This window comes from Cyprinodon tularosa, unplaced genomic scaffold (assembly GCF_016077235.1).
Source record: "Cyprinodon tularosa strain WSP-4 unplaced genomic scaffold, ASM1607723v1 ctg163, whole genome shotgun sequence".
Lineage (NCBI taxonomy): Eukaryota > Metazoa > Chordata > Actinopteri > Cyprinodontiformes > Cyprinodontidae > Cyprinodon > Cyprinodon tularosa.
Window position 1 is genome coordinate 301,106 of NW_024038467.1, and position 72,089 is coordinate 373,194.

General features: G+C 41.1%; 1 protein-coding gene and 1 long non-coding RNA gene across 5 annotated transcripts; both read left to right on the forward strand.

The window, feature by feature from the left end:
- The first annotated feature begins 7,372 nt into the window (after nucleotides 1-7,372).
- Nucleotides 7,373-7,583, forward strand: LOC119780611. The gene is made up of 2 exons (XR_005280425.1): nucleotides 7,373-7,425; nucleotides 7,496-7,583. It is a non-coding gene; the product is annotated as an uncharacterized LOC119780611 (long non-coding RNA).
- A 19,601-nt stretch (nucleotides 7,584-27,184) lies between these two features.
- On the forward strand, nucleotides 27,185-48,233 carry kita (KIT proto-oncogene, receptor tyrosine kinase a). 4 transcript variants are annotated; one of them, XM_038280702.1, is made up of 21 exons: nucleotides 27,185-27,526; nucleotides 31,397-31,651; nucleotides 32,528-32,812; nucleotides 32,928-33,067; nucleotides 33,369-33,561; nucleotides 34,471-34,657; nucleotides 35,174-35,289; nucleotides 35,530-35,641; nucleotides 36,999-37,183; nucleotides 39,073-39,179; nucleotides 39,290-39,416; nucleotides 39,968-40,072; nucleotides 40,306-40,416; nucleotides 41,246-41,387; nucleotides 41,467-41,630; nucleotides 41,734-41,864; nucleotides 42,227-42,349; nucleotides 43,562-43,673; nucleotides 43,772-43,871; nucleotides 44,106-44,211; nucleotides 46,229-48,233. In XM_038280702.1, the coding sequence occupies exons 1-21, from the start codon at nucleotides 27,472-27,474 to the stop codon at nucleotides 46,409-46,411; spliced, it is 3,039 nt and encodes a 1,012-aa protein (XP_038136630.1). In that variant the 5' UTR covers nucleotides 27,185-27,471; the 3' UTR covers nucleotides 46,412-48,233. The 4 variants fall into 4 exon arrangements, with proteins under 4 accessions (XP_038136630.1, XP_038136632.1, XP_038136631.1 ...); XM_038280704.1 differs by having other exon boundaries at nucleotides 41,536-41,630; XM_038280703.1 differs by having other exon boundaries at nucleotides 33,390-33,561.
- Nucleotides 48,234-72,089: the final 23,856 nt, after the last annotated feature.

A 72,089-nucleotide genomic window follows, 5' to 3' on the forward strand; every position in this document is an offset into this window, starting at 1 on the left:
AGGCTACTGGCAGATTCCTCTTGAGATGAGTTCCAGGCCTTATACAGCTTTCAGAGTGCCAGCTGGGTTGTTCCAGTTTACTGTGATGCCATTTGGGCTACATGGGGCACCAGCCACCTTTCAGAGGCTGATGGACAAAGTTCTTCAGGGCTGTGATCATTGCAGTGCTGCCTACCTTGACGATGTGGTGGTCTTTAGCAATTCGTGGGAAGACCATGTCCAACATTTGTCCCTGATCTTAGGAAAGATCCAGGAAGCGGGATTAACCCTCAACCCTTCAAAGTGCGAGTGGGCACAAAAAGAGGCCCGATACTTGGGCTATTGTCTGGGAGGAGGAGAGATTCGACCACAAGTGGATAAAGTGGAAGCCATCAAGAACTGTCCTAGACCTCGAACCAAAAAAGAAGTCCGGTCCTTTCTGGGGCTGGCTGGTTGGTACAGACGTTTTGTACCTCACTTTGCAACTATTGCAGCTCCACTAACATCACTGACAGGAAAGGACAAAAGGAACCCTGTAACTTGGTCAGATGAATGTGAAAAGGCATTCAGCATCCTGAAGACACTGCTTTGTTCTTTTCCTGTGTTAAAGAGCCCAGACTTTGATAAAAGGTTCCTAGTACGGGTTGATGCCTCTGCAGTTGGCTTGGGAGCAGTTCTGGTCCAAGGAAACCCAGGAGATGAACATCCACTGCTGTATCTTAGCCGCAAGTTACACCCACGGGAGACCAGATATTCTACTGTAGAAAAAGAGGGCCTGGCCATCAAGTGGGCACTAGAAAGCTTGAGATACTATTTGCTGGGACGTGAATTTGACTTGGAAACTGACCACAGAGCCCTAACCTGGATAAACTCCATGAAGGACCATAATAGTAGGCTCACCCGATGGTATCTTTCACTACAACCATTTAGATTTAATGTTCAGCATCGATCTGGCAAAACCAATGTAGTGGCTGATTACCTGTCCAGGTTGCCGCACATCGTCAACCTTGGGGAGGAGGAAGATAATGTGACGGGGCAACGCGGTCCCTCCCGCTGATACGCATGCACGCACACATACATACACAGAGAAATGCACGTGCGCACACACCCATTCAACTGCGAGTCCCTTCCCGTGTATGATAGTTACAGATCAATCGCTTTACTCACTTACATTTGCCTCTTGTGTGATGTGGCACGACCAAGGGTGCACACTTGGTGATGCTCATTAATCGGAACTCATACATTTACACTTAAACACATACACACGTTTGCACTTACCCATGGAGCGTTGTTTGAGAGAAAGTGGGCGGGGCATTTTCAGGGTTTTTCTTTCCTGTTTGTTTTTCCTCATAAAGGAAGTCAGTGATTTCCGCTGGCAAATTTAATTGTATTTTTTTTTAAGATAGTAACTTCAGAATGGAAACAGAAAATTATTATTATTTTTTTTTCCCTAGGAATAAATGTTTTTTTATTTTTATTTTTTATTTTTTTCCCTTATTATTAAAACCAATACTCAATTGTTTGCTGATCTAATTGTAGGGCGGGGCTTAGGATTTATAAGGAGAGCTGCTGACCTTACTGAGTCAGTCTGGCCTGGTTACAGAGAAGGTAACATTGCTGTGCAGCACAAAAGGTATTTTTGTCTCAAATGATGGAAATACTACATTTGTTTCCATATAATTTTTTTTTGCATTTTCCCCTGCTACTCTGCTCTTATTTTTGGGAGGTGTGAAATAAATATGATAAACTGAAGACGTCGACATGCCCTCCATGATGTTTTTTCTCATGATTTTGGAGTCAAGTTGACCGTATCGAGGTCTAACACAGAGGCTGTTAGGAAGAACCCACGACAGGTCTCTAGCAGACAACTGGTTAATGATGTCCTGAAACAAAGCAGAATTGATTTATGTTTGATGAGTAGAAACCTGGAGTCTTTTTTTTTGGGAAGGCTTTTTATGATTTTATTGGGCACAGTGATCACGCTGTGCTCCGGGTTTCCTTTGTTTTAGGGAAAGGGACTAGGGGGGGTGGGTCTTGGTGCTTTAACGCCTCTTTAAATAAAGATATGGTCTACATGAAAATGATTAGAAAATGTATTGATAACCCATATGATCCTGTTGTTGAGTCTAATATGTGTATCTGGTGGGAGCGTTTGAAGAATAAAATAAAGCTAAAATCAATTACCGTATTTTCCCGACTATAAGGCGCATATAAACGTCTTTTTTTTCCCTCAAAATGTGCGGCGCACCCTATAGTGCGGTGCGCTCTATGTGTGTTGTTACTGCGGACTAGAGACTGACATTTTTTCGGGAATCCCACGGGTCACGGGATTCCCATGGGATGGGAGTCAGTATTAGTAACGATCACGTGATTGGGACGGTACAGGATTAAACATTAACGGGAGCAGATGGGAGTGGGAGCAAACCAATAGTAACTAAAAAAAACTAGGATCAATGCCAAAAAATTTAATAAAATAGAACAAAAATCCAGTACTGGCGCCGCCATTTTGTAGTTTTTTTCCTTGAAACCTACACTATAATGCGAGTCAAAAAAACTACACGACCCAAAAACCAACAGTGCTTCCGCTCTGAGTTTTTCACCCGAAATTCAAAAAGAAATTTCAAAAGAAATTCAGATTTAATGTATTGGCAGAAATCTTATTGAAGACAACAAGAATGGGAGTGGTGCAGGAGCAGGAGTCATTCTGAATGGGAGCGGGAGTAATTTCACCAGGAGTGGGACGAGACAGGATTTAGATTTCTACTCTGGCCCATGATCGGGACGGGACACATTTTTTTTCTGTGGGAGTGGGACGGGACAGGAGTGAAAATCCACTCCCGTGTCAGTCTCTACTGCGGACGTTGTTGAGACCACCATGAGAATGTTAAAAGGGGAAGTGTGGGCGTGGATTGTGTATAAAAGAACAGCTTTATGCAGAACTCCTCATCTCCTCATTGAGGAGATAATGAAAGAGTGGCTGAGGGAGGTGTATGTAAGGAGACCAGGTGGTTTTTTTCCACGCATCACCGTCTCTGTTAATCTGTGGCTCCATGCGTGCCCATCTCACAGCCGATGTGGAAAAACAAGCTGAAACAAATGAACACTGTGCTTGCTGTTATTCCGGGAGGTCTGACAAAGGAACTTCAACCGCTTGACATCGGTGTGAACCGGCCGTTCAAAGTAATGCTGCTTTCACACCGGACGCAGCAAGACCAGCAAAATCGCGTCTGCTGCTCCAGTTAGTTCTGACGCGCGGCTGAAGCAGCTTTGCTGCTCTAGTTGCGCAGTGCAAAAGTGTGTCTGACGTGCGTTGGGTGGAGTTAATCTATACTTTCTTTGCCTTGCAGCTATATTTGCTGTGATCAGTGGGAATAAAGAAGTTTTAATATGTTTTTAAGTGAGAAAGTCCACCTGAAAACTTAATCAGTGCAGTCAGTTCATCCAGATTACAATCCTGCTTTCCAATATTAGTTCTGTTGGAGCCGCTCAGACCCCCACATACCAGCGGTGCACTGTCAGTAGGAATCCCATTCAACAGCAGCCTCTGGCCGGGTCGCCTCCTCGCGGTTCACCGCGGCAGCTGGTAGGTGTTTTTCATCTAAATAATCTAAACTGCAGGCAGCAGGATAATAAAAGCAAACATTTTCTGCCGGCAGATTTCTGCATTTTAAGTTAATTTATGCGTCAATAAACTGTTTCAGAGGAGTGATCACAGCGCTCTGTGTCATCAGCGATGTGTCTGTCTCACGGCCAGCTCCCAGGTTTAATTAATACTTTGTAATAAATACATGAATAAAAACAATGGGCGATAGGGCCTTCGAAGCCGCAGCTCCCCGTCTGTGGAATGCCCTCCCAGACCACCTTAGGGCCCCACAGACGGTGGATTGTTTTAAGAATCGACTAAAAACTTTCCTCTTTAGAAATGCCTACAATTGTTGATTTTAGATTTTTTTTAATAGGCTACATATGCCTGTGAATGTATTGATTTTAATTATTTTCTTTTTACTCTGTTTTTAATGTTATGGTCTTTTAGACTTGTTTTAATTTTCACTTTTTTAAATGTAGCATTCTGTAGCACTTTGAGATTTGAAGTCAAATGTAAAGTGCGTTACAAATAAAATTCCTTATTACGGTATTATTATAAATAAAGCACAAACATACTCAGTTTTGCTCCCGCTCTATTTTTAAATATGCAGTAGAGGTATTTAAACGTAGTAGAGGATATGTACCAGTATATAAAACCTGCGTCCTATAATCTGGTGCGCCTTATGTGTGTGTTAAATACAGTAATGGTACACATAACTGAGACTGCACCTTTTAGTACGGTGCGCCTTATGGTCGTGAAAATACGGTAGATTCTCAAAACTATGGTGACCAAACGTCCGTATTTCCCGGGACATATCCGTATTTCACGTCCTGTCCCGGGCATCCCGGGTTTTTTTTAGAAAGTGAGGAAATGTCCTGATTTCACTGCGCACAACGCTCCGTGTGATGTAATCCCTCAGCCGCGTCAGTGCGGGCAGCCCTGTTCTTAATCAGAGGCTCTGTTCGAAAAACCTAGGACGCATCCTCCAAGGACGCGGTCTACCTAGACTGGATCCTTTGAAGTCCTTGAAAATAAGGAGGCCGGAAGAGTTTTGGCTGTAAATTCGAACAGGTCCTCCCTTCGGCGGGTTTTACCGCCGTATGCTCTGTTGCTTAGCAACCGTGAAAGGTGACACACAAAGCAGGAAAAGAATGAATACCGAGGTTTTCAAAACTGTTTGTTTATTTATTTATTTTTTAAAAAGTTAAAGTGAACAAAGACTACACTCACAAGAATCCAGAGTGGAATAAAGGTTCCAACCACCGGGAGCAGGAACCAATCAAATCAAATGTAATGATAGAAACCTTAGTCAGTTAAATAACCTGCTGCTGTCATTCTGCACATCTCTGATGTTGCTGCTATTTTCAAATATCCATTACTGTAAAAATGTCCATAGCTGCATATTGGTTATTAATTCTCCAGTTTTATATTGTTAAAACACTTTACAGAATTTTATTTTTTATATTTTAACTCTTCCCTATTATGTTATTCTTATACATTTTTCTAAGGTCCTTATTTGTGTGACCATTTTCAATAATCTTTCTGCTGCTGTAAATTTGCCCATTGTGGGACAATAAAGGGAGTTTCTATTCTATTCTATAAAAGGGTTAGAAATATATAAGTAAATCTAAACAATGTATCTACAAAATGTATCTGCAAAATCTCTAATATTTAACAACAAAAAATACTTAGTTAAGCATATTGTGCAAAACAACAATAAAAAAATTAAACTCCTATCAGATTTATAGTCCCCACTCTGCAGATTTATTAGAATCTGTCCTTAAATAACAGCCAAACCCATTTACACAGTAACAGATAAAAACCTTTAGATAAATCAATTACCGCCACATATCTGACTCTATAACCATTAAAACAACTAGTAACAAGTAACATTTCCTCTCATCACGGAGCAAATCCCGATGATGAGACATTTCTTCTATCAAACAAAGTGGAAAGGGATGTGAATAGGGATCGTTCAGAGTATGTTTTGTTGAAATTTCAAAAGGAGAGATTTATTAAAGAGAGACATGATGCTGCTATTATTAGAAGCAAGGCTTCCTACGAGGTGTACGGTGAGAGGCCTTCCAGGTTTTTCTTTGACCTGGAAAGGCAAAAATAGGCAAGCAATATAATTCCAGAGCTAGTCTCTAAGCAAGGAGTATTCATCTCTGACCAGGTTGATCTGCTGGAATATGTCCATGGTTTCTTCTGATTTGTTCAGGAAGGAAGCGACTGATGAGGAAGCTACAAATCTGGTTCTTGGCTCCATTGTTAAGAACCTTTTGTTGGAAGAGAGGGATTCCTGTGAGGGTATTGTCAATGTGGATGAGATTAAACTGGTGATTGATACCTTAAATTGTATAAAAGCTCTGGTTCTGATAGGTTAACCAACGATTTCTATAGGGCATTTAAGGAAGAACTCACTCCCATCCCCAGTGAATTGTTCCTTTTCATGGAACGTCACCAGGTAGTACCTGAATCCACAGATACTGGTCTGATTACTCTAGTCTTCAAGAAAAATGGTGATAGAAGAGACGTTGCAAATTATAGACCCATTAGTTTGCTAAATACCAAATATAAGATACTTGCTAAGGTTCTTGTGCTTAGACTCAAAGGAGTCATTGCATCAGTGGTAGATCAGACCCAGGTCTACAGCATCCCGGGTAGAGATGTGGCTGACTTGCTTGCCTCTATCAGAGACAGTCAGCTATCTTAATAGTGGGGAGAGAAGTGGGCTACTGCTGTCATTGGATTTTAACAAGGCCTTTGACAGGGTGGATCATGATTTTCCTTATAGTGTTTTACATAAATTTGGTTTTGGTCCTAGTTTTCTCAGTTGGATTAGGTTGTTGTATGGCAGCTCTATAAGTAGAGTGAAACTTAATGCCTCATTAACTGATGCATTTAAAGTTGAGAGGTTGGTAAGGCAGAACCTCTTAGCTGTCTTATCAAGTCTGACATAACTATCAAGCAGGTTTCTTAATATTCAAATATGTGGATGATACCACTGTTTCTGTTGCTAATTAAGAAAGTGTAAATAAGGTGTTAGATCATGTGAGAAGGTATGTTGGTGCCTCAGGGGCTAAAATTAATGTTAACAAATCAAAGATAACGGCTTTGGGCAGTGAATGCCTTAATCCAGATGACACTGAGCTTATGGTACAAAATGTTTGATTAAAATCTTGGGCATTCACCTAGGAAAGGATGAAGGGATGGCAAACACAACCACATAACCTGTTGAACAAAACATGGTGCATAGTAAACCTCTGGAGCTTACGTAATTTGGTGCTCAGGGGTAAAGTTTCAGTCCTGAATAGTCTCATATACTCAAAATGTAATTATCTGTTTATGTTGGGATCTGGAGATTTACCACCTTTCTCCAGCAGAGTGCGCTGTGGGTCTCCTGGGCTGGAGCCTCCAGCACACCTGATGCTCATCAGCCCATCAGGAGACCTTCCTTCATAAGCAGCAGCCAGACCTTCCTTCAACGCCGCAGTGTTGACCAAGTTTGGTTAGCGAACCTGAGCCTCTGTTATTCTGAAAGAATCTTAGTTGTCTCTAGAGAGAAACCTGATTCTAACCTGCCTCTGTCTTCTTGCTCACAGGAACCCGTCTAAAGTCTAAAGCTCTGGATGAGCTTTGCCTGTAAAACTGCCTGCCTGCCCAAGGAAGCCAAACCTGAAGACTTCAATCTGGACTCCTCTTGCTGCTCTCAAGGAAGAGCTGGAAACTCAAACCAAGGTCTGCCACTCACAAGTCAGAAGCTAGACGCTGCTGCTGCTGAGCACTCTGCTGAACCAACAGTCTCTGGACCCAACCGGTTCCCTCCCTCACAAAGAATCTGTCTGGACCTCTTCAAGGTATATTCTGAATTAATCAACTCGACAAACCATCTGACTGCCTGGCTAATCAAACTATCCGTCTCTGCAGACATCAGTGATTCCAGCCCCGGACCTGTGCCTAAACCAGTTCATGTTCTCTCTGTGAAAACCATTCAATAAACTCTGTTAAACTTTTACTCTGCTTCCAGTGGTGTTCTGCATGTGGGTTAAGTCTCTGAAGCCAATCATGACAGTTTAGGGTCATAAGGTGTCCAGAATGGGTTATGAAGGATTTGAAGGCTATTACCAGGAGGTTTCTATGGAAGGGAGGGAATCCAGAGCTGGCATTACCTACACTTTGCAGTGATTATAGGCATGGAGGATTGAAACTGGTGGACCTTGAGGTCTGGAGGAAAGTTTGCCTTATTGTCATTTTTCATGTTTCTTACACGGCTTAAGCTTGACTCCGTTCCAGGTTTTTATTGGGATGTCCTGTTCGCCTGGCTGATTTTCTGAAAGAGGTTAACGTTAAGGTGCTTTATAGGGAGCAGGTTCTGAACATGCCGCTTCTTTTAAGCAAATATATTGCTAGGATAAATAAGCCTTTTCTGCAATTCCCTGTTCTCAGGGAGGCAGGTTTGAATCAAGTCAGGGACATGCTATATGAGGTTGTTCCAGGTCTCCCCCCTCTACAGGCAGTTGTTGATGCTGTCCTAGTGGTGGATTATTCCTTTTCCAGAAGAAAAATCAAAAACATGTATTCCGAGTTGGTTGAGTCCATTCTGTCAGAATGGCTCTCCTTAGCAGAAAAGGAGAGTATGATGTAAGAAATCTTTCCTGTAATCTGTGTAATCCTCACAGGGTTAAAATTAAGTGAATATAAGACCAGAATGCTGTATGCGTTATTGAATAGTGCACAAACTCCCAAACTTTATGGGGATGTGGACCGAGCGTTGGCCAGTCCTCAAGAGTTAATATCTGGCAAAATTTAAAGATCAAATATAACTGCCATAGATCAGATTATCTAGACTTCAGGATTAGACACAACAGGATTTTCACTGTTATTATTGGTCAAATCAATAAATCTGCAAACAGAAACTGATCTTTGTAATACTCATCCAGTAACACACATTCATATGTTTTTAGAAGGCCCCTGTTTGGTTAATTTATTTTATTTTCTGAGAAAGCTTAGCACTCATTGGTCTGTTAAAAGCGAACTCATAAACTGGGATATTTTATTTGTTTTTGGGAATATTTTCGACATTCATTGAACGGGTATTTGGAAAAGACGGAATTTCATGCACTTTGAGAATAAATGGATTAATGTGGTGAGCAATTTTAAAAGTATTTTGTAAAAGTAATGTCCATAGTTTGTTTCTGCCCGTTTCTGAGTTTGAGGATTTTTTGTATCTGATTGTTCTTTCTTTTCTGTTTACAATGATTACTTGGTTGTTGATTTTCTGTGATATATAATTCCTTTAAACCATATGTTTCATGTTTGTTTTATTTAATGTGATTGTGTTTTAAATTCTTTGTACTTTTGATAATAAAAACTTTTTTTTTTTTTAAACACGCCCGATCTCGTCTCACATCGGAAGCTAGGAAGGGTTGGGCCTAGTTAGTACTTGGATGGGAGACTGCCTGGAAATACCATTCACTGTAAGTCTCTGAGATGGACTGTTGACCTGTCTAGGGTGTACCGCGCTCTCGGCCGTAGACAGCTAGAGATAGGCACCAGCACCCCTTGTGACCCCACATGGGATAAGCGTGATGGAAAATGGATGGGTGGATGGATGTACTTAAGCCAGAATTACACTAAACTACTTACTTTTACATAAAACCTATACAAAAGGCCTATGCCTGACCACACAAATAAGACAGTTTAAATATTTCTCAAAGTTGTAGGGAAGTCATATTTAAATGTCAAATCATTCCTGCTTAAATATGTATATACACTCACCGGCCACTTTATTAGGTACCCCATGCTAGTAACGGGTTGGACCCCCTTTTGCCTTCAGAACTGCCTCAATTCTTCGTGGCATAGATTCAACAAGGTGCTGGAAGCATTCCTCAGGGAGTTTGGTCCATATTGACATGATGGCATCACACAGTTGCCGCAGATTTGTCGGCTGCACATCCATGATGCGAATCTCCCGTTCCACCACATCCCAAAGATGCTCTATTGGATTGAGATCTGGTGACTGTGAAGGCCATTTGAGTACAGTGAACTCATTGTCATGTTCAAGAAACCAGTCTGAGATGATTCCAGCTTTATGACATGGCGCATTATCCTGCTGAAAGTAGCCATCAGAAGTTGGGTACATTGTGGTCAAAAAGGGATGGACATGGTCAGCAACAATACTCAGGTAGGCTGTGGCGTTGCAACGATGCTCAATTGGTACCAAGGGGCCCAAAGAGTGCCAAGAAAATTTTCCCCACACCATGACACCACCACTACCAGCCTGAACCGTTGATACAAGGCAGGATGGATCCATGCTTTCATGTTGTAGACGCCAAATTCTGACCCTACCATCCGAATGTCGCAGCAGAAATCAAGACTCATCAGACCAGTCAACGTTTTTCCAATCTTCTATTGTCCAATTTCGATGAGCTTGTGCAAATTGTAGCCTCAGTTTCCTGTTCTTAGCTGAAAGGAGTGGCACCCGGTGTGGTCTTCTGCTGCTGTAGCCCATCTGCCTCAAAGTTCGACGTACTGTGCGTTCAGAGATGCTCTTCTGCCCACCTTGGTTGTAATGGGTGGTTATTTGAGTCACTGTTGCCCTTCTATCAGCTCGAACCAGTCTGGCCATTCTCCTCTGACCTCTGGCATCAACAAGGCATTTCCACCCACAGAACTGCCGCTCACTGGATGTTTTTTCATTTTCGGACCATTCTCTGTAAACCCTAGAGAGGGTTGTGCGTGAAAATCCCAGTAGATCAGCAGTTTCTAAAATACTCAGACTAGCCCTTCTGCCACCAACAATCATGCCACGTTCAAAGTCATTCAAATCACCTTTCTTCCCCATACTGATGCTCGTTTTGAACTGCAGGAGATTGTCTTGACCATGTCTACATGCCTAAATGCACTGAGTTGCCGCCATGTGATTGGCTGCTTAGAAATGAAGTGTTAACGAGCAGTTGGACAGGTGTACCTAATAAAGTGGCCGGTGAGTGTAAATGTACTCTTTATCAGGTGTTATTGTCCTGAAAAAATGAAAATTTGTATTTAAAAAAGAAATCCCTTCTTAAAATCTCTGGGGTTTTTTTCGTAATATTATGCAGGCCAGTTAGTTGTACATCAGCCTGAACACCAAATTTTTTGGGTCATAGCGTCTTGATTTCTATGTCACAGTTAATATATACATTTGAAATAAGAGATAAGAATAATTTACTTTACCACTGAGTTATGTCCCAGTGTTCACAGGGATGGATGTCTGTGTCTTCGGCAGGCATAGAGCTAACAGAACTGGCAGCGTTGCGAGGCAAGGGCTCAAACGTATGGCTGTAAGCCTTCTACACCAAACAAACCTGTCATCCTGGCGTCCTCTTCCACAACATTTTTGTCCCCACTTTCCTCTAAATAAAAAATGTATGACGGAGGAGACTCATCCACAAACTCCAACACAAAACTCTCCTCATCTTGCATACAGGTGCTGGTCATAAAATTAGAATATCATGAAAAAGTAGATTGATTTCAGTAATTCCATTTAAAAAGTGAAACTTGTATATTATATTCATACATTACATACAAACTCATATATTTCAGATGTTTATTTTGTTTAATTTTGATGATTACAAATGACAACAAATGAAAATCTCAAATTCATCATATCAGAAAATTAGAATATTACTGAAGACCAATAAAAACAAAGGATTTATAGAAATGTTGGCCAACTGAAAAGTATGAACATGAAAAGTATGAGCATGTACAGCACTCAGTATTTAGTTGGGCCTCCTTTGGCCTGTATTACTGCAGCAATGCGGCGTGGCATGGAGTCGATCAGTCTGTGGCACTGCTCAGGTGTTATGATAGCCCAGGTTGCTCTAATAGTGGCTTTTAGCTCTTCTGAATTGTTGGGTCTGGTGTATTGCATCTTCTTCTTCACAATACCCCATAGATTTTCTATGGGGTTAAGGTCAGGAGAGTTTGCTGGCCAATTAAGAACAGGGATACCATGGTCCTTCAACCAGGTACTGGTAGCTTTGGCACTGTGTGCAGGTGCCAAGTCCTGTTGGAAAATGAAATCTGCATCTCCAAAAAGTTGGTCAGCTGCAGGAAGCATGAAGTGCTCTAAAACTTCCTGGTATGTGGCTGCGTTGACCCTGGACCTCAGAAAACACAATGGACCAACACCAGCAGATGACATGGCACCCCAAACCATCACTGACTGTGGAAACTTTACACTGGACTTCAAGCAACGTGGATGAAGTGCCTCTCTTCTTTTCCTCCAGACTCTGGGACCTTGATTTCCAAAGGAAATGCAAAATTTACTTTCATCAGAGAACATGACTTTGGACCACTCACCAGCAGTCCAGTCCTGTTTCTCTTTAGCCCAGGCAAGACGCTTCTGACGCTGTCTGTGGTTCAAGAGTGGCTTGACACAAGGAATGCGACAGCAGAAACCCATGTCTTTCATACGTCTGTGTGTGGTGGTTCTTGAAGCACTCACTCCAGCTGCAGTCCACTCTTTGTGAATCTCCCCCACATTTTTGAATGGGTTTTGTTTCACAATCCTCTCCAGGGTGCGGTTATCTCTCTTGCTTGTACACTTTTTTCGACCACATCTTTTCCTTCCCTTCGCCTCTCTATTAATGTGCTTGGACACTGAGCTCTGTGAACAGCCAGCCTCTTTAGCGATGACCTTTTGTGTCTTGCCCTCCTTGTGCAAGGTGTCGATGGTCGTCTTTTGGACAACTGTCAAGTCAGCAGTCTTCCCCATGATTGTGTAGCCTATAGAACTAGACTGAAAGACCATTTAAAGGCTTTTGCAGGTGGTTTGAGTTAATTAGCTGATTAGAGTGTGGCACCAGGGGCCATCAATTTTGAACCTTTTCACAATATTCTAATTTTCTGATATGATGAATTTGAGATTTTTATTTGTTGTCATTTGTAATCATCAAAATTAAACAAAATAAACATCTGAAATATATGAGTTTGTATGTAATGTATGAATATAATATACAAGTTTCACTTTTTAAATGGAATTACTGAAATCAATCTACTTTTTCATGATATTCTAATTTTATGACCAGCACCTGTATTTACGCTGGCCATAGTGTTCCTTGACAGTGTCGTTGCGAAGTGCTACTTGGTCTCAATGTAATTTCCCTTTAGGAACCTACTAGCACTAAGTTTCTAACTGGTTAGCAAGATGCTTCCGACAAAACACTACCAAACATGCTTGCGAATCTTCCACCAAATGAATCCTGCCGCCTTGATAAACGACCAATCACATTCACTTTATTCACTCATGTAAAGTCAGGCACCACTCGGGAGAATTCGAAAGTGCAACGGTTGGAACAGCCACTTTCCTACAACTTTAAGCATTCCCTATAAAAATGTCTAGAGTAAATTATAGTATTTTATTTGCAAAGAGTTAAAATAACTCACCATACAAGCTCAAGAAAGATACATCGTTAAAGCCCAAGACATTCCAATCAGCTTCTTATGTCACAAATACCAGAGGGATTGTACTCTGCTGGAAACATTCACTGTAATCTGTCAACTGGAGTCCAAGTGGTGTTTACCTGCCAGGCAAACATTAGGAATCAAGTTTGATACTGAGTCTTAGTTCACATCTTATTTGCAAAAAGAAAAATTAAGACTTGATTTAAGCACAGACTCCAGTCTACCTAACAATTTTGATGTTATCAAGTTAAAACCAAGCTGGTACTGTAACACTGATACTTCATTTCTGAAAAGTGATTCTCTACATCCACATTTACTCAGGGATGGGAGGCTCTTAAATTATGGACCATTGTGTTTCAAAGAGTGTTAGCTGTTGTTGGTTTATTACATACTTTCGATCTTTTCATAGTTTTATAATCATAACCACACAAATGTCCCACAAACTAAACACTCTGATGACTTCTTGCTGTTTTGTAAAAAAAAAACTTTTACATAATTTACTTTAAAGTTCTTGTCCTCTCATTATTAAGCTAGAAAGTATAAGGGATTATTTTACATAGCATATGATGAAAGTATAAAAAACTTAATAACAACACATTCAGAGCCAGACAAAAAGCTCCTGGTGTCAGGTAAGGAACAGCCAACATTTACTGGAAACAGATTTGCATATATTTCTTATGGAATCAGGCTTAAAAGCAGCTTTCATTTCGGTTAACAAGAAGAGCTTTGTAAAAGGAAATTATGAGCAATGAGTGAAAACCATCATGGTATAGATTGACAGGCTGATTCAGAATTTAAACCTTTGTCTTAGTAGGACTAAAGAATAGCCTTATCTTTTTGAGTAATGTTACCAGTGGATATATAAACTTAAGAACAATAAGAAATTTCATAAACAGGTGGATGAGAACAATTCATGAATTTAATTTATTCAGCTTTAGCTATTTTAACAACACTAGTGAGCTGACCTTATTGCGCTAAAGCCATCATGATTTGTAGATGTTTTAGTTTTGATTCCAAAATCTTTTGCTTCTTTTTTGTTTATTATTATCCATATTGTCATTTAGGAATTTCCATACAAGGTCAAGTACAAGTATTCCGCTGACTCGCCAAAATTTTCTAAATTCTAATTCAACTACTCCCTTGTGTAACTTTTTTTACTCTTAGTTTTCTTATGTCACACTCCTGCTCCTCTGGCTTTCTTTAATCTCCATCCACACACAAGTACAATACAACAGATAATATTTTAGTTCTTACTTACATGGTTTTAAATGGTTAAGCACTTGCATACATCTCATAACTTTACAGGTCTGTTTTGCTTGTTTTTTTTTAGGTTTTTATGGCACTAGTCATTTGTTTTTCTATACAGTGGGCTTACAGGAAATAGTTGAGAGAGGGGGAGAGACATGCGGCAAAGGACCACAGGCCAGATTTGAATCCAGGACAGCCACGTCGAGGGCTAAGGCCTCCATACATGGGTCGTGCTTGACCATTTGACCACTGCGCCACTGAAGCACACCCCTACTGGTCTGTTTTACGGTCGCTTTGGTGGTTCCTTCAGATTTATAGCTTTTAACCACATGCATAGAGATTCCTCATTCTTCAATGGGGAATTCAGGTTGTAGGGTGCCTCAGTTCTACATTCAGCTCTTGTACGGGGTCAATGATTATAACACTCCTGTTCCATGTAAACTTTCCTTTTATGCCAGTTATAATGACAACCTCTAACCATACAAATGATCCGGATCTTTCTCAAAGCCATAATGACGAGTTTGGGTAACAAGTCCCTCTGTATTAGCTACGACAGGAAAGTTTTGCATTAGCTGGTCAGTAACAGGAAATGTAAGTGACAGAAATCTTACATAAATATCACTTATCACTTAAAATGTGTGTGTATTTTAATTGAAAATAAGGTGGATAGGATGTCTGAAATCTTTGCCATCTCTGAAGCCAATGCACCCTTATCACTACTTAGTTCTATGAGAAATTCACACTGATCTTTCCCTGTCTTTGTATCAACCTGGTCCGAAGATGATTTTTGTTTTGTTTTAAATGATTTTAACATGATAAAGGTCAGATGGAATTGATGTAAACATTTACAATACTTCCATGAAATTATATATTTTATTTTTACTCCATTTATATGGAAGTTGTTATATATACAACAAGTATTTGACATTGGGGCATCCTAGATACCCTGGGGCACTCAGCAGTAGCTTAGTTTGCTTATCTTGGACTAGCCCTGGTTTAGCTACTTTAAATGCGTCGGTGATTTAGCTTAGATAAAACCCTCTCTGTTCATCATAAGGAATGTGGAGATGCTTTAGAGTAAACCTCCATAAATGTTTTTTCTGTGGTAATTTTAAGTACATAGCTGTTACTTATAAGAAGACAGTTCTGTGTCTGGTCAGCATTCATTTCTAACTGCCAGCATCTGCCTGGGTTAGGTTGCTTCCATCAGTTCCTGTGCACACAGTCACTTGTACCCACTCTCTGTTTGGCTGTGCAGCCGTGGCTCTATAATGGGCTGTGTACCCTGTAGTCCTGTTGAAGTAATGAACAACATTCTAGTGCTGTCATTCTGCCCCAGCAGGTAGTTAAACAATGGTGATGTTGCCTGTGCCCAAATATTATTTTTAGACCTCTTTTGCTTTTGACTCTGTTAGGTGATGTCGGAGGAGATATAAGGCTGTTATTTTGTCACATGTCCCTGTCAGTTGTTGACAGTACATTTTTAGCAGTAACACACAGCTTGTAATCTGACCAGTCCAAGCACACATAAGGGAGCAGCAGTTTCATAGGTATGCTTTTTTTCTACCAAATGTTTAGTGCAAATCCAGGGCCTGTGTGATTGGCACACAGAGAAGGCAGAGGGGGTCTTAACACCCCCAACAAAGGCATCCCCTTCCACTGCCATTGTCTGAAACACAAGATAAAACTGGGCCACTGGCAAGTTCCTGGATTTGAACTGTTTTACATCATGTGGTTTGTCATTCTTATTTTGTTGTAGCAACAAGAAAATGAACCACCACTTATGGCTACAAACCAATATAGAATCATGATGACTTAATCAGTCTTCTCAATGTTAGCACGCAACAATTTGACTAACGCAAGCGCCTTCCCTCCCTCAAACAACTGGGAATTGTTCTGCATCCATGATATATCTACAAGAGCTCATGCTGAATGTTTTTATTATTCCAGGACTGATCATGCTATTCCTTTCTTTCCCATACAGCATGTAGTGTTTTATTGGATAATATATACATCATTACAATGCTTTCTCTCTTCCTTTCTATAGCCTTGGAAACACTGTTGCATGTAAGCACACTTAGATAGAACAAATTGAGTGGATTTTAACCTGCTTTGACCCGTTTTAAAACAACTGTAGTTGGTAATTGATTTAAGATTAATGGCTGATCAAAGATTGTTGCTACTCCTCTACCTCATCCTGCATTTTCTGCCATTGTAGTAGGTAATTCTATTTACAAAAAAACAAAATAAAAAAAAACAGCAGCACTACTTTCTTTCGCCGTCTTCTCAGGAAAGCAGATTTATTCTCAATACAATGCAATGGAACATAATCTTAACACAATTCGTACAGTCTTCCCAGATCTCCACATCCTTTCTGGGGTTTTTATAGCATACTTTAATATAAGAGTAGATCTGTGTGCACACGCTAGCACAGAAAGAACAAACACGTGTCCTGTGCATCTGTAACTATTTGGCGTGTGCATCAGTGATGTCTTGATAGCGTCTGTGTATGACTCTTGTCGTCATGTGTATATGGATGCCTATGTGTTAAAGGTGTGTGCATGTAAAATGTTTATTTGTAAGGTACTCTGTGGTGTAACTACTGAGGAAGGTCCTGCTGACAGCTCCCACTCAGAGCCTTTAAGGCATTTTCAACTGAACCATGGCAAAAATGACGTGAACTTACTAAGAGATCCCTCTTCCATAAAACTTCTCTATAATAGTCATATCATTACAGCACTACGGTAAATCCACAGTGATATGATAAGATTTGTATCTTTAAAGAAGCAACACTCGTTTCTTTCTTTCACCAACTTTTCTGGGAAGCAGATTTAATATTAATATAATGTTTGATTTTCTCCCGACCGTCATGGGCAAATCGTTCAGAGCCCATGCGCAAAGAAGGATTGTTCTTTTTATTCTTGCTCTCAGATGTAAACACAGAAGTGTGGCAGGGATGGAATGAGTGAAATGCAGTTCTGTCTGTAAAAGTGAGAGAACGTAGTAGCCACGTTTGCTCAGCCATGTCTTTTTTTCTAAATATGTCGTCACCTTTTCTTTTCAGGGCTTTTAGCACAGAATTGCACAAATTGCCAAGCAGCACATTTCACTCTAGTGAGCTTAATATTCCCCTTCTATTTGTTTGGCTTTCAGATAGACGGGTCAGAGCATCTCCATCTCACTGGGGAGCTCAGTCCGACATGGTTTTTGGTAATACAGTGTGAGCAGGTAGATCGCATGAGAGCGTGGGGCAGAAAATAAATTGTGAGCTGTGAACTCACACTGTACAACTAAATGCTGTGGTTAGTCGTACATTACAGTAGCTGTAGCTGCGTGCAACGATTAAAAAAAATTGCACAGTGTACGCCCGGCTTTAGAGGTATGTATGGATGTGTGTGGGTGGGTGGAGCTGAAAGGGGGTGTTGGCATGTATCTGGAACTGAAGGATTGTCTATTGAATATCACGTGGATCTGCTTAGGGTTCTGTTTGTTTGTTTGATACAGAGAGAGGCTAAGGCAAGGTGCCAATATTTCTGTTGAACGCAAGGTCTGTAAGTCTATCTATTGCACAATGCTACACAGAAAAAGGGTACAATAAACATTCCTACCTGCAGTAAAGCTTTATGTGTCCTCCTTGGATTCAGCGCGTCGAAAAGACCCGTGTTCTCCCCTCTTCGACTAATTTTTGGATGATAATCCCTTACATGGGGTGTTGTGCAATTTTACCAGCAGATTATTCATATATTTTTAACTAGAACTGATAGCTATAGTTAGAATATATGGCATTCAAGTGGTTGGTAAGACCAAGTAATTATCTTTAGTTAAATGATTATAACTAACAATTTGCTCAATTACTAGGTGTTATTAACCGCTTACTTTTTTGGCTGGACATCCTGAACTGGCTGTTTAAATCCAAGATGTCTTCACCATTAATAAATGTCAATAACCTGTTTTATAAATTAAGCAGAGTTACTAATCATTAACAAAAAGGAAAATATTTCTCTCTATCTATCCAAGTTGTTTACCAAAAGTTAGGTAGGTAACTTTTAGGCAATCAGTCACTGCTGTTTCAATAATCACAATACGACTACAATTTAAAATGGAAAGGTGCTTTATTTTCTTAATAAAACAGCAAAAGCTAGCCAACAGGCCGCAAACACGCTACTGCAATCAGACTAACCCTGGTACATAAGCAACGACTTATGATAGTAACCACAGGCCAGGAACAGCCTAAAAACTGGTCGTAAATAGTTTTGGATCACAGACCAAACACACACGCAATCAAGTGGCAATTCATAACACAGTAAGTCCGGACTGGCAGAAACGTGAACAGAGACAAACAAGTGAAACACAAACATGAAGACAAAAAAACAACCTTACGGAGATGAAATTGAAACATCAAAGATACACATTTTGAATGTTTATCATAAACCTCAGCATAAATAGTTTCCGTAGCTCCTTTAATAAGCCAGTCAACATCTAACTACTAAGTCTTACCTCGCCGAGGCAAAGTTACCCATGAAATGATGAGGTGCTTAGCTTGTTGTTGTTCCAAGGGAGGGAAACAAGATGGATTTTGGTCAGTTCCATTATGAGCTGCTTATTTAGGGACAGCTAACCATCAAGACAATCAGGTTTAAGATCCATCTTGGTCACTCTGAGACACAGTGAGTCAGTCCAAATACAACAACAAGTGGTAGAAGGGAAATAGACTTATATGTACAAAGTAAAAAAAAATACCATTTACAGAATGTAAATATCTAAAAAATGTGAGAAAAGAGTTAAACCAGGATACAAACATTAACAAAGCAACAGTGATACAGTTAATCAGACTTGAAGCTGGATGTTAGCTAAATAAATAAGACCGTCAGTGAGATTACTGGCTGTTTGCATTTCTGTTTCTGTCATTTTCTATTCTAAATGTTAGTCACAATAGGTCAGACATAATATTAAGTAGGTGTAGTCTTATACCCCATTTACACTACCCTTGGAAAACCGTGCTGAGACCGGTCTGAACTCAGTAACTGAGATAACTTATCATGTGTAAATGCAAAGCAGACTGAACTGAACCAAAATAGACACAACCAAACCGAGCTAACTGCAGACCAGTTCCAGAGGTGGGCTCGACTCGGTTTTTCCCTGGCTCGGTTCTCTGATAACAAGAGCGCATGAGCAGAACGGGTCATCTCTGTCTGGCTGCACATCGCAATCCACACTCCATTCCAGTAGTTGGCGGTAATGCCCCTCCGGAAGTTGCTTGCCAACCAACACAAAACAAAAGAAGAACAACTATAAACAACTCTAAACATCCACGAAAGGTTGCCGTCTTCGCCTGACCCTCCGCAAACACCGAAGTACAGCAATAGTAATCAAGCATAACTTTCTGAATGTGACGGGTGCCGCCATTTTGATTTGCTTGATTCCCTGCTTCCTCGTCTTCTTCTTCTTGTGTTTTATGGTGGTTGGCAAACAACTTTTGGTGAATTACCGCCACCAACTGCTTGATTTCCTCCTTCAGTACTGGCAGTAATACCACAGATCACCACTAGGAGGTGAGGAGTCGAGGAACCGAGATACCGTGATGTGTAAACGGTTGTCAGAAACAAGCGTGGACTGGTTAACTGATCTGAGCTCGGACCAGTCTCGGCATGGATCGGTTTTTCAAAGGTAGTATAAATGGGGTAATAAATGAAAAGTCAAGGTTATTTATAATGCACAATTCAGTACAAAGACAATTGAAAGTGCTTTAAATGTATTAAAGAATAAAATAGAAAGAAAATAAAAGCAGAAGAAAAGGAAGAAAACATAAAAGCATCATAAAAATAGATAGTAACGCAAATAAACAGGTGGACCACATAGTGAAATTAATGATATGACTTTAACAGTCAGGCAGCTCTAAACAAATGGGTTTGTAACTATTACTTAAAAGAAGGTTTTTCAGTATTTTTATAATCTTTTGGAAGTTTATTTCAGATAAGTGGAGAATAGACACTAAATGGTGCTTTTCAAAGTTTGGAATGATAGTAAGTTTTTTAATAAACCGATACAACTTTCTAGTATATTCTGTAGAAGTTCATGAACTATTTCAAAGCCTTTTATTTTAGGCATAAAAAATGGCTAGAAAAGAAAACGTTTAATGTACTTTTAACTTGGATTGTGAAATCCACCTTCCTTTGGGGCTAGTGGCCAAAAAATAAACTTTAGGCCCTGGCCATAACAGGGCTAAGGACCAGTTTTTGTCATGTTGGGTCTTAGGAGTTAAACCCAAATGCAGAACACCACGGAGACTGGTTAAAAATTTCAACAGTTTATTGAAAGAAAGCACAAGATAATTAGTTTGCACTGATGCGGGTCCAGGTCCAGGACTGGATTCACAGGGTTCTCTGCAGAGAGGGACAGTTTGGTTAGCCAGGAAGCTGGGTACTCTTGACAGAGTCTGATATTGAGTTGTACCTGATGTGATTCAGGCTGAGCGGTGGAGAGAGGGAACCAGTTGGGTGCAGAGACTGAGGGTTCAGCAGAGAGCTTAGCAGCGGCAGAGCTTTGCTTCAGACTAGTGAGGTTCAGACCTTGAGTGTTTCTCCAAGTTCTCTCCTGAGAACTGGCAGGCAGATGCAGACTGAGATTCTTCAGGTTTGGCTTCTCAGGGCAGGCAGGCAGGTTTCCAAAAATGAGCTCCTCCAGAGCTCCAGGCTTCAATCAGGTCTTCCTAAGAAGCAGAGAGGACAAAGACTGGTTAGGATTCTAGGTTACTCCTCTGAGTAATGAGAGATTCAGCTGTGCAGGCTTGGCTCAGGTTCTGCTAACCATAACTGGTCTAACACTCTGGCACTGAAGGGAAGTCAAGCCGCTGCTTATAAAGCTGGTCTCCTGATGGGATGATCAGCCTCAGGTGTGCAGGTGGCTTCAGCTCAGGAGACCCAGGGCGCCCTCTGCTGGAGGAAGGTGGCAGATCTCCAGATCCCAACAGTTTTACAGGGGCACTGGCCCCTGTTTACCTCTGGTTGGAACCACCCATGTTAAAATAGCTAATCTAGCCTGCTCTTACTTTAAACAGCTTTGCTCCTCAATGACTTTAACCTGGATGCACTTAGTAAGCTGGTAGAGTTTTATGGATTGCTGAACGACCATGTGAACTTTCCCTTGCTTTAACATTCAAGATAAAGGACTATAGCAACAGTGTGGTTGTGAAACTGTTTTCTTTCCAAGATGCAATGGAAAATATCACCGACCTGTATGTGGCCCCTTAGCAACCCAACGGTTAAGAAGAGAGGTGGTTCCACTGCACTGACTTACAGTAGGGAAATGATGATACCAAGTTCCCAAATGTAAAGTGAAGCCAACTGGCATCCTTCACATGACATAGCTGTGTACCCCACAGATAATACCACATTAATCTAACCAGCCTTATGAAATTTTCATCCGAACTTGGTGAATTTCTTCAGGGAAAAAGTATTTTCCTGGATGGTGCATACAGTAGTTGTGCAGAAAATGGAGTCCCTGCAAAAACTTTAACCTTCATATGCAAAAAAAAAATTCCAGTGATGCTCAGGTTAATACTGGCATTAATCCAACTGTTATTGAATGAGTTGGAAAACTTACAAAATACATGGTTGGATTAACATTACAATTTATATTACTGTCCTTTGCTTTGTAGAAATGATCTCTGCCTTCAAGCATTTCTAATAAACAAAATTCATTTTCTCTGGGATTGTTTCACTTTGTGGATCGTCTACACTGTCTGAATCTTTCAGTTTTGTCCCAAGTTATATCTGTCAGACATTTTGCCAGACAAATTGAATATTTTTTTCTTGTTCAAATTTATTGAGAATTAATCGTTTCCTTGGAGTTTTGGTTTCCCTCAGTTTTGTTGACAGCTGTTATTTCATGCAGACCATCTGGGCAGAGCAAATGATTTGTTTTACTGTATCCTGCTCTGGAAAATTATCTCTGCTATCTACAGTAGTATTTCATCTGAAGAGATGTAATTTTCTTATCCTGTGATCATCTCACGTTAAAGAAAGTCTTCCTAGGTTCCCCAAATGAATTGCTCAGTTTCATCCACAATTGCAATTTCATGCAGAACACCATTTGCTTTGACAAAATTCTTGATATCTTTGGAATTATCAATTTTCAACATGTTTCAAGTTTGTATTTTTCACCTTTCTTGCTAATATTATCCGCCTGCTTTGTCAAAGTTTCCGCAATGCACTCGGAGCTGATTTGCTCTCACCTCAAGCTAATATCAGCTGACACACTTTCTGAAAAGCAGAAGAAAAATATCTCTTATCACTGCGTAAGTAGGTTTTACTCCAACAGCACAACAAATGATAAAAGCCACGTTGGCTCAATATTTGAACTGATCGCAAAATATAATAATTGAGAATGTGTCGCTCTCTGCAAGCAGCTGTTAACTCTTGGTCAGGCTTAGAAGCACAACAGTAACTTTCTGTAAAGCATAAATGACACTTTTGAGCATTTGTGACATTATACAAGAGATTACCATAACATGATGTTATTAGAGTTTCATAACACTTTTGTTTCCCTTGGTGATGGAAAGAGAAAATTATGTAAGCGTAGTTAGAAATAGCTTTTACCAAGAATTGTATTATCCCTTTATTTTGGTGTGTACATGCTAAATGGATATCTTATTTGTGTGTAATTTAATTTAATTGTTTCTAATTATTATTCTTAGAAGATGAGAATGTATAATATGGCCCCACATAAAAAAAAAATCAATATATTTCACTTCGTTAGTAAAGGCTAATAACAAAAGTTAAAGTTTTCTTTGTAATAAAGCTGCCAAACTTTCATAGCTTTGCTAAGCTGTCTACAGCTCTTAGCAGGAATAACTCTATGAGATTCTTTATAAATAAGATTCTATTTATTATGAAAAGAAGGCCTGATAAAGGTAATCATAGAACCCAAACTCTTTTTGGACTGTTATTTTTAGCTTTAACTAAACCCACAACTTCCAAATTATTGAAGTATTTCCTTTGAATTCTACCCAATTTAAAATACAGTGGTGTCAAAAGTACACACCTTTGTTACCTAAGTAGACGTATAGATACTGCAGTTTAAAAACACTAGTAAAAGTTGAAATATCAACTTGACCTCTTTACTCAAGTAAAAGTGAAAAGGTTGTGCTCAAAAAACTACTTAAAGTATAAAAAGTATAAAGTAACCTTAAAAAAAAAACAACCAGATGCAGCTATATGAAATAAAAAAAATTATTTGAGATAGGGCCAAGGATGGGGGAGGTCTTGTTGGTCTCTGTCTCCCAATACGCTCTCGCCTTCGTCCGACCTTTCAGACATTTCAAAATCTTTTTCTAAATCCAATGTTGTAGCATGGCATAGATAATTCGCGATTGCAGTTTGAAGAACACCTGCTTGCTTTTAATGATTTCCTTTGGTGTCAGCATAAATTTGACGAATAGCTAACCAATGAGTGTTTGTTTTATATGATTCATCCAATTAGAGTAGTTTTCACTAGATGTGAATGGCACCAATAATCTGCATTGGATGGCCCACATGATGTGAAATCATGTGGGCCATCCAATGCAAATATTTATAAACATTAAACCAAAGCCAAGAGTAATGAGTAACGTTTATTTTAAAAATGTAGAATAGAATGTACAGATAATTGTGTGAAAATGTAATGAGTAGAAGTCAGAAGTAGGAAGAAAAATCAGTACCTAAAAAATGTACTTAAGTACAGTAACCAAGTATTTATAGTTTGTTACTTGACACCTCCTTTAAAATATGATTAAAAATTTCTAATACAGGCATTTAAGGCAGCAATAATAAAATGTTTAATTTAAATCCAAATACCTGCAGTTTCCTTTCCTTGTAAATTATTTACTTGAGATAAATTGTCTTGAACAAAACCAAATGACTTATTAAAATTATAGACCTGTATCTAGTATTCCTTTCTTTTCAAAATTCATGAAAAGAACTTGCAAATATCATAAGTGACTCTCTTCATCCTGGAGAGAAATATCAGCTGTGCTGCTGCCATCAACACCTTTGTGTATAGATGTTGGAAGTCGGCCTGTTTTTCAGTCAAGTACAGTTTCTCTTACTGTGACTAGCTGGATGGGCTCTCTTCATCCTCTGACATGATAGCTGACTCAGAGCTCGTCTGCCTGGCTGTATGTTTCTTGGATGGGGCCACCTTTAACAGTTGGCTTTTGCATCTCTGCTTCTGTCTCCTTGAACCCCAGTCGGTCTCGGCAAATAGCCGCTCACAGTGAGCCTGGTTCTGCTGGAGGTTTCTTTCTGTTAAAAGGGAGTTTTTCCTCTCCACTGTCGTTACAAGCATGCTTAGTGTGAGGGATTTTATTCGAGTCTGTAAAATGACTTGAGATGACATGTGTTGTGAATTGGCGTTATAGAAATAAACTGAATTGAATTGACCAGTGAGTCACTAACTATATTTTCATGGCCTCAGATAATGGACTTTTATCTGTACTTAGGTTGCATTTGATAGTCGGTCACAATATGCATTTTTGAAATGGTTTGACCATAGATTTGAATTTAATCTGTTTCCATTTTAAATTTAGAATTTAATTTGTGAATAGATACAAGATTTTTACAAAATAAAACAACTTCATTCAAAATCGCTTTTTTAGTACTAAATATTGAAATAATAGGAGCTACTTGCCACATTTTTCCAAAGCATTGTTATAAATGTAGTGGTCAGGAAGAGTCTCCGTTAGTTGCCTGTTTTGTGACTTAAGATGTTCTGCTGTTTTGTGAAGAAGCGGTTATGTTATGTATTGTCATTTTATGCTCCATTCTCAAAGTTGTTTACATTTACCCACAGGTTTTATTTTCCAGGACTACCCTATATTGAGCTTCATCTGCTTTCATTTACCTTCAGAAAGCATAATGCTGCCAGGTAGATTGTGACCAGGACCATGTGCAGTGGAGGCTCTCTGCCCCACATTTTGCACATAGCGGAAAAAGTTACCCACTGCTCACTTCTGGCCAGAGGTCTCACGTATAAAGTGTATCTGCCCACAAAAAGCATGTCACGTAATGTATAACACAAAACTCAGAATGTAAAATTATTAAATCTGTTTGAAATTATGAGCTGCAGTCAATGCAAACTTTTGACCCAACAGGAGAATTTGTGGCAGCCACACAAAGTTTTTCAAACCACAATAATGGACTAAAAGCATTAAAACCTACCCAATAGAATGAAATGTGAATCTTTTTATTTAGTTTAAAGTGATGGAGCATAAAACCCAGTAGCGGTTCTAGGCCAATTTTACTACCGGGCTCACAGTGTGCTATTGTTTTCATGGGGGGAAAGAGCAAAAGAGTGAAATTAAAAAAGAACAGTGCAATAGTTAATTTTTTTTTATATTTCACAGTGCCAAAAATCTGAAGACATAGATTAGAATCCTATCTCAATATAGCTAAAGCTAGGTGTACCTTTAAATCACTGTTTTCCTAAACCTTTACATTAAATAAAAATATATAATTTATCTGAGTGGCCAATCTGTTACATTTTCTGTGCCTAAATATATTATCATATAAAACTGATTTGGTACTATGCTTTCAATAGAGGGGCCATTAAAGTATGCTGTTGCTCTAAATCTATGAAGTATAGCAAATAACCCAAGTTATGATGTCCTCACTCTGGTACCGTTTGTGTCAGAGTATAAACATTAAAATACTTATATTAGTGTAAAATCACAGATCATTAATTATAAATAACAGACTTGTGTGTGGTCAACTGCCTTGAGCACCAGCCAGGTCATTTGGCTAAAGTCTACCTATCATGCCCAATACCAAACATAAAAAGGCAACATTCAGCTCTTATGCTATGTGAAAAAAACTCTTGTTTTACTATACCTCCACTGCTAAGTCCTGCTGCATATAAACTACTTTGTGGAATCCCACCATCCTCCACACACCCTCTAGAGTTCCTTTGGAGGTTGAAGTATTCCCCTAGCCATCCTCCGGAGACTTTACCACTATCCTCTTTAGCTCCTTTGTCTGCTCTCAATCAACAGCCTCCAAAGCTTTTTGTTGGCTTGCTGTCTTCTAGCTGACCCTGAGGTCCTTCGACTCCAACCCTTGTGCCTCCTCGGTTAACAACAGATAGCCTTTACATGGGCCTTTTGTGCTCCTTCGCTGCACATTTGCTCTTGTTTTTGTGTTGCTGTTGCTTTTTTTGTTAATTAAAACTCAGTTAAAAATAAAATCAAATGGTTTATGAGTGCATCTCCTCTTTCAAAAACTGAACATCAGTGTAAAATAACAATAATGATACATTTAAGAATTTTTATGTAGGAATTCACAAACCATCAAACTCAAAGTCTTACCAGTTGTAAAAAATAATCCATGTGTCTTAAAATTATCTATCTATCTATCTATCTATCTATCCATCCATCCATCCATCCATCCATCCATCCATCCATCCATCCATCCATCCATCCATCCATCCATCCATCCATCTATCTATCTATCTATCTATCTATCTATCTATCTATCTATCTATCTATCTATCTATCTATCTATCTATCTATCTATCTATCTATCTATCTAGCATAATTCTCCTGGTTCACAAATGCCAGTGAGATGTCTTCTGTAATTTAGAGAAGCTCCTTTGGAGATCTTTTAATGCCTATATTAGTATATATAATGCCGATATTTTTTATTAAGGAGATGTATTAATTCCACAAGTATATGTTAAAGAGACTTAGCTTCTGTAAAACGTAAAAAAGTGATGGGGATTAACCAAATAAAAGCAATCTCTTATTCGGGTTTGGATAACCAGGTCTCTTTTCCTCATCTTTCTGCATGTCTGTCTATTTTTGTTTTTCTTTTTTATAAGGCAGAGACTAGTGGCCACACGGTGACACCTCCCTCTCTCTCTTCCTCTTTCTCTCTCTCTCTGTCAGTAAAAGAGGCTCCACCACTGGACTCCTACCAACATGCAGTTGACTTCCCTCCTCAGGCAGAGCCACCTGGTGGGCCCGCACCGTCCCCTCCGGCACGCTGCAGGACAACAGCATGCTTTCAGAGACACTGCTGAGCATCTGTGCCTTTAAAGCTCTGTGAGAAGCGCGCCTCTGTCAGAGCTCCGCTGTCAAACTTCCCACAAGCCGGACGCGCTCAGCGAGTGCGATCGAGGGCTACCTAGACCACTGCGCCACTGGCTCACCTCACGGCTAGACCCATGGAATACTAACTATGGAATACCTCTGGATACTGCTGTTTGTTTTTTTACAGCTAAGCTTCCACCTAGGTAAGGCTGCAGAGCATGGGTGTTTGACGTGTCATATTACACGCTCAACTTGTTACTATTTACTCACAGGAAAGGGTGAAGTTGAAGTTTAACAATCAATTATTTTATTTTTTTAGATTAGTTTCCTTACATTTTTACATCAGCATTGGAATACTTTTTCTGTGTATCAGGAGTCGGATCCTAAGTCTGAAGAGACAACCTGAAGCCACAGAAACCCAATGAGGGAAGCAGATACTCTGACTATTTGAATGCGAGACTTACTTAAATAATTTAAGCTTTAATCAAGAAACAGGGCGTAATTAAGACAATAAATAAATAACTTTAAGCCAGTAGGGTTAAAGCTGATTATCGAGTAATATTGAGTATGATGCAAATATACCAGCAGCGCATAACCGTCACTATGTAAAAATAATGGTTTGTGATTCCTAGGAATCATGCAAACGAGTTAGATCCACAGCCGTTTGACAGGCTTGTTTTTCACCCGTTCCGAGATATGTTTGATTCACGAGGAAGTTTTTAAACCTGTCCCCACTCTGAGTGGGCTGCAGCTTAAAAGCATATTGCATTTATTATGACTTGGCATATCACCTGGTCCCTGACCATGAAGGCCGAGGTCCACAATAAAGCCAAAATAAAACATGTTTTTAACCTATTTATTAATGCGGACAGTGTGGCCACCTTTTGTTTAGGTTAGTTTCAAGGAAGTAGATAGATGCCCACCCGGAGGCATATCTGTATTTTTTTTTTTATTATTATAAACAGCTGGAATTCCCAGTTAGAGATTAAAGGCAAATTTATGGAAGAAAAAAAAAGAAAAAAGTTCAGTACAGCCGGTTTGAAAGAAGAAATTGAGACAGCGATTTGTTTTTGCTTTGCGCACTCGCTGCGCCCTGGTGGAGGCTCCATGGGCGGCGTCAGGTGGACTTCATAGCCTCTTCCATCCGACCAACGCTGATTGAGACGGTGATCAAGAACACTGAGCACACGCGATATTGATCATCTGCCAGGGTTTGAATGAGGGCAGCACTGGGAGCAGTGTGCTCAGGAACGGTCATGTGATGCAACAGGGCACGCCATGAAGTTTTCCTAAAGCCCGCTTGCGCACGGGGTACAGATAACGAGCCCGGTTTTATAATGATGATGCTGTAAATAAACACGTTAAAGAATTAATCTTTAAATTATATAACATGCTCGATATTGTAATATCACTTCTCTATTGTGTTGTTTCCTTATCCGGGTATAAAAGCTTTTTGCAAAAATTATCTGTAAAAAATATTTGGCGTCAGACGCGCACCCTCTGTTGACTCAAGGTTAAAAGCATTATGAAGTTAAGAGGTGAATTTGTTTTAAGACATTTACAACTCCCTTCTAGGATGTGTCCACCAAATCGTGTGTGCTTGTGTACTTGTGTGGCCATGTTTTTGTTAATGACCAGGTAGGCCTACTTATGGGGACCAACGACTGATTCCCATGAGAAACGGATCTATTCTGGGGGTTAGGTTTAGGACTAAGGTGTGAAATGCGTTTAGATTAGGTTTATGGTTAGTTGTCTGCCTGTAATGGTTAGGGTAGAGGTCAGGGTAAGGCCATAGAAATGAATGGAGTTGAAGCCGATGCAAAGTCCCCATAAGGATAGCGGGACATAACTAGTTTGTGTGTGAGAGGGAGTTTGCTTGCTTTGGCCACTCCTATAAATGTTGCTGCCCCCATCCCATTAAACCACTATTACCAGATAGTTTGATATGCATACGTTTTTGAAACATAATTATTTAAAAGGAAAAAAAAAACATGTTTTACTGTGTAACAACATATATAAACGACATTATTCCAGAATCCTTTTAATTTCCACTTCGTACTCCAGATTAAAGCTCTAGTTTTCCGGGTGTTGGTGGACTCTCATCTGTACATCCTCATCTGTACATCCTTTTTTTTTTTAAAGCTCCTCTGTTTAGTCATTCAGTGTTTTGACAGATCATGTATTGAGAATGTCAGTGCAAGCTTAATTAAACTGAACCTCCTTTTTTGTATCTAAGTGGGGACTTTGAGGGTATCTTAATCAGGAGCTGCCTATTTTTGCACCACCACTGTGGTGTTTTATACTGATTACCTAAAATGGATTTACACGAAAAACATAGTTTTTGTCAGAGTAAAACCAGGCATTTATGTTGTCCGTCTGTTTATTGTGGCTGTGAAGAATAAATAGTTTTCCTAAGAAATCACTGGATGATGAGGGTAATGTATATGGTGACAGATTAAATGCTTTGGTCATTTACAGGAATATAGTAATTGATGTTATGTTTAAGATTTCATCTCCTGTGTCACAACACTCCATCCATCTTCTCCCACTTATTCCGCCAGGGTCGTGGTGGGGCTGGTGCCGATCTTCGGCAGTCTGTGGTTGAGAGGCAGGATTGCCAATCTGTTGTAGGGCAGATACAAAAAGACAGTCCACCACACTCACATCTAAGAACATTTTAGAGAAGCCCATTAACCTAACAGTCATGTTTTTGGACTGTGGGAGGAAGCCGGACTACCTGAGGAGAACCCACGCAAGACCCCGGGCCATGAATCGAAAACCAGAACCTTGTTACAAAGCAACATGTTATACACTGCCCCACCATGTGTCACAACACTGAGTGTTTATTTCGCACTGTATAAACACAGTTGTTACACTTTAAAAACTGCTGGGTCTTCTAATCAAGGCTGGGTAGTTTTTCAGCCAACATTACCTTAAAATTTGAGACCAAGTTTGTTCAGTTTGAGAAGAGGCTCATAATTCATTCATTCTAAGACAATGATCCAGCATTGACTTTTGCTCCAAAGATGATATTCCAAATAGTTTAGCACACAAATAAAATCACCAATAGAAATATAGCTTACTTTATATTTAATTGATCTGAATGAAACTTTAATTGATTAAGATGGTGTTACAGCTTGTAGCACAGTTGCCTTCCAACAGGAATGTGTTGCATGTTGTCACAGATAAAGGTCCTCTCTTGGTACACCAGCTTCCTTCCACAATCCAAAAATATGACTGTTAGGTTGATTGATGATTCTAAACTGCCCTTAGGCGTGTGTGTTTGTGGGTTTGCTCTTCCTTCACATAAACACCCCCTTAACCCTGATGGATGGATGGATGGATGGATGGATGGATGGATGGATGGATGGATGGATGGATGGATGGATGGATGGATGGATGGATGGAACTTTAATCTTGTAAAAATACTGTTTTAGCAAATTCATTCATACTTATTACTTTCTTTTGTTCATACTTATTACTTTCAATACATTATTTCGAGCAGGACATGATTAACTTTAAACCATTTTAGAGCAACAAAAAACAGAAGCTAGTATTGGACCAGTCCTATAACAAACTGTAACTTTGATTCAGGAGTGTGTTGCACAAATTAGATTGTGTTTCATCTGACACTTAGCACTCTACCATCTTCAAAATTTGAAGAATTGAAAGATTCCCATGATGATAGCTGATGAGAGAGTTTTTTTGTATTTTGTTTTTTTGTTGTTTTTTTTTTGGAGGGGGGGGAGTCATGTTACTTTGGTGACTCTCAAGCTGTCAGAAATTATTATTTGCTGTTTTGTTTCATTTAAAACATGATGCAAATCCTAACTAGTTCCAGTAATTAGCTGCTTATACCTTGCATGTATCAACTGACATGTTATTTGGTAGGGCTTATGTGTATGGATTTGTCATGTTTTGAGTGTGAATTATTAACCTTTGCATAAGACATTTGTTTTTAAGGTCTCATAGTCCAGATGCATTGTGTGGGTAATATATATGTTTTGGTATGTTAACTCTGTAGTATTGAGAAAATTTCCCTCATGTCATAAATCTTTCCAATCCCGTTTTAGGCAACACAAAGCCCACTATTATCCCTAACGAGCCCCACATCGTTGTTCTGCTCAACCATCCCATTGACCTGCGCTGCAAGAGTGAAAACAGGTCACTGTGGTGGCGAGGGAATCGGAACAAGCCTGTTAAGGCTACGGAGAAAGATGGGATGTTGATATTGCACTACCCAAAGGCTCAGGCTTTTCATCGGGGCCGCTACATCTGCCGGGATGAGAAATCCAGTGAGGAAGCCTCCATTTTCGTCTATGTGAAAGGTATCTGCGTGAAATTCCATGGCTATTAGTGTGTAAAACAGCAATGGGTTTGTATGTAAGGTCAGCAGAACTTAAATCATTAGGAATTCAGACTCGAGTCAGAAGCAAAGCACGTTTTTGGCAAGTATTCTCTTCTCTGACAGGAAACAGAGTTTGTACATTTGTTTGCAGAAGAGGGTGTATGTTTCTCTACACAGGTGTGGTAGATTGTAGAGCTATTTATCAAGTGCAGAACTGAGTTTTACTATCTTTTCTTCTCTTTGTGGCCCAACATCCATTTGGCTCCGTGCCATCACTGCAGGCTCTTATCATGTGCTGATCATTTGCTTAACAGCCCCACATCTGTCTTAGAAACAACAGACTGCTTTTCAACTTAAGTGTATCATTACATAAAATACCTTGTTTGTTTTGGGACATTTTAAAAAGAACTTCAAGGGAATATGCTAACTATATGGATACGATTATGCCACCAGAGTTTGCTTTTGCCTCAGTGGCTGGATGCTTCTGTTGATATAGCAAATCCTGAATAATAGAGCTGTCAAATAGCTCTAACCCCGATCCTTATTTCTATTATTACATCTGGTTTAAATTCCCATGTTTAATTGCTGCATCTCTATTGTATGTTTTGTGACATTTTCATTAAAATTGAGCCACATGGAAACTGAAAATATCTTTATAACATATAGTATATATGTTATAAAAATATACTAAACCCATAGACATTGTTCACATAGATGTAATTTCATCAGCAGCATTTATTTTGAGTATTGAACATCAGCACAAAATACATAGCTATAAAGCTTAAGCAATTCAGTGTGAAGCCCTGCTTGCAACTCTCTGACAAAAGTTTTCCCAATTTATGTATTTTCTTGACAGATCCTGAGAGACTTTTCAGAAAACCATTTCTGTCCAGTATTCTTTATCGTGAGGGAGACACTGCTATCATACCATGCCACACGACTGATCCAAGTCTTAGCAGTTTAGGTTTGGAAACATGCTCCGGAAGAGCCCTCTCCCCTGATCTCCAGTTTTCTACTAGCTTGGAGCAAGGAATCTTCATCTACAATATAAAAAAGACTTATGAGGGATGCTATGTGTGCTCAGGGACACTTCAGAATAAACACATCAGATCTGAGGAATACTCTCTGACAGTTAATCCAGGTAACAGGTGCCGCTGAGTTCAATGCAAGTGTTACTAAGTTTGCAAAGTCCGTGAAAAATCCTTTTTGGTAATTTTTGGCCCAGCTCTGATTTAGATCAACTTGTCTTCTTTCAGTGCCTGTTGGTCCTCCTAAAATCCAGGTGCAGCATCCCAGGAGAATAATTCTAACTCGAAATCAGAGTCTGTCAATCACCTGCAATGCCACAAATGTCAATGGAGACCTCAAAGTGAAGTGGACGGCACCACCTGGCTCGGTGAGATTCATCAGCTTTATGTTTGCTGTAGGATGTGCTATGCATGTTCACATGTCCGAAAGGGCATTTACTTTTATGTTGCATTTTCATCATGTGTATGAATGTGCAAGAGGAAAAGGGTCAAAGTTGTCTCTGCATGTGCTAAGGATTTTGGATGAATTTGTGCTCTGCAGAATGCAATAGTGGCGGAATGGAGAGCTTGCATCTGTGGTTGCATGCATGTGTTTCTTTTTTACTATTTGCTTGGCAAGGATAGACATGCATTCGGGGTTAATCTCTAGAGATCTCTGGGCGTTGACAGGGTGCCGTCTGGTATCCACAGCAACAACCAAAGGTTGATGGCACTGCACGTATCCAGACGGCGAACTACATTCATACGCACAGTGCCACACTTCAAATAGCAGCAGTACGTCCACAAGATGCTGGGAGTTACAAATGTGAAGCTGAAAATGAGAAAGGAAACAGCACGATGTCGGTGTGGCTGGATGTTTATGGTTAGTATTGAAAAATAAAAGTTCAGCCTTGTTTAATCCAATATTAGTTATATTTAAGAAATTACACATGGAACATTTCTAGTTTTTAAAAAAACATTTTCCTCAAAAAGCTTTTTGCTAAACATTTCTGTTTTTGCTTAACTTTGAGTTGAGAAGAGTAATATTTTGAGAGGATGTAGGAGCAAACTAAAAAAAAAAACAATAAATATAGAGATTTATAGCTTTGGTATACTTTAAGTTCTGTTTTCTAATCTGTTCCTCTCTGGTTATCTTTGCTTTGTTGGTGAGTTTTGAAAAAGTCAGACTGTTGCAGATGCTAAAGGGAGTGACTTTAAATTGATTTAACTGCTGAAAGTTGGGAATTTTACTGTTTTCAGTTTTAATCTGCATGGACTACACTCAAAGAGCAAAACTACCCTGCTTTCAAATTGTATTCTGAATTAAATGGTAAAGAAGTTTTTTTCATGATTAAAACAGGAAATGTTTTATCTAGATCAAGTTTACTGAAATAACATATAAGATAAATTAACATTATTATGCTGACTTTTTTGCTTTAAGACATTCTGTTTAATCGTTGGGACTCTTCTCATCTAACTCCTGACAAGACCGCAGTTTAGCACAGTGTTTAATCAGGCCACAGGCTAAACAAAGCTATTATGCAGCCCATTAATGCCTGAAATGAACTTTTAGATATTGGCTAATTTTCTGCTAGAAAGAAACCAAACATCTCTCCTAAAATGTCCATATTTTGAGAAATCATTAATCTATTAAATTGATACATTTGACACACAATTGTAAAGTATTTTCATGAAAACTGAATTAATGTTATGTACCAGAAAATCCCCATACCAGCTATTTTAAATTTCCACAGGATGTCTTACATAAATGCCCCATTTTTTCATGTTTCAGAAAGGGGATTTATCAGCCTATCAGAAATCTACAACAGAACCTTCCATGTTCGATCAGGTGAGAGTTTGTCATTGAAAGTTAAAATGGAGGCATACCCAAAACCACATAGCATCTCCTGGAGCTTCATGGGCCGCAAACTGAAAAACGCCAGTGACCACGTGATCAGTATGGACAGCAAAGACTACAGGTGTCAGCACACGCGAACCATTTGAACTACATGTACCAGAAGATGAGAGTTGCATCTAATGGAATTTAGCAGCTTTAGGTCACTGCTTTTTGAGAAAAACAGCTGGAGACAAAAAAATCTCGTTCAAGGGTTTCTTTTTAAGCAATCAAGGCCAGATTACAAACGTCAGCTGCTATTTGCCTCAAGTTAATGAAATGTGTAGGAGAAAAAAAATTATTAGGTGTTATGCAGGCACACATGTCTCCCATATTTGACCAAACACCACTGTTATATGGAAATGATTAAGATATAGCCTTTCATTAGCTGGACACAAGTCAATAAATGTTATTCAGATGTATAAAAAAGAACACAATACTTAAATAAAGCCCTCATTATCCAGAGTCCATATAGATAGATTAGCACTTGTGAAATAGTCAGGGCTAGATGCCAATGATTATCAGTTATTTTCTATTCCCTCATCACCTAAAGCAGTAAAAAAAAGCATTCATGCTAAAAATGTCTTCATCTCCTGTTCAGTTACAGCAGCGAGCTGAGGCTGGTTCGGCTCAAGGTAGCAGAAGGTGGCATTTATACCTTTGAAGCCTCCAACGGCGCCATGGTGGTAAATCAGACCTTCACCATCTTTGTAATCAGTAAGTAATGTAATGCTTTTTGTTAAAGGTTTCATTTCCCCTTAAGCCATATCATTAAATGTATTTCTCCAGAGTGCTAGAATCTTTAGCAGCTGACACTGCTGATTGGACTTCTAGGAATGTAATAAAATTAAGTTTAACTCTCTGCTCTTACAGATATAAATTGTGCAAAAGCCTTATCTTCAATCTGCATTTTATTGCTTAACGGTCAACAGTCTGACGTTAACTTTTGTTTACCAGGTAAGCCTGAGATTATATCTTATGAGGGCCCAGTGGATGGACAGGTGCGCTGTGTGGCTGAAGGATACCCTGCCCCCCAGATCAAATGGTACTACTGTGAGCATTACGTCAGGTGAGGCTTTCAGAAACTGGACAAATACATAAAATCCAGAAGTCTGTTAAACTTTTCTTTTTTTAGTCCTTTTATTTCTGTTGTCATGACTGTGGCTAAATTTAAAACATGACATGTCAACCATTTTATGATCAGATATTAGAAGAAAAAAATAAATTGCTTGGTTTCCTGTAATATTTTAAATATCAATCAGGATTATCATCTGTCAGCCTGTAATACTAAAACAAAAACAGTGATGCCATGAGTTCTCGCAGTACAAGCGAAGATAGCTTATCAGACGTGGGCTTTTCTTTATTTTTATTATTAAGCCTGGACAATATAACCAAAGGGTCTTAAAGGTCATACAAAGACCCACTGGATGGAGTCAGGGAATGATGATAACAATGGAATGAAGGATTGCAGGATTTGACAGGTCTGACTTGTGATTGGTTAACACTGATGAGATGATTCCCTGCACCCCCTGCAATGTGACAGGGGATTGTTAAGAATCGACTTGTGATTGGAGGTGATCAGACCCATCAGCTTGAATGCAACTTGCCCCACATATGGAGTGTTGAGGGAGGAGCATCTGGTTGTCAGAGCAACGGTAGTCCCAAGCAGCACATGCGATGAGTCACTCTTGATAATCCTTCCCAATCGTTTTATTGAAGTATTAAATGAAATCTACTTGATACTCATCAAACGACAAGCGTGTTGATTTTTAGACAGGAAGAGGAAGTCAAGTGAATCTAAACATTGTTAACAATAGGCCACTGCCTGTAAAAGAGAACTGTTGGCACTGGAGAATCAGGGCAAACTTTAAACATTTAAGTTTTGTTTTATGGACAAAAACTTTCATTATTTTTGCTGTTTTGAATTAAACAGATTGTGGTTAGTATTAATATACAATCAGCTGTTTTATTATATGGTTTTCTCATTTGAATTTTTACTTTTTCCAAGTACGATATTGCATTAAGATAAATAATTCAGGTGCAAGGCATTATATTAAATAAGTTATTTTGAAGGCACCAGAAATGTGTAGATATTGTAGGAATATGCCAATTTAAAACATGTTCCCCTGCCCCTTATCTGTTTTTTTTCTTCTCAAAAATATGCATGAATATAATTTGGTAACAGATCAACGTTACAAACTAAAATTATGGTAGCTATTTGTTTTCATTCCAATATCAATTATAAAAAAATATATATCTAAAATGAAGTTTTTTTATCTCTATGCAAAACTGGTCAAGGTGGTTAATTCTGAATAAAGGCCAGCTGTTTAGTTCATCTCTTACCTGGGTTTAGTAAAAGGGAGGCCAAGGCTTGCCAAAAGAATTTCATAATGTAATAGAGCAATAATAAACATTTCTACCTTTAGGTGCTCCCAACAGAAGAATGGCACCCAGGAGGAACAAAATGTCAATACAGTCACATTGGTCAGCCCTGCGTTTGGGAAGACGGGGGTGGAGAGTCGAGTCAACATCAACGGAGGAAGATTTAATACTCTGGAGTGTGTCGCCACAGCTGAGGGAGAGCAAGCCTTTATACTGTTTTCTATAAGCGGTAAAGTTGCACCAAATTTTTACTTTTCCCTACAAAAACAGTTTTTACTCAAAAGTTCATGAAATCTTCTGAAAGTCATAATTTTTAGACTTGGTGAACTGTTAAAGCGTACACAAAAAAAAAGTAATATGTTTTTAAACTTGATAATTGTGGTCTAGATATACTATGTTTCTTTAACCACTATAGACTCTGTTTGATTGTGAGGAAACAAATGGATTATGCAATTTAGTTATTACTGCTCAATTTGAATTTGAAAATGTTTACAAAAAGGTCCATAGAAGTTGGAAGTTAGAGCGAGAAATTTCTTATTAACTCTGACTTAAACAGCTTACCTTGCATGTAAAGATATATTCAATAAGTACTTCAGAAAATGTGAGTTTCATTAGGAGTCTTACAATTATCATGTTAAAGTACCCTTCAGGAAAAAAATATTACTGCAGGTGGTGTCTTATTGCTATTACTAATTAATCTGGTAACAAGACAATCCCATCCCACTGCTTTCCTAATTGTTATTAAAGCATGAATAGGTTTATTTAGTTTTTTTTAATTTCTAGATTTGTTCCTCTTTGACAAGGATAAATAAATCAAATAAAGACTTCCTCAGCAGTTGTCTCAATTTTGCTTATTTCTACGTCGATTCTTACTGGACATGTTTAAAATGTTTTCTGTACTGTTGTTCTCTTCTAAGTATTTTCTCTCTTGAGCTACAAGAATTCATCTTTTTACTTTTGTGGTTTATTAGCCCCACATCAAATAAAAACTACAGGTTTTGTTAAAACAGCAAACTGCCTGTCAATCTCAGTTCTGTCATCTTGATTATCTCAGCAGGGTTGCACCCTCAGTAAATCCAACAAGGGATAATTCCTCGGCTCAAAATGTTTTCTAAAAACATGGCTTTTGGCAAAGATTAACCCTGAACTTACTGCTACTTGGCAGATTCTCATCGATTTGGTAAACATAAGCAAATATGTACTACCTCAGTTATATTTTGCTGCAAATAGGAATTAGCTTTAGTCCTTTGTGTACGTTATGACTCTAAATCCCTTCTCCTGCAACTGCCTTACCATCTGCTACATGGTGTCCTAAAAGCATTGGCACTGCAGCTGAAAGTACACCAAAATTGTTTCTATCTGAGCGTGCAGTATGGTGGGGGGGGGGGGGGGGGGAGGCTAACTGTTGCCATGTGGGTGTGCAGTATGTAGAGTCAGTGTGTGTGGCCAGGCAGGACATGTCTTTGGAAGCCAGTCCCAAGATTTGTTGAACACAGAGTAACAGCAGACCAGGCGGAGGCGCTTCAGAATGTAGGAGCACAGTAGGATCCTCAGCAGTGGGCATTCAGTGGTCTGTGGGAGGCTTATAGGTGTCAGTGAGCTGCAGCAAAGAAAACATTGCTTTAGAACCCACTGACAGGTTTACAGGGGATTAGTTCCTGCAGACTCTGCATTCTCAGATTTGAAGTGGAGAGAAAGCTTCTTATCGCTAAAGAGCTTATTACACCCAGTGTGTGCAGAGGAGCAAAACAATGAGGCATCACAACCTGCCAGACACAAAGGAACAGAACATTGATTACATACAAGTGCTCAACAGCACAGCTGCAAAAGCAGCAGTAGCACTGACAAGAATTGTGCAAAGTCTCATGACATTAGAGCAGAATGAGGTGCAAACATTGCATTTAGTAAATAAAACGGGTGCATTTATCTATGTTACATGGTTAATTGGATTAGTTTACTGCTATTTGATCAATGCATGCTTCACTGTTGCTTAGTCTTTTCTGGCTTACGTTAATGCCCCTTTACAATGTCATATACAGTATAAACATGTCAAACTAATGAAAGAGTCTCTGATTGGGTCTTTCATTATCTAACATTATAATTTCTGTCTCCCTGCAGAGAAAAGCGTTATGCACGATCTATTCAGTCCTCTGCTGATTGGGTTCATATCAGCAGCAGGCATCCTCTGCCTCGTTGTTATCATGCTATTCTACAAGTACATGCAGGTAAGACCGGGTTGAGTTTTTACTCCGTGAGGCACACCCATCAGTCAATCACAGGTTAAGTCTGTCACAAACTCATTAACTCATTTGAGCATCTTTTTTCTTTTTTTTAGAAACCAAAATACCAGATTCAATGGAAAGTAATTGAAGGAATCCACGGAAACAACTACGTGTATATTGACCCCACGCAGCTGCCATACGATCACCAGTGGGAATTCCCACGGAGCAACTTGCGTTTCGGTGAGTACGCCTTTACCAAAGTCCGTTAGAGTGGGCGTTCTTGAATAGCCACTTTAATACCATTAATCCATCATACAAAACACATTGCATCGCTTATGTCCTTTATGTGTTGTCAAGCTGTTATATGCCAAGTGTAGATACATTTGGAGAGATAAATGAGGTTGGATGCATTAGGCAGACCTTACTGTCAATATGACTTAACTCAAATGATGATACCCTACAGCCACTTCACGCAGATTTAACATTTTCTTTTTACAAATGTGTACACTGCATTAAGGTATTAGCTGTGTCGGTGTTAACTGACCAACTCGTTCCAGAGCTGAATGAGAAAGAAACCACACTCCTCCTATGCAAACATAATATTGTTGACGTATTCTGGGTGTTGTTTTCAACAGCGCTCTTCAAACAGGATCCTACACGTCCTGGTGACTGCACACACAGCCTGAGGGCTAAAACTGTAGTAGTCCTGAAAGCACTGGTTCGCTGTCTGTTTTTGGAAGGAAAAAGAAGAAAGGGGATAACATTTTTGTATCTGACCTTCTTTTTTTCAGGGAAGACACTAGGATCTGGTGCATTTGGAAAAGTGGTTGAAGCCACCGCGTATGGACTTGCCAATGCTGATTCTGTCATGACGGTGGCAGTGAAAATGCTCAAGTGTAAGCTCTGTCACTGCATGTACAAAGAAAAAATCTTAGAAATGTACACAGTAGCTCTAAGGATTGCCTGCAGGTGTTCAGCACAGGCCAATATTATCATAACAATATTTAGCCTCCAGGTGGAATTTATTTGGTTAGTCAGCAAAATTATTAAATGAGGATATATAATCATTTTTCAAGATGTGCAGACTTTGCTTCTTTTAAAAATACGGGTCATGCTGCTTTTCTTACAGCCAGCGCTCACGCCACAGAGAAGGAGGCCCTGATGTCGGAGCTGAAAGTCCTCAGTTACTTGGGAAACCACATAAACATTGTCAACCTGCTCGGAGCCTGCACTGTTGGAGGTGTGGCACCAATGTTGTTCTAGAGTTTAAATATTAGATTAAAACTGGAAGAGTTTGTCTAGAAGTGATTGTGGATGGTTTTGTGTCATATGACAAATTACTAATAATACAATTACTAGTAATTATGGGGCCTTGTAAAAATATTTACAACCCTAAAGTATTAATGCAGGTATTTTTTTTAGGTAACACGTAAGTGGGAAGTGGAGAGAAAATGACGGATGATGAATGTTTTTTTTTTCTTTTGCAATTGTAAATATAAGATATGGAGAAATGGAAACTCAAAATACATGGTCAAGGCAGCATAATGCTGTGTGGATGCTTTGCTTCAGCAAAGAAAGAGCTGCTGGTCTGACTTGTTGGGAAAATTGAGAGATCTAAATACAGGGATATCCTGTTTATAGAGGCAGAAAAGTCGCAGAGCAAATTAGATCAGATGAACGTCCATCTGGACATTAAAATTAGCTAAAGAAATTCCCATTCCGAGTCAATTCAATTTAACGAAGGTCCTTTAATTAACTGAGGAAGCCAAGAATTAGCAAATATTTCAGGCTTGAGATGTGCACAGCTGTCTGTCAAGTGAAACATGGTTCTAAATATAATGACAGTGTTGAATACAAACACATACCACAACTGATACTTTTATTTTTAAACAGTTTTTAAAAGCATTAATCCTTTTTCTTACACTTTCTAATTACAAAATCTTTTGGTTTAGCTGCCACATAAAATACAGTGAAGCTTGTGTCTGTAATGGAAAATAGCTGTGTAATGCTTTTTATATGTTCTTCATTCAGGAAGCTTATTCTGATGAGACATGTTTCTCCATCTTTAGGCCCTACACTGGTTATTACTGAATACTGCTGCTTTGGAGATCTTCTTAATTTTCTCCGGCGAAAGAGAGAGTCTTTCATCACCTATAAGCTGGAGGAAAACTATTACTACCGCAACCTCATGCAACAGAGAGTTGCAGAAGGGTGAGGCTTGTTTTTCTGTGTGCATTAAGAGTGATTTGTGGTGGGGGGAAAAATGAGAGTACTAGTATTTTCAATACAGAACGTGCGTGGGAGAGTATTTGGACGGCAGGTCTCAGCTCAGACCAGACTGCTCCTTTCCTCTTCACAGTGACAGCTTGAATGGCTACATGAGCATGAGGCCTTCTGTTGCTGGCAACCGACTGTCGAGCTCGTCCTCTGAGCGGAGACAGTCACTACGCAAAGGCAAGCCAGCCATTCATCAAATTTCATTTAACCTAGAAAACTCTAAAACACCCAACTAAAGCAACAGAAAAATAATTATTCTTTTAACTATCAATCCTCTTAGGTGGCCAATACGTCGAAGCTGACAAAGAGGGTGATATGTTCGATGAGGATGATATGTCTCTCGACACAGAAGATCTCTTAAGCTTCTCATACCAAGTGGCCAAAGGCATGGAGTTCTTAGCTTCCAAAAATGTAAGTTTCTGCCACACAGTTTGCAGACTTAAGGTGAAAAGCTGTCGAATTTTATATTTGGATAAGCTCCTCACACCTGATAACCAGACTTTATGTGTGTGTAAACGTGTGTACTGGCATGAGAAGAGCTGTTCATGTTGGTAATGCAACAGATCTAAAACAAATGTTTTTGAAAAATGTATACCCTGTAGAGGAGCAGATACTGTGTCCAGAGATGTTGCGTGTCACTCTCAGTAATTGTGCATTACAAAGTTCAGCATAGAAAATTCTACAGCAATGTCCATTACAAGCAGAACGTCATTCATGTCTAATGAAAGTCAGTTGTTTATGTGTCATCATATTATGTATGTGTCCTGTTATAGTGCATTCACAGAGACCTTGCTGCTCGAAACATCCTATTGACCCAAGGAAGAGTGGCAAAGATCTGTGATTTTGGCCTAGCTAGAGACATCACCACAGACTCAAACTATGTCGTCAAGGGAAATGTAAGTCTGCTCACAGCTATGAATTCTTACTGATATAATAGCAATAGAAATACAGAAAATAAATAGGCAAAGATCCATCAAAATAGGGAAATAGCTAATCCTAGGCCTGAGTATCATGTAAAACTATTGGGGTTTTCATTGTCACTTGTGCTTTTCTTCATTATCAAATTAATATTCAAATTTGGGCCTCTCTTATAAAATCTAAATACACAACAATTTGTTTTATATTATTTATTGATTTACAGTTTGAATTTTGCAGGCCCCAACTCAGCAAAGTCATGCGTTGAGTTCAGGTTGAGACAGGATTTGTTTTATTAACCTTATGCGCATTCACTTGTGGTTTGCCGACATTTATGTTGGCTGTTGATCTAAGCTTATTAATTTGAAAAAAAAAAGATGTATGCTATCCTTTACCGGCTTTCCAGATGCGCTGTGGAAAAAAATTAGAACGGACGAATTTAAAACACCAATGCTTTTGTTGGTTGAGTAAACTATTAAAATTTAAAGTGTAAACCTCACCTTTATTTTGTTGTTAGAAGATGTCTTTGTCTTTTTATGTTTTTTTGCATATATGCTTCTGTTCCTATGAAGCAAAACTAACACAGACCATCATCCTGAATTTAATTTACCCCTCAATTGAATGGTTAATGCAACATCGAGGTGAGGCCATGTGTTTTCTTCAACATGGACAGGGAAGCTGATCAGAGTTCATGAGAATGTAGGACAATGGTAAGAAAAAAAAAAACTGTTAGAGTCACCAAAAGACTTGAGAATGGGGCTGAGGTAAACCTTCCCACAAGACAGTGAGAGCTGCAATAAACTTGTTCAGATCATGTTTAAAATTGACCAATTATAGATGTAATCTAAAATAAAATGACAATCTGGTGAGCAAAATATCACATACAATGTTGCACCCCAGTTAGCATTTTGTAAAACTAGTGAAACAGAATTATTAGGAGCTTTGAGTTCCTGTGAGACACTTACCAAGCTGGGTGGGGTTATGGTTTTTTATCAGTGGTAAATGAGTTAGGAGTATGAAGTTCTTATGATATATCTTGTGATACAAAAAAGGGCATGTCATTTTTCTTTCACCTGATATCTAAGCACCCTTTTGTGTTGTGTACTTTTTTCCCGCAGCTATTTTATCTGAATATGAAGCATGAAAATGTGCATTGCAACTATCTGCCCGTTCACTGAGCTGCTCTGTTTCAGGCTCGTCTGCCTGTGAAGTGGATGTCTCCAGAAAGCATCTTCGAATGCGTGTATACGTTTGAGAGTGATGTGTGGTCTTATGGCATCTTGCTTTGGGAAATCTTCTCCTTGGGTATGTTTCCATCTCTACGGTGCCTTTTCTTCTTAGTCCAGGCTATCTTGCTCCTATTTGAATTGTATAATCTGATCTAAGATTTCTTTGGAACATAGGAAACAGCCCTTATCCTGGTATGCCCGTAGATGCCAAATTCTACAAACAGATAAAAGAAGGATACAGAATGGACGCTCCTGAGTTTGCACCTAATGAAATGTAAGATTCTGTTCATCTAAAACGAGGAGAGATAGTTTGGTTAGATATTATGTGAGATTCTATGCAGAAGACAACATGGGAAGGCTAGATCACAGTCTGCTCACATCCTTTTGTGTTTAGCTGTGCACAAGAAGTACAAAAAGTATATAAATAAAAGATTCCTTGTAAAAATATCTAACAAAAAATACACTGTATTAGCAGAAGAGACATAATTTAGTTGGTGTTTCTTTACAGGTATCAGATTATGAGCTCCTGCTGGGATGCTGACCCCTTCAAGAGACCTCCCTTCAGGAAGGTGGTTGAGAGCATTGAGCAACTGCTGTCAGATGCCACTAAACATGTAGGTGTTACTGGTGCTAGATTGTTTTCTATAACCAAAAAAGGTTCTAGGTTCGAGTTTTTCATCAGGAACACCTAATAAGCATTAGGTAGACTCATTAACATAATTAAGATATACAAGATCTACCACCAGAGCTTGTCTGGTGATCTAGAGATACTCTTTACATAAATCACTAGCAATGTATTTGAGATAGATAGATAGATAGATAGATAGATAGATAGATAGATAGATAGATAGATAGATAGATAGATAGATAGATAGATAGATAGATAGATAGATAGATAGATAGATAGATAGATAGATAGATAGATAGATAGATAGATAGATAGATAGATAGATAGATAGATAGATAGATAGATAGATAGATAGATAGATAGATAGATAGATGTAAGTATGTAAGATTAGGCTTTACCATGTGCCCCTCAGAAATCCCAATGTGATATGCTACACAATCTCACACAACCCACATATCCAGGTGAAACCAACTTTAAAATAACAAACTGACAAATTTGTATGCTAATCAATGCAGTAGCAGCCAGAGTGAATAAAAAATATCACACCAGTGTTTTATTGTCATTAAACTATCACAAGTTCCATCACCTTGAGTAGCACCAGGGGAGGAGTGTGGAGGGTTAAGGGTCTTGCTCAGGGACCTAGCAAGGCATTTCGGGGTAGTGGGTCTTGAAACCAGAACCATAGGATTCCAAGCGCATTGCCCTCACCACTTGGCCGCCTCTCCCCAAAGCAGGCATTAGTGTGAAGGGTTGCCTAAGGACCCACACTGGCAGCTCATTCCCCAAAGATGCTATATGAACCCGGTTTGCAGAACGGGTGACTTACCACTTGAGCTAGCCAGTTGAGAACCCCCGACCCTGAGATTAAGGGTCTCATGCTCTAGCGACTGAGCTAACTTAACTTCACAGTAAGATTTTAACATCTTTTTGTACAGTATTAAAAAAATTCAAATGACAAAGGCTAACACAAAACATGTTGCAGCTCCTGCTGATGCAAGGTGAATTATTCATCCTGACAGAAAAATCCCAGCAACAATTTATCTCTCTTGTGACAGTGCTCCTCCATTCCAAAAATCTTGATGTTTCCTCGGGGCATCGGCCTCACATAAACAGACACTGCTAAATAGACGTGTCTTGTGTAAAGTTCTTTCTTATGGCTAAACCATAAGAAAGGGCGGGGGGAAAGCATTCTCAGCTGACCCAAGACTTCTCTCTCCCCGAACACTTTCTTCAGCTCTACTGAGGTAAGCCTGGTTGCTCCGAGACCAGCAAGGAGACATAGTTATTCTAGTGTTTCCTGTGTTGTCACCTAGGCCCCCTCCTAGGTGACAACAGAAAAAGCTGTCTGAGCCACCTCAGCTGACTTCTCTCGATGTGGAGGAGACATGCACCAGGAACAGGGCCGACTTAATGTTCAGCAATGCAGACAAAACTCTTGCTCTGCTTTTTCAGAGACCGGATGGTCTTTTGAAAATGTATTTCCTCTCATTTACAAATAACATCACATGCTTGCCTGTTCATACATTCAAAGGATTTTCACCATACAAACTTTCAAAATGATGTTTTCTTTTTAATACCCCTTAAGCTGAAGCTGTTTGTGTAATTCTACTTTCTCATGAGCCTCTGATGCCATAACCTACAACTATATTTATCGTGAGATCAATTCACAAACAGGTGTAACCAAATAGATTACATCCAAAGTCAGTTCTTAGAACTCTGATTAAATAAGGTGTAACAGATTAAAGAGGTTTTATTGTAGAAACTTCTGCAAACCATGTATTCTTTTCCTCTCACTGCATAATCATTTACTATTTTATGTTTGTCTAGTACAGGTACATAAAAATGCCTTTAAAATGACCTGAGGTTTTCAGTGTCAATATAACAAACTGTGTGATAATTCAAGAGCAATTGATCTCTGAAGCTATCTTAGCAGTCAGGTTATAAGAAAACTGCGTTCTCTTGAAAACCCATTCCAACAGTTTTTTTTCTCTCCTTCCTGTCAGATTTATTTGAACTTCAGTTCCAGACTCCCTTTGTTGCCTAGAGTGAGGGAGGAGCCCAGTTCTCAGAACACAGCAGCTCACAGCTCTCACCCAGCCAGCAGTAAGAGCACTCCAACACAGCCCTTATTGGTTCAGCATGAAGTCCTCATAGAGGGGACAATCCTTCATGCCCATTGGGTGTAAGGACTCATCGGACTTGTTTGGCTGCCTCAAAGTGCCTGTCATGTTACGCCACAAATCATCCAACTACAACATCTGTCTGCCTCCCCGTTACCAGCAAAAATGGTTCTCAGAAGAGTAAATGCACCTCTGACAAGATGACAAGAGAGAACCTCTGTGGATAAATGGTTTTAAACTTTGCAATCACTATCCTTGCCTACTGAGTGGTGGGTGGACACTTGGGCTATTGCTCACAATCTGAAGAACTTTGAAGACACCACGGAGGGTAGATGATCATCAACCATTATTCTAACTGTTTCACAACTTATTATACTGTTACATGTTTCCACATTTTCTTTACATTGAAGTTGTATCATTAACCTTTTTCTTTGGGGGGGGATCCACATCCAGCAGCTATCTTATATCATTTAGAGTTCTTTTACTTTTTAATTATGGTGTTTTTGGTTATTCTCTAATGTTTTTTTTTTTCTATCATGGTTCACCTTTTGCAGTTTCTTTGGCTGTTGCAGTTGTTGGGTGGAAAACAAAGCACTTGAGGCACTTAAACTTTATTCTATACACAACATGATGCAGATAATATAACTTTTGTCTTTTGTTTTTTTTATCACTTTAACTGTCAGTATTATTTTCCAACTGTTCAGATATATGCTGTATGAAAAATATTCTTTCAGGGGCCAATTCTAATTTACATATGATGACATGGTTACATGTATAAGCTACTAGGCAACATTGTCGAAGACATGTCCATAAGTGCTTCAAGTATATTAGGATGTAGATCTGGGATGGTAGCTACTTAAAGGGCAAATACATTTTTGGAATTTGTTTGCAAATAACATGACTAGTGCATGACTGCAGAAACAACATACGTAGATGTAGATATGGTATGCAACTCTTTATGCTTTGTTACTCACTGACAGCTGGACTGCGAGAGGTAGAGATCTCTTGTAAAGATGTATGTAACTGTTCCCTCCTTCATCTCTCGCTGTATATTTGTTCACAAACATGAGGTAGGTACTGCCAGTTTTCAGATTAGTGTCTCTGCTTTTCCCCCTCCGTTTATTCATGAATGGTTTGGAGACTGTTTTCACCAACCCAGACTGGTGTGCTGTCTTTCCAAGCTAGCCGTGCAGTTCCTCAAGTGTATATCATACATTAAGCAAAGGTGAACCTGATGTGATACGCCATTAAGTGGATTGCAGTATTCCCCGAGGTGAGAGGAGCAAGAGAAAAACAGAGGCTTGTCATAGCTTTTTGTTGAGAAGGTGACACTCGGTGTGGAACTTATTGTGTCCGCTGTCTCATTGTTCTCAGCTTAGTAGCTGGTTTCCTTGCCTTCCCTCTCTTCTTTTGTCGTCCAGTTGTTTCCTCTATCGGAAGTGGGGTTTTCAGCACTTCTTAGCAAGTTGTCTGGAGTGGTACCGGCATCTCTCCCAGCTGTGGATGTTATTCCAAGGAGTGCAAGGAAAGTGTCCTGTTTGCTTTGACAAACACGTGTGTGAGTGTGTTTGTGCGTATGAGAGAGAATGCACGTCCTCCTTTGTGTGAATGTCTGTATGTGTGCATAGATTAGTCGACTTACTGTCATGAGGTGCCACTACAACAGATTCATCAAGTCACTTAGCTTACTAAAAACTCCACAGTCTTACTCTTCTTGTTTTTTTGTAAATATAGATGTTCGTTCATTATAAAGTAACTTCAGTACTTTTGAAGATGTCTATCTTAATGAAGAAACGGTACCGTGATACAGAAATTGATATGCTTTATTTTCTTATACTGTAGGTGCACAGATTTCCCTCTGTTGATTAAACAAGGGAATCTGCCTGTGGCTCTTCTCACTGTGACATCTTTATCATAAAATATTTGTATTTGATGTTTTCTCTTAAAGGAATAGTACACCCAAAACATGATTAGCCTTCATTTTCTACTCACCCCCATGCTGAACAACACTCTGGAGTACTTTTTTGATATCTCAAATGCATCTGGAGATCTGGGAGGCTTCTTGCTGTCTGCTGACATTCAAATAATGGAGGTCTACGGTGCCCGAGACAGAAAGGTCCATAAAAGTCCACAAAAAACGTGTCAATATTCCTCCATACTGCTCGTCCAATGTATTCCAAGTGTCCTGAGTGGGTAGCATCCAGAATTTACTCGAAACGAAGTCATTTAGAATGTTTTTAGAGCATACACAGTAGTGTATAGTATTTCCTGAAAGCGCGCACATGCGCGTTCAGGACGCTACGGAAGCCGGCAGACCAAACCAGATGAAAGTGCACATTCAGCGTCTGCTCTGCCGATAATGCAAGCGTAGAAGAAGAAATGTGCCGTTTACCTGTGCAAAGAAAGAAACAACGAAAGAAAAATGAAAGCTGAATGCGCACTTTCGTCTGGGTTGGTCTTCCGTAGCGCCGTGAACGCGCTTTTAGGAAATACTATACACTACTGTTTATGCTCTAAAAACATTCTAAATGACTTCGTTTCGAGTAAATTCTGGATGCTACCCACTCAGGACACTTGGAATACATTGGACGAGCAGTATGGAGGAATATTGACACGTTTTTGTGGACTTTTATGGGCCTTTCTGTCTCGGGCACAATAGACCTCCATTATTTGAATGTCAGCAGACAGCAAGAAGCCTCCCAGATCTCCAGATGCATTTGAGATATCAAAAAAGTACTCCAGAGTGTTGTTCAGCATGGGGGTGAGTAGAAAATGAAGGCTAATCATGTTTTGGGTGTACTATTCCTTTAATTTGGCCAATTGCTACTTTTTATGCTTTTTGCAAGTTAGTTCATTTCCCCGGCAACAAGGCTCCAAATGGTGAGATCTGATCATTCCAGGCATCAAAAAGTGATTAAGGATAAGATTTTACAATTAGGAATGAGAACTCCTCATTACCAGAGATTATTATTTTCATTTAATGGCTTGCTGCATATCCCTGTGTATTTATTTAAAAGCTTTAAAGTTATTGTGTAAATCTGATATGTTGCTATTACAAGTGTCAATGTAAATAAAATTGTGTATATTGAATTCTCTGTTCTCATTTTCTGTTCATGATTTAACAAACATTTTCCTGAATTTAAGATAGTTTTACTTGGTTTTTCAGCAGTCATGTAAGGTGACATAAGAAGCAATTAATTTTACTGACCTTTCTCACCCATTAAAACCAAGTTTTGCTGAAAACTACATGCGCAACTCTACAAACGTCTACATTTAAAAAGTAGGATTTTTGTCCATTCTTTCTTGCAGTTTGGCTCAAGCAGATTGGATGGCTTGATTCTCATTGGTTGTCTGTAAATATAATTATTCATATCATGAAAATTATTCTTAATTAGATCAGGGTTACGGCTTTAGCCCATCCTTATACATGAATGCTGCCATTGAAGTCATGTAGCTCTACCTGTATGTTTAGAAGAGATGGGGAATATCTACCACAGTCTCAAGTCTTTCATAGCCATTTGCAGGTTTTCTTGTCGGAATGTTCAGTATTTATTATTTTATATTCTGGCCAGCCTCCCTGATAACTTCACCTGCTGAAGAAAATAATCCCTTTGGTATAACAGCTCTAAAAGTACTTGTACTGATCATATTTATGGCTTATTACAGACTGTGGCTTTTAAGACTGATTATAAGTCAGATTTGTGGAGTGCATGTGAAACAAATGCTCTGACTTCTTAATTTTCCAGTTAAGTTCTGAACCTCTGTAGCTTCTAATGTGTCATCATAGCTTTTTTCTGCTTCACAGGTTCATACTTCTTTTGTTTAGCCTCTCAGTTTAGGCAGATTACTGTGTTTTCGCTGGGATTGTAGTTCTTCTTGAGATCTTAAAATCTTGGGATATTTAAATCTTCTCTTTAACTGTATTTTTGGCCTGTCTGTTGGGCTCCTTTTTTATTCATGATGCTTCCTCCATTTTCTTTACACGGTTATGCAATACTTTTTTGTGGAACTGTCATAAAATCATATAATTTTAAAATGAGCTGAAAGGCCACACAGCAAGGAAGAAGCCGTTACTCCTCACGCATCATAAAAATAATAGAACAAATTTCAAATGCACTCATTAAAAGAAACAAATATGTTTTGTCCCATGCACTGCTGAAAACAGAATGGAAGAGTTTCTCTACGTTTACCACTAAAGAGGGAAGATTGAAGTTAAAGTAAAGTCCGCTCTGTTCCTTTTTGTGGACATCTAAACAGCTGCGTCTCCAGTCATTTTTATTGTCTAGGTGACCGCCAAGATATTCATACTTCTCCATTACCTCCACTCCTTCTCCAATAAGTGTTAGGAATCCAGTTTGTGTGGTTGTGTGGTTGTGCCCCTCCACCACCAGGCAGTGCCTGGTTCTCGTTGGCCTCCTCACACACCTGTGGATGGTTACCTCATTACCGGAGGACTCTTAAGCTGGTGACTGCCACTACCTCGACGCCAGAGTGTTTGCCAGTTTTGGGTACTCTAGCCAAGCTGAGTTTTTCTGAGTCAAACTGAGTTTTTGTCTATCTGAGTTTTAACCATGCTGTTTTTGTCTTTGCCTCTCGGCAGGAAGTCATCCTGCAAACTGGATGTTTTGGACCTTCTCCCCCCTGGAAGGATTCTCTGAGCACCAAACTGAATTGAGGATTCAAGTTTGTGGTTTGGATTAACTTTTCCCCCAAAGATTGTTTGGGGCTTCTCACTGAGCAGGGGATTCATCTCCACTATTACCCGTTCAAGTACTGCAGGAAAACTAAGTGGCAGTCAGCTGCTCCGCTCCTCAAGGAAAAACCGCAATCTGGGTAAACCCTGTCCGCCCTCCAACGAACAAATCATTCACTGGAACAACCCACACCGACTGGATTCAACAAGAGACACCTTTTTCTGGAAACGTGAGTCTGTTGCCTTAATTCCCTTCTTCAAATCGAAGACACAAATTTCCCACTGAGCCTGAACTAACCGCAGAATCTTCCCCTTCACTTTTCAGTCCCGGTTCGACAGTGTTCAGAGCAGCACTGGACTCCTCTCAAACAACTCTCAATAAAACCTGTTAAACTTTTCCCTGGTCTCTCTGTTTGGTCTTCTGCATATGGATCAGAGCTTTAGATAAAATCATGACAATAAGGTAATGGGATTCTACTTGTTGTTTCTTTTGAAATCAGTAATCATCTCCCTTGTTTCTATTATTTCCACACCATGCCACAAAGTGTTTAACCAGCTTCGTGTACTCGGCTTCTTTTCCATCTTTGATGCACCCAATGTAGAGTCTTCAGAGTATTTATGCAGATGACAGGAGTCTGTTTTGTACTGGAAGTCATGACCAGTAAAGCAGTCAGAGGTGTACAGAGTCAGTAACCCTGAATTGTGTTAGATGCACTGGAGAAATCAGAGAACACGATCTTCACACTGCTGTCTGTCTTGTTTAAACAGTTTTGACAGTGAGTTTGTTGAATAAGTGTATAATGGCATCTTCAACTTCATCTCCACGGCAATAAGCAAACTGTAGGGGCTCCTGATAGCTGCTAGCTTGCATGCTGAGGTAAACCAGCATAAGTCTCTCTAGGACCTTCATGATGTGGGATGGCAGGGAAACAGGTCTATTGTCACTACGGAGTTAGTTTATTTGGTATTGAAACGAGGCAGGAACTCTTCCTCATCACTGGAAGCATCTCCTGGGGCTCATACAATGAACAGAAAAAAAAACAAGAGTGCGATCCAATTTCCCAAGAGAAGGTCTTTCTTTAGAGATGTTCGAGTCCTTGAGATTTGAATAAAATGACTCAAAAGTTTTTTTTTCTTTGAAACAGCATCAAAAAGACAGTGGGGATACTGGCAGTGTAACCAAGCTCTATGGCTTGGTCCTTGCACAGGCTTAGAGTTCTTGGGACTTGTGGAAGTAATTGAACTTTAATTTCAGCAATTGATATTATAACTAATGCCAACCAATGAAAAGATACTGGCAAAATTCTTTCAGCAGCACAGTATCCAACACCAGAATAAATATGATCCGCAATCGGAAGAACTGAAGGTCTTTTAAAAAGAATATTCGAAATCAAGTAGTAAAGTTAATTTGCAGCTACCTTGAGCAGTGCAGTACTAGAAACTCTTAATTATGAGTAAAAAAAAAAAAAAAATCTAAATGGACCGCCTTTTAGGACTCCAGTCTGTGTGGTCTGTGTTTTTGTGTGTTTGTCTTCCTTCCTCCACCAGGAGGCGCCTGGTTCTGATTCTCATCCTAACACACCTGCAAGGGGTTAGCTCGTTAACGGAGTGTCCTTAAGCTGCTGACTGCCACTAGCTTGATGCCAGAGCATTTGCCAGTTTTGGGTACTCTAGCCAAGCTGAGTTTTGCTGAGTCAAACTGAGTTTTTGTCAACCTGAGTCTTAACATTGTTTTTTTGTCTTTGCCTCTCGGCAGGAAGTCATCCTGCAAACTGGATTTTTTCGGACCATCTCTCCCTGAAAGGATCAACTGAGCTTCAAACTGATCTATGGAAACTAACCGGAGGTTTGGATCCACTTTTCCCCGAGGAAACGTTTGAGCTTCACACTGAGCAAGGAATTAATCTGCACAACAGTCTTTTCAAGTACCGCAGGAAATCTGAGTGGCAGTCAGTCTTTTTCCATTCATCTAAAGCAACCACATTCTGGGTAACCCTGTCCGCCCTCCTCCATATGAGACAAACACTGGAACACATTCCTCACCTACAGGAGTCTAAGAGTCAACCTAGTCTCTGGAAACGTGAGTCTGCCAACCTTTTCTCCTCTTCAAGTTCGAGAACCAATTCTCCCACTGAACCTGAACTAACCGCAGTGTCTTCCCGTCACCTTTCAGTTCCGATTGAGCAGTGTTCAGAGCAACACTGGAATCGCCACAAAACTTCTCAATAAACCTGTTAAACTTTTTTCCCTTGTCTCTCTGGACTGGTTTATCTGCCTGTGGCTCCGAGCTCTTGATAAAATCATGACACCGCCACCCTAAGTACATACACTATATTGCCAAAAGTATTTGCTCACCTGCCTTGACTCACATATGAGCTTAAGTGACATCCCGTTCCTAATCCATAGGGTTCAATATGACGTCGGTCCACCCTTTGCAGCTAGAACAGCTTCAACTCTTCTGGGAAGGCTGTCCACAAGGTTTAGGAGTGTGTTTATGGGAATTTTTGACCATTCTTCCAGAAGCGCATTTGTGAGGTCGCACACTGATGTTGGACGAGAAGGCCTGGCTCTCAGTCTCCGCTCTAATTCATCCCAAAGGTGTTCTATCGGGTTGAGGTCAGGACTCTGTGCAGGCCAGTCAAGTTCATCCACACCAGACTCTGTCATCCATGTCTTTATGGACCTTGCTTTGTGCACTGGTGCACAGTCATGTTGGAAGAGGAAGGGGCCAGCTCCAAACTGTTCCCACAAAGTTGGGAGCATGGAATTGTCCAAAATGTCTTGGTATGCTGAAGCATTCAGAGTTCCTTTCACTGGAACTAAGGGGCCAAGCCCAGCTCCTGAAAAACAACCCCACACCATAATCCCCCCTCCACCAAACTTTACACTTGGCACAATGCAGTCAGACAAGTACCGTTCTCCTGGCAACCGGTAAACCCAGACCCGTCCATCAGATTGCCAGATGGAGAAGCGCGATTCGTCACTCCAGAGAACGCGTCTCCACTGCTCTAGAGTCCAGTGGCGGCGTGCTTTACACCACCGCATCCGACGCTTTGCATTGCACTTGGTGATGTATGGCTTGGATGCAGCTGCTCGACCATGGAAACCCATTCCATGAAGCTCTCTGCGCACTGTTCTATAGCTAATCTGAAGGCCACATGAAGTTTGGAGGTCTGTAGTGATTGACTCTGCAGAAAGTTGGCGACCTCTTCGCACTATGCGCGTCAGCATCCGCTGACCCCGCTCCGTCAGTTTACGTGGCCTACCACTTCGTGGCTGAGTTGCTGTCGTTCCCAAACACTTCCATTTTCTTATAATACAGCTGACAGTTGACTGTGGAATATTTAGGAGCGAGGAAATTTCACGACTGGATTTGTTGCACAGGTGGCATCCTATCACAGTTCCACGCTGGAATTCACTGAGCTCCTGAGAGCGACCCGTTCTTTCACAAATGTTTGTAAAAACAGTCTGCATGCCTAGGTGCTTGAATTTATACACCTGTGGCCATGGAAGTGATTGGAACACCTGATTCCAATAATTTGGATGGGTGAGCAAATACTTTTGGCAATATAGTGTAGTAGAATAAGCTATATAATAGTTTGATGGCAACAATTAAAGTTTTGCAGTGACCATCAAAAATATCTTTGGTTTTAATCTCAGAGGCAATTTCGGGATGAACTATGTGTTTGAACCGGATTGATCTACAAAGCTGACACAATTACTGTTATCTGGTCTGTCAGGAAACTCCATCAAATAATTCCAAACGCTTGAGAAAGGATGCCCAAAAATCTAGTCTTACAGTATAAGGGCTTTTTTAAGAAAACTTTACAAAATTGTATTTTAATTTCATAGAAAGTTTGAGGGAAAAAGCTCAGTATTTTGTTTAACCATGAAATTAACAGATATTTATGAACTTCTAATCCCTAAGATTTCAAACCAGGAAAAATTGGTGTGATTCAAAGCACTTTGTAACAAGACTTTTGTTCGTACTAGCTTTATTCTATCAGGGCAAAAAAAAAGATTTGACAAAGTCTGTATGAAATCAGCAGAACCATCCAAATTGTCTTAAAATAAGTTTCTACCACTCTTCCTAGCTTTTGAATAAAAAAAATAAAAACATTTAACATTTTTTTAGGGTTGATAGAAAGTTTTCAGCATTGCAAGATACCTAAATAGTATATGTCAAATAGCTCTATTCTTTAGGTATTTATATTAAGGTGATCCGGTTGTTAAACTAAAGCCCTGCTGTCCTTTCTATTATTTTATTTGATCAACTTCCATTCAGGAAAAACGCATCTAGTCAATTCGAGCAATCCCTGTTTAGATGGGCCTAGTGCACACATTTGTAGGGGCAGTAAGCATTGTTTTAGGATCTCACTGATAAGAGGGGACAGGAAATCCCACCATTGAGGCCACAAAGTTTGTTAGTCAGACTTAAGAAAGTCTGACTAAAAACTAGAAAGTCTGAAAGTCTGAACAAAACATCTGGGCTCAGATATGTCTAAGAACTTTTAACATGACCAGAAACCCCAATTTACAATTAATACAATACAAAATCCTCCACAGAGTGCACTATACAGGTCAAAGATTATTCAAGATGGGTTTTGCGCAATCTAACATCTGTCCACAGTGCACAGGCAATCGACTTGATAATTATTTTCACGCGTTATGGTTATGCACGCCGGTTCAGAGATTCTGGGTACAGGTATGTAAGGCTCTATCACTGTGCCTGGGTTGTAAAATCCTAATTTCCCCTTCAGTTTGCTTGCTGGGTGACTTTGAGGAAAGCTCTATGGGAAAAAAATCGGTTTGCTTGGCATTCACTGCATTATGTATCGCAAAGAAAACTATCCTCATGAATTGGAAGAGTAAGGATAAACTCAACATCAATCAGTACAGAGATCTGTTGTTGGATCATATTAATCTTGAGACAGCATCTGCATCCCCATCAGACCGATCTCTCTGGGCTCCCTTGATCGGCTCCATCACTTAGTGTAGTGGGGGGCTATGGGGTGCGTCTTGTGGGGCGCGGGGGCTAGTTCGGGGGTCCTTGGGTCCTGGGGGCTCGGGGGGGTGCTCGGAGCGGGGTGCCTGGCGGGTCTGGCCCGGGGGACTGTTGCCCCCGTCGGGGCGGGGTCTGGGGCGCCGCGGGGGGGTCCTGCGGCTGCCGCGTGCGGTGCTCTTGGGGGGTTCCGTGGTGGCGGACGTGGGCTACTGGCCTGGTGGCTGTGCTGCTGCTGGGTGGGGCTGGGCGCCGGGCATCGGTTCTTTTGTGGTGCTGGCCGGGGTGCTTCTGCTCTGCGGGGCGTCGGGGCGTGCCTCGTCTTCCGGTGCCGGGTTTCGGTGGTTGGCCGTGGCGCTTGCCGTGGTTGCGTCGTCCGGGGGGGGCGTGGGTGGTCGCGCCTGTGGCCGGGGTTCGTGTGTGTCTGTTGTGGGCTGGTTGCGGGCGTCGGGGGTCCCTTTGGAGTGCCCCCGGGTCGGGGTGTGGCTTCGCTCTGTTGGGGCGGGTGCCGGTGGCGCGTGGTGCGGTGCATCGTGCGCGGTTTGGGAGTGGAGGGTTGCTCGGTGTTTGGCGGCGGGGGGGGGACGGGCCGTGGCCGGCGTGGCCGTCCTCCTCTCGGCGGCCTGTGGGCGGTGCGGGGCCGGAGCGGGGTGGGTCGTGCTGCTTTCGCGCCGGGCGCGGCGGGGGTGGTGGGGTCACGTCTGCTGCTTTCTTTTTGCTGCTTGTGCCGGCTTCTGGCGGGGCTGCTCTGTCCTTTGCTTTGCCTTGCAGCTGTGGTCGGTGGGGGCGGGGTGGTTTCGTTGTGTTTTTGGGTGGGGGAGTCCGCCTGGGGGCTTGGTTGGTGCCGTCGGTTCGTCCGTGTCGGCCTTCCGGTGTTGTTTCTGTTGGGGCTGCTCGGGCCCCCGCATGCCGGCGGTGCGCTGCCGGGGGGATTCCTGTTCGGCGGGCTTGCCTGTCTCCTGGGAGGGCAGGCATGTTGACTTTGCTGGGGAGGAGCATCTGGGTGGAGGGGTCCTCGTGGTGTGGCGGTGGGTGTTGGGCACTGGCTTGTTTGCGGCCGTTCTTCTCCGGTGAGGGGGAGAATATTATAATTTTTTTTGTTTTTGTTTTTGTTTTTGTTTTTTTTTGTTTTTTTGTTTTTTTTTTGTGTGGGAGGGGGTGTGTGGGCGGGGGGATCGGGGCTTGGAGTGGGGCTCGGGATTTGCGCTTAGCTGTGTTGTGTGGCTTTCTTCTTCTTCGGATTGGTGCTGTGGGACCGGTGTCGGGGGGGAGTCGTTCGGGGGCCGGGGTCGGGGTGGGGGTGCTGGCGCCGGTGCCGGGGGATTTTGGGCATTGCCCGGCCCTACTGCGGGGTGGGTCTGGGGTGGCTCCTTGGGTCTGGGATCCCTGGGGCGCATTGCCCTTGGGCGGGGTCCCCGGTGGGGGTTCGGGGGTTCGGGTTCTGTGGGGAGTGCTGCTTGGGTTCTGGGCCGGTGTACGCCCGGCTGTCTGTCCCTGCTGCCACGGCCTCTGGTGTGCCGGGGTGCCTCGGGGCCTGCTGGGCTGGGGGGGGGCATGGACATTAACACCTATGGCAAGTGCTTACCCCCTCACGGGTTTGCACTCTGTAAGTGGGGGACGGGGAGGGAGGGGGAGTAGGTATGATCTCGGCCTGGATGTCTTCTGTCGCTTGTGTGGTGAGTAGCTTGATTGTTATTGTAGGGGAGGGATTACATCTCCGGAGGGGGGGTGGGGGGTGGTGATAGAGGGAAGAAGATCTTTGAAGGGCTTTGGGTCTGGCTCCCTGTCTTGGTCCTGGTCCGTGCTGCCCCCTGGTGGGGCTTCGTCCGGGGTGGGGGCTCTGCGTGTTGCGCGTTGGCTGGCCGGCTGGGGTTGTCCCTCCCCTTATTCATTTATTTATTTATTATTATTATTTTTTTTCTTATCTTCCTTTTATATTTTTTTATTTTTTTTTTTTTGTTTTTTTTTTTTTTTTTATTATTTTTTTTTTATTTAATTTATTTATTTATTTATTTTTTTTAATTTTATTTATTTATCTACTTATTTTTTTTTTTTTTATTATTATTATAATTTTTTTGGATGGACAGGACGGGGGGAGGGTGGTGGTGTCGGCTCCGTGCCCGGCTGGCTGGTGGGTCCTGCTGCCGGTCCCGTGCCCCCGGGCTATGGTGGTGAAACTGGTGGGGCCCCCTTCTCTGGGGGGGCTCTCGGGGAACGGGGGTGCCTATTGGAGTCAGCGGGGGAGCTGGCTCCCTGGGAGTGCAGCAAGCACCCCAGTCCTTTGCTCCCCATCCCCGAAATCCTCCCTCTGCCTGCTCCATCACTCGGCCACACATGTAGGTTTTTGGGGAGGGGGTCGTTACTGGAGGGCCACACCTTCTGATGACGTCCCCCACCCCAATTTTATTTTGCATTTTAGACACTTCCATCTACATCATTTTCACAACACACATCTATGTAGGGCATTTTCGGGGGGTGGGGGTCAGGGCGACCGGGGGGGGGGGGCTTATTTTATGGGCCTCACCACGGTCGGCCCCCTCCATCCCCTCTCGCATCTAGACATTGAGGGTTGAGGGTTGTCGAAGGGGGGGGGTGTGCTGGCACCGTCTATCTCCTGGAGGGAGGGTGGAATGTGCCGGACACCCCCTCTTGGTACTCCCAGTTTTAATTGCCTCTGAGAGCAACACGCAACACCACATTCGAGCGGGCGCAGTGAGGATCGGGGTCTTCTCACACCCCTGGTCTCCGGCTGCCACCTGGAGTCTGGGGCCTGGAGGAAGAGCGGGCCACCTGGTCCGTGGTTTTGGCTGGGGCTGGCTGCGGGGCCTAGGTGGCCTGCTGGTGGCGGGGCTGTCACCTCTGCTCTCCCCAAAGAAGGTTGGATGGAGGGGCATGAAGTGCCTGGTTGAAGTTTTTTTTTTTTTTTTTTTTTTTTTTTTTTTTTTTCTCTTTCTTTTCGGGGGGGGGGGGCGGTTCTGGTTGGGTGGCCGGCGCGGGATGGGTGGGCCCCGGTCCCGGGGGGGGCTCTTGCTGGGGGTGGTCCGGTCCGTGTGCGGGGTGGGGGGCCGGGCTTGAAGCAGGAAAGAGATGGGTTGGTGTGGCGGTGTCGCCGCTCCCCTCCCCTCACATCCGGATTTTAGGTTCACTTATGGGGTCATCCGATAGTCCCGGGACCGACCACCGGTGTCACCGGGTTTTTGGTCCTGGTATTATTGGATGTGAGTGTTATGTGTGAATGTGTGTCCGCGTTGTTATTTTCTTTATTTATTATTATTATTATTTTATTCAATTTTTTTTTTTTTTTCCTGTGGTACGAGTGGGGGCACTAGGGAGGGAAGGCATGATTGAGATGGTGTGTTTTTTTTTTGTTTTTTTTTCTTTCCCAGGTTGGGGTCTCAACCGCACCCTCTCCCAAATACATCTCAAGTCTCCGCTAAGTGCGGAGCCCATTCCCCCCGTCCTGCTCTCCCTCCGCTGGCTGGCGTCGGGGCTCACCGGTGCACTGGTGGAGCTGGGGGTGGATGCCCGGGGGACTGCTGGCCCATTCCTGGCGGCCTCTCCGCTGGCCCCGGCCGGCCGGGGCTTTGCTGGGGCTCCTGTCTGGGGATGGGGTGCCCTTGGGGCCTCGGATCCCTGGGGCCTGGGACTGGATCGGCTTCGGGGTGGGGCTGGGTGTTGTTCGGGGATTGTCGGGGTCGGTGCCGGTGCCTTCGCTACGATGCCGGTTCCTGGGCGGTGTTTCTTTCCTATGCCGGTTCTGTGGTATCGGTTCGGGGGGGGGCTGGGGGTGGATGCCCGGGGGACTGCTGGCCCATTCCTGGCGGCCTCTCCGCTGGCCCCGGCCGGCCGGGGCTTTGCTGGGGCTCCTGTCTGGGGATGGGGTGCCCTTGGGGCCTCGGATCCCTGGGGCCTGGGACTGGATCCGCTTCGGGGTGGGGCTGGGTGTTGTTCGGGGATTGTCGGGGTCGGTGCCGGTGCCTTCGCTGCGATGCCGGTTCCTGGGCGGTGTTTCTTTCCTATGCCGGTTCTGTGGTATCGGTTCGGGGGGGGGGGAGCTGCGCGGCATGGTGGGGTGCGGGTCTTGGGTCCTGTTTTGGGCTCCGGTTTTTCCGCTCGCACTTCTCCTCTTGCCTATTTATTTTAATTGTAATTATTAATTAATTTATTTATTTACCTATTTATTTATGTTTTTTTTTTTTTTTTTCTCTTCCTCGGTGGGGGGGGAGCGGTTGCGGGCAGGTCGGTGTCTGGTGTCCGCTGTCGCATTGTGGGGGCTCCTTTTTTTTTTTTTTTCTTTGGGGGGTTTGGCATGTCTGTTTTCTCGGGGGGCGGGCGGGCCTGCTGGGTGGGGGTCCTGCTGGCGGCGCGCCGCTGGTGTGTGGGGGTCCGGGCGGCTCCGGCGGGGGTAGTGTTGGGGGGCCGGTCTGGGCGGGCTGGCTGCGCTGGCTGGGTATTCGGGAGGGTTTTCCCTCCTGGAGGCATGGCGGGGCTGCTCTGTTCCTGCTGATCGCGGCGGGTGGGGCTGCGGGGTGGGTGGGGGCCTGGAGTGGCTATGGCCGGCGCGTGGTGGGGGGGCGGGGCGGCGGAGCTGCTCTGGCCGCGTGTCAGGGCCTGGTGCGGGCTGCGGGGGGGGCGGCGGACGTGGCTGGGCTGCTTTGGCTTCGTCCGGTGGGGGGGGCGGCGCGGTTCGCTCCGCTCTGGCTTTGTGCTGCCCCTCGGGCTGCTGGAGGGGGTGGTTGCGCCGGCTGCGGTCTGCTCTTCTTGCGGTTTTGCGCCGGGCGGCTTTTCTGCTCTCGGGCTGATTCTGTGCGCGGTGTGTTTCGTTGCGCGCTGTTGGCATCGGTCTTGGTGGGGTGGGGCTGCGCTTTTGGCCGGGGGGGGCGTTTTGGGGGGGTCCCGCGGCGCTTGTGGCCGGTTCGCGGCGGATGCGCATGGGCCCCGGCCGGGGGCGGGGCCGCCTGAGTGTTTTCCTGGGTGGTGCGGTCGCGGTGGGTGTTGCGGCCGGTCGCCGGGGCTTGGTGCGGGTGGGCGGGGCGTGTTTCGGTGCTCTGTGGGGCTGGGGCGTTTAGGTCGGCGCCGTGGGGGGGCTGGTGTTCGGTGCCCGGCCCTACTTCGGGGTGGCCGGCTGCCGGCGGGGCCCGCGGACTCGTCCCCGCGGCTCCCCGGGGCGCCGGCATGGCGGTGGCTGGGGGGCTTCTTCGTGGCTGTCTCTCCTCCTGCCTTGGTGGGGTCTGGTTTCCGGGGCTGGCCCCGCCTTGGTGCCTTCGCTTCTGGGGTCCCCTTGGGCGCCTGGGGCTTTGGGTCTCCCGGCGCTGGACTCAGTGCTCTGGGGGGTGTGCCTCTCCGGCTCTCCACAACCACTATTGAGCATTTTTTTCTATGGTTAAAACTTTACATGCACAAGTTCACCCTCACAAACAACTACAGGTGCTAGGCTTCAGGTACTTAGAGATTCACTTCCAAACAGAAACCCCACATTCATATCTTCAGGTAACACAGAGTACATGTCAGACTTAATAATATTACTTTAGCGATAGTTTCAAGGTGTTTGCTTTATTGTATATCTCGTACCATGTTTTTTGGTTGTGCTGTTCTTTTTTCTTTTTTTTTTTTTTTTTTTTCTCCATCTCATTACAGGTGTTGAAGCAGACTGAAAATGTTTTGTCATTGTCTCCTTCCTATCTCCTCTTTCTTTCATCTTTTGTCCTGTTTTTTTCTTTTTCCTTCTTCTTCTTCTGTTTTTCTGCTCTACTTACATTGCAGTGTCCATATGAACTGTAAAACTCCCTGCATAATTATAATAAAGCAATTTATATACATGAAACAAGTGGAGCAGTATGGCAATTGCGATACCGCTACACTTGTGAAAGTAAAATCTGTTGGGCTCCTTTTGGCATCAAGACAATTATTCTTATTGCCACCTTGCCAGACAGGACACTGTGTAAAAAAAAAAAAAAAAAAAAGCTTTGCAGGAATCAGAGAGAGTCAAAGATTATCCATAGGTAGAAGGTCAATTCTATCTTTGTGTGCGACAATGTCATTATACCTTTTGTTTTTATTTTATTTTTACGGCACTGGTGGCTCATTTTTCTGACAGAAGGCTGACAGCAAGTGGTTATGAGAGGGGGGGGGGGGGGGGGGGGGGGGGGGACATGCGGCAAAGGACCACAGGCCAGACTCAAACTCAGGTCAGCCACGTCAAGGACTAAGGCCTCCACCTGCACGGCCTTTCTCATTATACCTTAAAGGGGAACACATTTTTTTTAACTTGGCCCTTGATTTTACGTTATTACATCATGTTTTACTCACCCATATTAGTTTTGTGTCATTTGGAGCTGTTCCGAAGATATTCAGTTTTGTAAACCAAGTAACTTCTTCCTATGGTCAACGTATTGAAGGCACAAACTAAACTGTTCATAATTTATTCTTTATGGTACGCAAGCATTTATAACATAATGTAGGCGAATCACTGTCCCCAGACATCCGCGGTTATATTAATTAGATTTATATATTTTTTTTTAAACAACACGGAGTGTGTATGACGTCACCTGCGGACTGGAGTTGTGACAGGCAGCCCGGGCCACAGGCGGCTACGCTCTACCCCTTCTATTCATTCACCTAGCTAATCTGAATCATTCAATGCCATTTCCAGAGCGAGATCATCTGTGGTAGTAGTAGTAGACATCCTCCAGGCATGTGAGTAAAACTAGCAGCAGTTCAGCGGACAGGATAAATGAATGGTAGCCAGTGCACGCGGATGACGTCATACACACTCCACTTTGTTTTAAAAAATATAAATATAAAAAATATAACCGCGGATGTCTGGGGGACAGTGATTCACCTACATGTTATGAACGCTGGCATACCATAAAGAATAAATTATGAACAGTTTAGTTTGTGCCTTCAACTCGTTGACCATAGGAAGATTTTACTTGGATATAACAAAACCGAATATCTTCGGAACAGATCCAAATGACACAAAACTCATATGGGTGAGTAGAACATGATGTAATAATGTAAAACCAAGGGCCCAATGTAAAAAAAACGGTGTTCCCCTTTAAACAAAACATTTTATTTGTGCTTTAATTCTAAGATGGGTGTAATAAAAGTATCAAGCAAATAAATTCATGCAATTTAACAATTTTATGGGTCCCTTCCAATAATACTGTGTTTGCAGCTGTTCTTTTGTCTATATTAGGCAATAACCAGTTTATTTCAAAGAGAGAATAACTTATAAACTCATATTTTGTGCTCCAGGTCCTTTGTTGATATAGGGTGTCCCCAGTTGCTCAACACACTGTGGTTCCTCCCAGTGGTTGTAAATTTGATAAGATTGTCATGCTCTTAAAAACACGGTTTGTGGTAAATCTGGCAGTTTTATGTGAAAAACCGCCTTGTTTAGCACACGGTTGAAAGGAAACAGAGTGGCCTGTGAGCCGTCGCCAACAGATATTTCAGGCCCGTCTCTGCACAGCAGAGAAACTTTTTCAAGTCTTGATCCGGATTTCCACAAAATAAAGAAAAACATTTTAAATACCCAGTAGAGAAATAACCTCCAGCCACAGTAAAGGTTAAAAAAAAATAATTTATTTTGCGAAAAGAACTACTTAACAACATCCCTGCAGGGTGTCCATTACATATCCCTGTGGAAGGGATCACAATGTTTTTCCTCTGCATCATGTGATGCTTCATGCTACAACATGTGATGTTCGGACTCCATCCTTTCAGTCAGTGATCTACTATTGTAAAACTGATAGCATCAAGCTCCTCTTTTAAAATATGGGTTGCCTTGATGTACACTACAACACATCCCATATGCACTGGACTCCCATGACTAAGAGCTGAATACCAGCATTGTCAAAAATGTTGCACTCTTCTACAAAAACACATTTTAGCATCATATAAAAACTAAACACGGTGGTGTAAAAACATTCTCTCTTGTAGATTATTTGTTTTTACTTTTTCACCAGTCTGATATATATCAAACCATCAAACAATTTTTAACATTAGAAATGAATAAGCTGAATAAATGCTAAAAATATATATTTTTATAAGAGATTTTTATATGCTTTTATTTCATAAGGGAAAACAGAAACCAGAAACAACATGGCTCTAGGCAAAAAGAGAAAAGACATCTTTTAAATTACTGTGGGATTTTTTCCATTTCTTCTTTGAAAACTAGTTTTTGATAAAGCCAGACTGTTTTAGGATGAACAGTAAAGGTCACAACACAGGGTATTAATCTAATTTTGATCAGTGGTTAACAATGCACTCATTTCTATAACCTAAGTCAAAGTATACGTAAATCCTACCGGTCAAATATTCTTCAAATTAAGAACTTAAACTGGTCAGGAAACATTCAAAGCACACAAGAGTGCATGCTTTCACTGCATGCACTAATTTACTTAGGAGAGCTAAGTTAATTAAAGTAATTACTTTAATTCAGTTCAGTTTAACACTGTAATTACATACAGTATTAAAGTAAATTTACTCACTTACTAGCTAGATCTGGATTTTGCAAAGGCCACTCCCAAGAACTTTATTTTATTTTATTTTTACATTCATTACTATACTAGCTTGTTTGCCTCAGATAATTGCACAACCCGTGCACTCAAGCTTAAAATAATAAAGAAAAAAAAAGAAAAAAATTAGGATTCCCTGGCAGATAGGAGAACTCATGTTCCCGGGTACTCTAGTAATTCATGAAGGTCTAGAAGTAGCTAAGCAGCCCAAAACCTTGAACTAATATCGCCATGTTAAACTGAAGGTGTGATCAATATTTTTCTAAAATGCAGTGTTAGTTTTAAGACATATAACTGAAAGCAGTATTTAATAAACTTTTATCTTGTCATAGTTTCCCAAAAGTCTCTTGGCTGAAGATGTTTTCTTACATAAGATATTCCTTTCAGCTATCATTATTAGCAGCAGTAATTGTAACTCAAATGCCATTTTTGCCCAGCCTCTGTCTTCTCTTAAGAATACTGACCTGTGTGGTTGATCCAAGACAAACCAGAAGTACTTTAGATGGTGTCAATTATTTTCTGATCTCCTGGAGTAAGATTTAGCAGGCTGTCAATATTCCATCTTGTCTCCGTTAATAGAAAATGTCTCTCACTGGGGTTTACATCAGTTCCCAAAGCCTTAGAAAAAGCTGTTACATTAAGACTTGTAGATTTCAGTAATTTATTTTCCCTCTCTTCTTTACTTTGTTTAGAAAAAAATGCAATGTTTTTCTAGATCTTTTAACATAGTTCAGGTTGTCAGACGACAGATTATATTTAGGTGAGCTTTAATTTGACAAGTCCGGCAGTGATCAGGAAGGTGCAAAAACAAAATGTAAATAAAATTGTCGTTGAAAGATCAATTGGACCAAAAAGGTGGTTTGGGTTTTGCTTTTTCTCTTAGATTTTTTTGTTTTCAGCAATTTCTTGTTTTGTATCATGTTTTGTATCATGCAATGTTCTCACTACACTAAGGTTTGTTTTGCCTTTTAAGCATCTCCCCTATTCCACCCAAAGTTTAAGATCCTGGTTATGTTTTGCTCTCTGTTGAATTTTTCAGTTTCTGTCCATTTCTCATGCCAGTTTCTTGTTTCTCCACCCATGCTCCATGCTCTGTTCACCTTGCTTTGCTTTTGCTTTTTTGTTATTTAATTTTGTGATAGATAAGGAAAATATAAAGAAATGAAAGGTGCAAATGGGTTACTACTTTCTCATAATTCTCTAATTTTTACCGTCCAAGTTCAGTTAACTGATGTGTTGTGGTAAAAAAAAAAGAAAAAAAAAGGGGCAGTCAGGGTACAACATATGGGCAATGTTTTATGCCTCAGTACTCATTCTCAGAGTTGCTCAAGCTGCAAACATGTACCCCTGAGTGCACCCTGACAGGACAAGGAGGCAGGGGGGGATGCCACTCAGAAGCCATGAGATACAAACTCTGCAGAGGAAACAGGCAGAGATGTCACAGGCCTGATGAGCATGTATGTGTGTTTAGCAGATGGCTGTTGTGGGTTTGCATGTGTTTGTGGTATTGGTGTTAGGGGAGGTAGAGTTTTATCTAAGGTACACTGAACTTCCTCATATGGAAAGAGTGAACCTTCTGTTCCCACCACTTATGTATGAGAAGTCATTAACGGGCTAGATTCAGAACCAGAGCTCCAGAAACAGGGCAGATGGCTTCCATAATGTTGCTGTAAACATCTAAATCCCTAAACAAACTTAAAGTAAAACTTATATCGAGAGTTTTATATAGAGAGACTTGATTTTAGAATTCTCTTTATCTTGATGAAAAATCAAATGCTTTCATAGCACCATCCAACACATCTTTCTTCCTGCAGAAATAATTATTTCAGTTTTAGTTGATGGCCTCAGTGGGTTTGGGTGCTTCTGGGAGTGGCAGTTTACTCAGTTGATTGTGGTCAGAGATGATTTAGCAGTCACAGCCTCCATATGTGGTTCTGATATATGGTTTTGCGGGAACTTTTTTATTTTAGGTCATTTATTGGCTGCCCGGTTTTTAGGAGTATTGTATTTTGTGGATACCATAGGTTTGAGGCTGCCAAGTTTGGCCAGTTGGTTCTTGGACATTTTTTTTCTTTGTGGTCTCTGCTTATTTAAACTCATTTAAAATCCAGTTACAGGGCATGTCAAAAGTCATGTGAAGACCCAGTCACTTCTATCTTAACAACATTCTCCACTCTCTCCTTGTGTATCAGCCTGGAATTTGCTGGTGTTTAGGACAAGATTATTGTTAAAACACCCCTGAGTGAGGAGGTAATTCTCCTCACTATCTGTAATGATGTACCAAATTAGTGCTGTCCACAAACTTGTCAAGTAGTGTGAAGCAACATTGCCTGATCCTCACAGCCCTTGGGTATCTCAACTGGATCAAAGATAATTCACCTTTTGGAATTTTAACTGTATTAGTTATTTAATGGAAATACTGCAATTGCAAATCTTTGCATTTTCAGAATTAACGGAAAATTTACGTAGTTATGTGCACATTTGTAATGGAAGTGCAACTACTGTCCAAGAACCATTTTGCGCAAAATTTCATGAATATGTTTTGTATAGCCTATGGACCTACCCTAAATATAGAAGGAAGTATAATAGATCCCCTTTAAGAGGATCCTCTCCAAACACTTCATAGGTACAACTGTTAACAGGCCAGTAATCAGTTATGGATAAATCTTTGGGCTCTGGGCCAATGGTGATAGGTGACTTGTTCAGGGATTGATGGAATACAGTAGTTTCAGAAAAAACTAAAAGCCCCTTCATATGTTTTGGGCATTTTTGGTGTTGAAGTGATCTTCCATCGACTGTTTATTTTTTTTTCAGGATGCCCTTTTATAGGTTTTTTCCAGACTGTACTGGATGCCCCGTTGTCACCTGACCTGAAGACAGCTTTTCTGGTTCAGAGGAGGGAACATAATGAGCTGCCTAGCGAAGGAGGATTTAAAAAAAAACATTAGTGGTATAGAAGATAGGAGAGACCAATAAATCCCAACTTTATTTTGTAAGTCTCTGAAAACCACTTTAAGGGAACAAATTCCTGTACACTGCACAACTATCAAACCAGCAACTATTAATCAAAGTATATGTAGAAATGACAGCAAACACCAAAGCTAAAATGAAAAAAAACATATAGGATTGGATATAAACAAAGGGAAAAAAAATTTGACAACAATATAAGGGCAATTAAAGCCATTGCATAAAACCTGGTTTAAAATAACCACCTATTTCTTCTCTCAGCTGTAGGTTAGTGTCATGGTTTTGGTTCTGTTCATGTTTTATCTCTGAGTTCTATTGGTCTTATTTCCATTTTTGTTTTCTAGTTATTTTTGATTGCATTTGACTGGCAGATATTTCTTGTGGGCTGCTCAGTGCTGCCACAAGAAATATCCTTCTTGCCTTGCAGCAAGAAGGTTCTGGGTTTGATTCCTGGCCTACGGTTTTTCTGCATGGAGTTTGCATGTTCTCCCTGAGCATGCGTGGGTTCTCTCTGGGTACTTCAGCTTCCTCGCACAGTACAAAAACATGACTGTTAGGTTAATTGGCTTCTCTAAAAAAAAAAATGTCCTTAGGTGTGAGTGTGTGCGTGAATGGTTGTTTGTCCTGTGTGTCTCTGTGTTGCCCTGCGATGGACTGGTGACCTGTCCAGGGTGTACCCCACCTCTCGCCCATTGACTGCTGGAGATAGGCACCAGCACCCCTTGCGACCCCAATTGGGAAAAGCGTGTCAGATAATGGATGGATGGATGGATATTTCTTGTTTGCACTCTTGTGTCAATCTCCTTTTCCCCAGCTGTCTTCTTGCCTCTGTTCACACCTGCTCCCAATGTGCTAATTAGCCTGGCCTTGTTTGTCTCTCTCATATACTGTATGCTCTGTTCGAAAACCTAGGAATGCGTCCTTAGAAGGCCAGATTCGAAGGACGATTGCGTCATAGCGCGGCGCCAAGGTCTGGTTGGATTCCAAGAGTCCTCGTTATGCTGCCTTAAAATGCGTCCTTCTTTTTGCCCGATTTGAAGGATGGGTCCGATGTATCCTTGGTTTACCCAGGATTCATTGCGAGACCAAGCAAGCCGGGATTTGCTCCGTGATCAGAGGAAAGGTTACTTGGTGAAAATTGGAAGTTCAGTTTAATATAATACAAGTCTGTGAATAGTTCCGTCTGAAATGAATGAAAATAGTTGTTTTAATGGTTATTGAGTCAGATATGTGGCGGTAGGGACCCCCATTTCATCATTCTGCTTCATTCTCTCTCTGTTCTCTCTCTGTTCTCCTATTCTGCAGAATCTGTTAGTTCAATCTCTAACCTTCTGCTCTCTCTGCTTTTCCTCAGAGTAGCTTTGCCTCGTCTGTTCCTGTTTGGCTGTGACGTCATCCTGGAAAGAAACATCAGCTGTGCTGCTTCTATCAACACCCTTGTTTATAGATGTTGGAGATCGGCCTGTTTTCCAGTGTGGTCCTGTTTCTCTGACCGTGACTGAGTGGATGTGCTCTCTTCGTCCTCTGGCATGGGAGCTGCCTTGGAGCTCGTCTGCCTGGCTGTGTGTTTCCTGGACGGGGCCGCCTTTTACAGCTGCTTTTTGTATCTCTGCTTCTGTCTCCTTGAACCCCAGTCGGCCTCGGCAGATGGCCGCTCACACTGAGCCTGGTTCTGCTGGAGGTTTCTTCCTGTTAAAAGGGAGTTTTTCCTCTCCACTGTCGCTACAAGCATGCTTAGTGTGGGGGATTGTATTTGAGTCAATGCAATCAACTGGTTTTCCTTAGATAGAAAACTTTGTATCAATTTGACTGTATGATCTGGTTGAACTGTAAAGTGCCTTGAGATGACATGTGTTGTGAATTTGGCGCTATATAAATAAACTGAATTGAATTGAATTGAATTAATGTTTGGTTTATCTAAAGGTTTTAATCTGTTACTGTGTAAATGGGTTTGGCTGTAATTTAAGGACAGATTCTAATAGATCTGCAGAGTGGAAACTATAAATCTGATAGGAGTTTAATTTTTTTATTGCTGTTTTGCACAATATGCTTAGTTAAATATTTTTTGTTGTGGAATATTAGAGATTTTGCAGATATATTTTTTAATATATGCATTGTTTAGATTTACTTAGATTTACCCCTTTTATAGAATAGAATAGAAAATCCCTTTATTGTCCCACAATGGGCAAATTTACAGCAGCAGAAAGATTATTGAAAATGGTCACACAAATGTGGACCTTAGAAAAATGTATGAGACTAACATAATAGGGAAGAGTCAAAATATAAACAATACAATCCTGTAAATTGTTTTAACAATATTAAACTGTTCACCTGGAGAATAAATAACCAATATCCAGCTATGGACATTTTTACAGTAATGGATATTTGAAAATAGCACCAACATCAGAGATGTGCAAAATGCAGCATTTTATTTAACTGACTAAAGTTTCTATCATTACATTTGATTTTATTTGTTCCTGCTCCCGGTGGTTGGAACCTTTATTCCACTCTGGATTCTTGTGAGTGTTGTCTTTGTTCACTTTATAATAAAAAATAAATAAATAAACAAACAGTTTTGAAAAATTCGGTATTCATTCTTTTCCTGCTTTGTGTGTCAACTTTCATCCAGCAACAGGGCATACGGCATACGGCGGTAAAACCCGCCGAAGGGTAGACCTGTTCGAATTCACAGCCAAAACACTTACAGTCTCCTTATTTTCACGGACTCACTGCTGCCCTCTAGGAAGAAGCTTTGCAGCACTCGATGCAGATTCTAAAACAGCTTCTTCCCACCGCCATCAGACAGCTGAATGTTGAAAAATCTCAAAATCATGCCATAGACTCATTATACGCATTTTACTGGCCATATCAATGTGTTTTTTTGTACTAAATTTTTTCTCTGACAATGCTTAACTTTGATCACTGCAGCACTTTAAGAACATAGAAATTTTCTTTAGGGCTGTACAAGATTAAATTTCGTTTTGTATACCCTCTCTGTGTAGAAAATGACAATAAAGGCTGTCTAAGACTAACTCTAAGAACAAAAAAAAAAGACTTTCAATACTCACACAAAATGTAATTGCATGAGCATACCTGAGAGATTGATGAGTAGAAACAGAGCAGATGTATCACAGGGGTTGACCTTCCCCTTGTCCTTATCCAGAACCTAGCACATCAGAATATAGATGTTTACATAAAATTGCTTACTGTAGATGATACCAGCAAAATAAAAGATATTTCTGAGTCACATTAAATACTTTCCATTTATCAATGAATCCAGAATCACGGTGCCTGCTAGTGCCACTTTCTTCCTTCTACTGTCATCTATAGATGGAGTTTATGTGGTGGAACCATTTTGAATTTTGTTGATTTTAACAGCTTAAGCTGTAGGTGCACTTTTTCCCTGTGATTGCTCTTCAACTTTTTAAGCTTAACCCTGCTTGCTGCTTGCTGGTATCTTTGAGCGTCCTTTAGCTAAAAGAGCTCTTTTTGTTTTGTCTGTCCAGCTGTCAGTTGTTTCTTATCTGCTATCCAAGGCACAAAAAAAATGTGAACCTCAGTTTTTGTACAACTGTATTAATTGCAATGCTTCCATCTTTCTGAAATTACTTTATACTCAGAATTAGCTGAATAGCAGATCTCAGAGGCAGTGAATGTCGTTGAGGGAGTAGCAACCTGGAGAGATAAGGAGGGGGGGAAACTATTTAAAGATTTATACACAAATAGAATTTAAATCCAAATAGAATTATTTACTGTACCAGGTAAAGAAGGACAGCAGTGTTTTGTACCATCTATAAAAGGGCAACAGCAGAATTCCTGGCACTGCCTTAAAGGCAGTTCATTAATCTAGCCTGTTAGTCACCAAACAATTTCACATTGATCTATTTCAAAGAGGTGAAAAAAATTATCTCTGTCAGCTGCTGCAAATTAAATGAAAAAGAAAGTTTTATGGGGGGTTTTTCTGCTGCTTTATCTATTAAGCTATCAAATTCAATGTTACTCTCAATCTTGAGTCCTAAATGTGTAATTGTTGGCTTAACAAAGTAAGATCAACAGAGATAGAGGTTGAGGCATTACTGAAAACTGTCACTATAGTTAACATGTTTCATTGAAGCCTTAACAACCTTAAAAAAAACATCCAAGTCCAAATCCCATAACAGCGCATTAAGGTAAGTATTGGTCTGATGAAGCACCCTGAGGGGCAGGTTAATATACTGAACTGTGCTTCTAAAAATAGAGGTGAGGTAAAGGTAAACATATAACACAAGATAGACCCTGAGAAACATTACCCAAAAAAGGAGACCAATGATGTAAAGATAAGATCTCGTTCTGACAAAGTAAGACTGAGCGACCTGAGGAGCTGAATCAGTGGTATTAAGATATACCCTTGGGGTATACTGGTTTTTCTAAACAAGGTCAGACAATTACTGACCTTTAACTGCTTTAGCAGTTGTTTCAAACTGACTTCACAAGTCAGTTATGGTGGAAAACAAGGTGTAAGCAATTGTTGTCTGCGTTTGTACTAATTTGTCTTTTGCTCAGCTCTATGGCATTGATGCC

Bases quoted from the DNA above. Each gene is read 5' to 3' on its own strand.
- kita (XM_038280702.1), top strand. From the start codon at position 27,472: ATGGAATACCTCTGGATACTGCTGTTTGTTTTTTTACAGCTAAGCTTC. The intron at 31,652-32,527 runs GTATCTGCGTGA...TTTTCTTGACAG, and splicing joins CATTTTCGTCTATGTGAAAG to ATCCTGAGAGACTTTTCAGA. The intron at 42,350-43,561 runs GTAAGTCTGCTC...GCTCTGTTTCAG, and splicing joins ACTATGTCGTCAAGGGAAAT to GCTCGTCTGCCTGTGAAGTG.